Source organism: Pseudoliparis swirei, chromosome 13 (genome assembly GCF_029220125.1).
Source record: "Pseudoliparis swirei isolate HS2019 ecotype Mariana Trench chromosome 13, NWPU_hadal_v1, whole genome shotgun sequence".
Taxonomy (NCBI): domain Eukaryota; kingdom Metazoa; phylum Chordata; class Actinopteri; order Perciformes; family Liparidae; genus Pseudoliparis; species Pseudoliparis swirei.
Genome location: NC_079400.1, coordinates 5,878,766 through 5,949,207, shown reverse-complemented (window position 1 = coordinate 5,949,207; position 70,442 = coordinate 5,878,766). Strand labels below are relative to the sequence as shown.

The 70,442-nt window shown below is 40.9% G+C and overlaps 7 protein-coding genes across 8 annotated transcripts; 4 read left to right on the top strand and 3 right to left on the bottom strand.

The window, feature by feature from the left end:
* Positions 1–29,590: 29,590 nt before the first annotated feature.
* fbxl15 (F-box and leucine-rich repeat protein 15) lies at positions 29,591–32,216 on the bottom strand. Of its 2 annotated transcripts, none has more exons than XM_056430195.1 (5): positions 31,946–32,216; positions 31,514–31,676; positions 30,916–31,418; positions 30,567–30,791; positions 29,591–30,430 (listed from the first exon to the last, which is right to left on the bottom strand). In XM_056430195.1, exons 1-4 carry the CDS (start codon positions 31,969–31,971, stop codon positions 30,602–30,604), a joined length of 882 nt encoding a protein of 293 aa, XP_056286170.1. In that variant the 5' UTR covers positions 31,972–32,216; the 3' UTR covers positions 29,591–30,430; positions 30,567–30,601. The 2 variants fall into 2 exon arrangements, with proteins under 2 accessions (XP_056286170.1, XP_056286171.1); XM_056430196.1 differs by having other exon boundaries at positions 31,514–31,673; positions 31,946–32,214.
* A 908-nt stretch (positions 32,217–33,124) lies between these two features.
* On the top strand, positions 33,125–34,957 carry gpx9 (glutathione peroxidase 9). The gene is made up of 5 exons (XM_056430198.1): positions 33,125–33,256; positions 33,373–33,466; positions 34,252–34,382; positions 34,473–34,603; positions 34,700–34,957. Exons 1-5 carry the CDS (start codon positions 33,125–33,127, stop codon positions 34,755–34,757), a joined length of 546 nt encoding a protein of 181 aa, XP_056286173.1. The 3' UTR covers positions 34,758–34,957.
* A 670-nt stretch (positions 34,958–35,627) lies between these two features.
* ndufb8 (NADH:ubiquinone oxidoreductase subunit B8) lies at positions 35,628–38,421 on the top strand. The gene is made up of 5 exons (XM_056430197.1): positions 35,628–35,760; positions 36,042–36,168; positions 36,258–36,357; positions 37,137–37,292; positions 38,265–38,421. The coding sequence occupies exons 1-5, from the start codon at positions 35,628–35,630 to the stop codon at positions 38,355–38,357; spliced, it is 609 nt and encodes a 202-aa protein (XP_056286172.1). The 3' UTR covers positions 38,358–38,421.
* A 254-nt stretch (positions 38,422–38,675) lies between these two features.
* On the top strand, positions 38,676–52,845 carry sec31b (SEC31 homolog B, COPII coat complex component). Its single transcript, XM_056429556.1, has 25 exons — positions 38,676–38,764; positions 39,410–39,656; positions 40,327–40,522; positions 40,631–40,726; positions 41,066–41,206; positions 41,880–42,022; positions 42,109–42,208; positions 42,301–42,462; positions 42,990–43,142; positions 43,226–43,456; positions 43,539–43,613; positions 44,622–44,714; positions 44,826–44,943; positions 45,078–45,256; positions 45,336–45,462; positions 45,650–45,795; positions 46,269–46,442; positions 46,527–46,679; positions 46,786–46,960; positions 47,307–47,705; positions 48,981–49,036; positions 49,707–49,832; positions 49,920–50,039; positions 50,142–50,213; positions 51,581–52,845. Exons 2-25 carry the CDS (start codon positions 39,454–39,456, stop codon positions 51,758–51,760), a joined length of 3,618 nt encoding a protein of 1,205 aa, XP_056285531.1. The 5' UTR covers positions 38,676–38,764; positions 39,410–39,453; the 3' UTR covers positions 51,761–52,845.
* Positions 52,846–55,178: 2,333 nt separating this feature from the next.
* On the bottom strand, positions 55,179–61,033 carry scd (stearoyl-CoA desaturase (delta-9-desaturase)). Its single transcript, XM_056429872.1, has 6 exons — positions 60,946–61,033; positions 60,411–60,668; positions 59,276–59,406; positions 58,968–59,173; positions 58,359–58,591; positions 55,179–57,333 (listed from the first exon to the last, which is right to left on the bottom strand). The coding sequence occupies exons 2-6, from the start codon at positions 60,643–60,645 to the stop codon at positions 57,134–57,136; spliced, it is 1,005 nt and encodes a 334-aa protein (XP_056285847.1). The 5' UTR covers positions 60,646–60,668; positions 60,946–61,033; the 3' UTR covers positions 55,179–57,133.
* Positions 61,034–63,568: 2,535 nt separating this feature from the next.
* dnajb12b (DnaJ heat shock protein family (Hsp40) member B12b) lies at positions 63,569–67,705 on the top strand. The gene is made up of 9 exons (XM_056429871.1): positions 63,569–63,830; positions 64,410–64,575; positions 64,682–64,827; positions 64,969–65,142; positions 65,252–65,322; positions 65,529–65,638; positions 66,126–66,298; positions 66,449–66,591; positions 66,708–67,705. Exons 1-8 carry the CDS (start codon positions 63,698–63,700, stop codon positions 66,568–66,570), a joined length of 1,095 nt encoding a protein of 364 aa, XP_056285846.1. The 5' UTR covers positions 63,569–63,697; the 3' UTR covers positions 66,571–66,591; positions 66,708–67,705.
* Positions 67,706–68,182: 477 nt separating this feature from the next.
* Positions 68,183–69,995, bottom strand: ddit4 (DNA-damage-inducible transcript 4). The gene is made up of 3 exons (XM_056429873.1): positions 69,861–69,995; positions 69,381–69,606; positions 68,183–69,282 (listed from the first exon to the last, which is right to left on the bottom strand). Exons 2-3 carry the CDS (start codon positions 69,574–69,576, stop codon positions 68,792–68,794), a joined length of 687 nt encoding a protein of 228 aa, XP_056285848.1. The 5' UTR covers positions 69,577–69,606; positions 69,861–69,995; the 3' UTR covers positions 68,183–68,791.
* Positions 69,996–70,442: the final 447 nt, after the last annotated feature.

Below are 70,442 nucleotides of genomic sequence, written 5' to 3'. Positions count from 1 at the left end.
TATTTTATCACAATTTGCTCGCTAACCAGTTACAAATGTGGCATGTGATGACAATAATGAGGCTTGATGTCACTTAGCCTTTGGGCCGTGTGTGTGGAATAGCAAAGCAGGATGTCAGGGTGCTGCAGGACCTCCACTCTGGCACTGAGAGGCCTCCTGCACGCGAGGTGACAGACACCACAGTTAGAGAGAGAGAGAGAGACGCCTCTCTAACAGCATTATAAATTACTGTAGATCCTATTTGTGTCAGTGGAGGCAAGTGAGGGGAAAATTCAACATCAGCCTATTAATTCATTTACTTATTCCCTGGCTCGGTCAGGCTCAGTGCTGCCGGAGAGGAGCTCTGCAGAGCCATTCTGCCTCAGAACAAATGCTGTGTGTTTACTGGGACACATGGGCCTTTTATTTTATAGGCACTGCTGGTATCAGAGTCGATCTGAAAGTGTTACAGTACAGCTGATTTGTCTTTTCCCTATAGAGATGGAGACGGAATTTCTTAACAACCATGAAGTGTAAATAAACCTCCAAGTGCAGACAACATGTCCACCATGGGCAAAACAATAGAAGAGCTCTCCTGAGATGTGGCAGAAATGTTGAGAAGAATTCCCTCGCAGATCTTTTGAAAAAATAAATTTAATTGTGGGGATGTGTGTTATTTCATGAATGAATAAAATCAAACTGAAATGAAGTTATTAATCCAAAATGACCCATATGACCTTCATTCATGTTTACGTTAAAGTCACCTCTGTTGTTAATTTCAGTTTAGGCAACTAAACTTGGTAAAGGGTAGTGAAAGATCATGATGATCATGATCATTTGAATAATAATGGGCTGTTTGTCACTTTAAGCATTTCAACCAATGATAGATGCTGGTGGTATGTACTTATTCAACCAGAAAAGCCGCATTGAGATTAATAATAGGGGTTTCTTTTGCCAAAAAAGGAAGCAATAACAATCAGATAAAGACTTAAAACAGATAACACAAAATATGTCATAAGATCAGAATGAAACAGAAACAAGGCAACTCCGAAGAGCAGTCTAAAACCAACCAATAAGATCGCTAAGAACTAGCATTTCTCATTACTAACATTTCCCAAAAACATTGACAGCCAAAACTTGGTAAATGAAAGTCTTGGTAAGTGAGAGATTTTTTGAGCTGATGCTGCACGCTCGATAAACAGGCTCACCTGACTAAGTGTTCAAAACAAGAATGTTAACAGTTCTTACTTTGCCTAATCAATAACAAAGTGACAGAGAATGGATTCAGAAAAAAAGTCATTTCCCAGATAACAACGCCACAAGTGATTTAAAGGGACAAAGCCACCGCGGCTCGATATGTTTTTTGCATGCACCTGTTAATTCACTCCCACCCACACACCAAAAAAAGAAGCAAATACAGAAAAAGAGATGGAGCTTTTTTTTTAATTATCAAGGGATGGCTTGGACTGTGCATCATCATTAGTTTGACTAAATAGCGTCGGTCAGTGACTCAAGTAGTGGTAAATGGCACAATTAGCAGGCTGAGCAGGGAGAGGGAGAGGTATATTCAATTTGAAAGCCTTCTTTCTTAATCCATCTCCTGTGATCATGAGAAATGCTGAGCTATGGGCTTTTACGCTCAATGACATTAATCAGGTTAATTCCGAGTAAAACGTCAACATTGTAATCAAGAACTAGCACACTCCAGCAAAATGTAAATGTCTACGGATGGTAAATGTAACTTTTATCCCTCTCGTCTCCATCTCAGTGTCTTTCTGCCGAGATTCCTCCGTTAGCAAGGTGGCACATTCCCTCTTCCTCTTGCATATTCGATCAAGAGCTAAGAAATAAAGAAGCGCAGATTAGTTTGAAACCGACGTCGGAACCGGCAACGATGAATAGCTTAAGTACAGACACCAGGGAGGTGTTGACATGCTTGCCTAACATGAATCTGTTGTTCCTTGTCCTACTCCCAGTGCCCCAGTGCTTAATCCCTCAGTGCACTTGCTCTGTAACCCCAGCAGGTGCATTTGGAATCTATAAACACAGCTGGTGCGTCTCAGCGTCGAAACTCTCAGATCTACCCTCACCTCGCACCTCACCCCACCGGGAAACCCACAGTTTACTCTGAATACCATGCATAACCCAGATTCATGATGCTGGCTGATTCTTTTATCAGAGCTGCAGGCAAGACAAGAGTTCATGTCAACTAATTACAAGTACTCAGTGTTTCAGTCAGGAGTTTTAGAAATCTGTCAGGGTGGAAAAGCCACTCGAACTGCTTATAGACCATAATGGGACACTATAATTAAGGAAATTCCTTTCTGGTTGGGACCTTTGCAATGTTACATACATATTCACTGTGTGAGGGAACCGATACATATATGATTTAAAGAAACAGACACATTTACAAAACATAAACAAGCAGTTGGTTTAAATATATACTATATTATACTATTATAGTGCTATTGCGTGTCAGTGTATAGGGACAAACCTACTTATTAGTGGCACTGACTGACACTGATAAGGTTGATGGCAGTGTTGGATAAAATGGAAAATTCCTATTTGAGGAATGTTGGTCTGAAGGAAGATGACAAAAGTCAAGTCTAAGATCACATCGGCTTGATTTAAACGTGAGCTCTGTGGGAATTTGCATAAATAGCATCAATAAATTGGGTTTGATGTCAGAATCGTGAGATTAGGAGATGATCACAGACTATTATGTTAAAGTATCCTCCTCGGCCTTCTTCCTGAGAGAGTTGTGGCACTGTAACAACATCACACGACTTCCTGCTCAACAAAACTGTCAAAAAAAAGTCCAATATATTGGAAAAGTTTAGGAAATGTAATTTAATAATGTGTCCATGTACAATGTTATAATGTCCACGGCATCTTCTTTGTATTTATGTACCGACATGTCACCCACTGACTCCTGAGGACTCTGGGTATTGCTTGTCTCATTCACTCTGATTTAATGTTCTACTTGGCTTTGCATTTTAACTCGTTAAAGTGTCGTAGCCTATACCTGCCTGGGTACGTTAGTCCTGATTGCTTAGGAAATTCACCGCTGCCTGGATGTAATGAGAGTGGACAGAGGTTAGAACAGCTCAATAGAAGAGATAACCAGTCTTTGATCCAAACAGCCATGCAGAACATACAGGCAATGGCATCAGAAAATGTACTGTCAGGAATTTGGGATTTTAAATTACACCTGATTAACCTGAAGGGAAGTGGAGGAAGAGTTTTGGTGGACTTGGACACGCTGTAAAGAAACATGAGGACACGTACCAGTCAATTTTCCTGAGGACTAAAAAGCGCTCAAGGCTCGGACAAATAAAGAATTCATGCTCAAGTTGCTACAGTTGGCGCGTTGGAAAAATGAAATGCAGGCTCTCGGTGGGGGATTCATATTTCATGCACCTGTCATTCACTTCCATCTCAAGCGCTGCAGAAGTGTAAGAACAGCCCTTGCTGATCAAGATCAGTGAACAGTCTCATGTCTGCAGATGTCTGCTGTGTTATAATCAGAAAACAGCTCCACATCAGACTGCTGCCACGAAACGTGCATCCTAGAGAGGTTTGAGTCAGTCAAACTGAAACTAGAAATATACTCACATTACTTTACTTTTTACTGTGTGGGAATAAAAACTATATTGATACTGTCGCTATTGTGCATGTGTCATGGTTGACTGATGGCTGTGGTTGTACAAATGTCTATGGAAAGCATTTTTCGCCTATTTCAACCATCACACATAATGTTAGCTATCAGCCAACAGTGATTTAGGACATCCCTTTAAAATAGTCAACATTTTGGAGGGACTCATCTTGTTGATAAGTTTGTAACCCACTCTGAAAGGGGAAGCTATTTCTGTTAGCTTGCTAAAGTAGCACTTATTCCTATTGTAACAACAATTCCACTTACCATTACTTGTTTTTATTACTGTAGAATAAATTCATTTTTAGTCACGTCTCTATTTTTAACGTGTTTAAACATTTGCTATTCTATTTTTGTTAATCTTATTCATAAGGTATTCAATTATTTTGGCCAGCTCCTCTCGGCTTCGTCTCAGCGGCCTCAAACTCTGATATTCTGCTATAATTAGCACCATTAAAATACCATATTTTTGTGAGTGAAACTGTATTTTCTGTACTGTTCATGTTTAAATGGCCTTTTAGTTTCCACAGCAAATGCTTTTGTGACATATTGGATTGTTGTAATTTGTTTTAGAATTATTTTGTTTTATTTTCATGTAAAAGGAATTAACTGTTCAAACAGCATTGTGTTGTTGACACTAGTTTTTCTGTTTGTATAACATTAACTCAGTAAGCAATAAGACGGTATAAAACTTTCAGTATAAACTAGGGTAATGAGGATCATTAAAATGTTTTAGTTTTTTTCTCTCTATAAGATAAAATTGTATATTTCCCAGTAGACTGGCATGAAAAACACATCTGTTGATGAGATACATCCTTTAATTAATATTTTATCTTTAATCAGGATTATGTTTTGACAAATCCTCCTCGTTTTTTTATTAAAACTGTAAATTGATACTAAAGCATTATCTCAAATCCCTCGGCTCCTGAATATTCAACAGGGTCAACTAAAAAAGATCCGGATCACCCAGAGTTGCCACCGTAGCCACGGTGTGACTATGCCATCCAAAACACCTGAGGGGGGAAAAATGATTTCCTTGTCGCCAGGCTAATGGTGTTCATTTCTGTTAATCTATGGTCCAGTGTTTTCCAATTTGGAGGGTGTACCCGCACTCTCCACTGTCTATTATGCTCCAGGGCCAGGGAGAGGCCACTTTCTCCCCATCTTGGTGGCACTTGAATTAAATGGAAGCCACTTGATTGCCGGGAAGCACACGACTAAGCGATAAAGCAATTAAGACAGTCCAATTCTTAGCCAAAGGACAGGGCAGCTACAGCTCAGGAGAGAATTAATTTGTGTATAATGATATCCTCTAGTCTTTTATTCACATTTTTGTTCCATGGCTCTTTTGGGCTCTTTTGTGTAGTAAGCACTCCCCCCTCTTGGCTTGTCAAAGAGATGAAAACAAATCTGTGGTTAATAGGTTCTCCATGGACAGAAGAGGTCTATTAGAGAGTTGTTTAGGAACGAATGGGAGGACCGGCTTAAGAGACCAGAAGAAAGGATGTAACCACTAATATGAGAGGGGACATACTGCTGCTCCTTTGCAGGTTGATTCCTACTTAGACTATTTTGAAGGAGATGTTTGAATACCACGAATTAAATCACATTCATCTGCATTGTATTGGGGTGGAGATAATCTAAAAGGTATTTCAAAACCACGGCAAATAGAACTTAGACCATCTTCATGTTTTTTTTATATAGGTTGAGTCAACTTAATTTAGTTGGTTGTAACCAATCGTATTCACACAAATGTAACTATATTCCAGAAAATGAAAGAAACACAAATACTAGATCAAAATGTGATAATACTTTTCTAATCAAGAGTGTGATGGCTTATAGACACTAAATGTTTCAGAGCAAACAATTTTCTCTCCAGCTGGCCTCTTTATAGATCATGAAAATATACTACTTAAATCAATGGGAGACATCCCACACACAATGGCAGCCCTGCTGTTCAATGATGGCTTTTGTATTGGGGATAATCTGTTCAGGTCATCAATCATGTCATGCATCCTCCACACTGAAGAAAAAAAAAGAAAAAAACACTGGCTGATGTAATGGATTGAAACATACGTGTTCTAAAGCTCTCCCTTCTTCAAGTGTTCACAAAAAGAAGATGTGAAATATTTGTAAAGAATACATATGTTTAGCACCATACAAAGGCTAATACTTCACACTTAACACTAAGGGAGTCCATAAGGCAAATCGTTCCAAATTCACAGCCAGGCATGTGGTGAGACAGACATTTTCACAGATAAAGACTCCCTGGTTGAGCTGGAAATGTACAATTGACCCTGTCTGCCTTTTCAAAATGGTGCAACATTATAACCTGGGGGAATGTGTTGTCATCCAAATGAGATAAGTTTATTTTCTGCGATGCAGCATTTGTTCCATCAGGCAGGGAGGCTATAAAGCTCGAAGGATCAGCGGGGAGTCAAGCTCGGCACATGTGGCGCGAACGAGGAGCCTGACGAAAAGGCTTGGCCACCGCCCAAATCTCTGCCTCTGCCGTCTGTGCGGGCCCAGCTTTGGAAAGCAGGAGGCCACAATATTGTGGAACAAATTTCCTCTAATCTGAACGTGCTGGTCCGGGGCCCCGGTGGGGAAGGCTGCTCTCCTGCCCTCCCCGCCTGTCCCACAGATCAGCCCAGTTTACCCTTCACAGTGCCAACACACTGCAAGACGGATGAGATGTCGGCGGGGGGGGGAGTTAGAGCTGTCGGGATCCCGGCCCTTCCGCGGACCGCTCATGTGTGCTCTCAGCAGGCCAGCGCTTTGCCCTGGAGAAAGGAGCCGAGAGGAGACGAGCTGGCATGGTTTCGGTCAGCTCCCACCTGCATCCTCGCAGCCGACTGAAACTTTCCAGCATGTCATTATTAGTCTGATAACTGATGTTTGGTTTTCTCCCTCCCTGGGTGATCAAATTAAACCATTTTAACCAAGGTGACAGAAAACAGATGGCGTGAACCGTCAATTTTCTGACTAAAATCCTCAAGTAAGAACTCCCCATAATACATTTAAAGATCCCACACAGCCAAGTGAGGATCCTCCCGTTGTCAAGGACTACATTTAGATTAAGCTTGGTGCCATAAGCGCCGATGGAGACAGGTCACGTGTTCTGCTGGGGACTGTATCCATCAGCTTCCAGTCACTTTACAACAGCATGCAAGAATCCGCGACTCAGGATTGATTAAGACAGGAGAGAAGTGGGAGTGATGAAATGTATAGCACATAATTATTTACGATGCCACAAAGTTCCTCCTGCACATTTTTAAGGAAGCTTCAAGGGGAATAAACTGTGTTTATACAACAAGTATCAGTGTTAGAACTCTAAATGGACCGCTTTAATATGAATTCCCAATTACCAGCCCAGTATCACGGCACATTGGGAAGTAGTCATGAAAGGCAGTCTATTGGTTTTGTGTGCTTGGACACACATTTTTATTTTGGTGTCAATTAGGATCTTTTGTTGTGGTGGACTCACATTAAAAGCATCCTTTGACTATACAACAGCTAGTGAAGTATTAAACATCGATAAAGACCACTTCAAGTGGGCGGAAGGGTGAGGGGTCTAACAAGCACCACGTGTCCCAAAGTGTTGTCGTGTTTTTGTGGTCCAGACATAATGTTCGTGACCATTTTCTTGAACCTAATTAAGTGGTTTTGTACATTTTAATTGTACTTACTTATTTAAAGTCCAACCATGATGTTTTCCTGATTTTACAGCAATTTAAAAAGGATTTGTGTACATTTAAAGTCACGTGAAATCAAAAGTCAGGATCGGAGAGACTGTTTGTATTTCATCCCTGTCATCCTGTCGGTGTCGCCTGAAATCGTTCTCCTCATAAACTGCGTATAACTGATTTTTAAAAAAAAGGTTTTATTAGACTTCATGCTATGTTTACAACATCTGAAAAGAAAATCCTGACACCATGCAGGTGGAAGTTGTCAACATGTTATATATCCCTCCCGCAGCTATCAATGGGAGTCGGATGAAGATTTCTTTCCCAGTCAGCAGTTCATATTTACAGAACAAGAGATATGATGTGAAGGCAGCAACTGAGTACCAATAACCTAATAATTAAAGAGTGCAGTTCCCTTATAAATAAAGACACTTGAGAAAATGGGATTTGCAACGTGGGATCAACGCATCCCATTTGGCAACCAGTGATGATGTATTTAGAAAAGATGGATAGAAGTTGATTTAGTTTGTCTTTTGTGTTTGTTTGGTTGCTATGATGTATGAATAGCTATATGTATATGTGTTTTCTTGAAAATAAAATAAAATGTACGATATCAGTAAACACAAGTTATTGTCTTTTGCATTATGTGAACAAAGCTTTTGTCGTACTCATCCTGTCTGAAATGTGGAAATGCCTTGTTACTACCTGTGATTCCCTTGGAGAGGATGTTAATCCTTCACTAGAAATACCGATTCCAACAGAAACAATGAAGCCTACCAGTACAGCCACTATTATATTAACAAACAGATTCACTGAATGCTTATTGCTGGGATGTGCCAATGAAAAGCATGAGGAATATTACTTTAGAAAAAACAACAACTATTAATCACGTTAATGATCTGGAGTGCATCTTACCCATAAACAGTGCCTGCGTTACATTCATACCAGGGCTATTTAAAACTGAGGAAAACTGTTGTTTAGCAAGCAATTTCTCAGTCGCCATCTCTAATCAGCTAGCTATGGAGCCTATTCTAGGAAATCTTCCAGCTGCAAAGCCGAGCTGAGCACCGTTAAGCACCCGAGTGCACCCCGAGCCATTTTCCATTTGCAATAAACCCTGTTTGAAACAGGGCAGAACAACAGAAAAGTTGACTTGTTAACACAGGGAGAAGGAGGAGGACTTGTATGGTCTCAAATGAGCAGTCTGGGGCATTTTCATGCACCCGTGGGGGTGGACGGGGAGTGAGGAGGAGGGTTGGATTTCCATAGCAACAGTCAAGTCCCCAGCTGTCATGTTTGGGCTGAGATAGGTGCTGTGAGCATAGGGACCACTTAACCCCGGCCACACTTCAACTTAGGAAGTTAAGATGCTGCTCCGTGTCTGTGCTGTGCCTCACTTAAAATGCAAACTCTATACCCATGGGAAGACAAGGGAATGCTTCTGAATCAGCCCGGGGATACAGGAGCTATGCATAAAGCCCCCTCAGAAATAATTAACCATCAATGTTTTGGGATCTCATTGAATGAAGTGTAAAGAAGAAAAAAAGACAGTTAGAGCACACAAACACAATGAAGTCCCAGTTTATTGTTTTGCGTCACTTGAAAAATATTCTCCGTTCAATAATTTTCCGACAGTATTTTATCTATTTTTTTTAATTCACTTCATATGGATACCAATTCAAACTTTTAAAATTGTAGAATTAAACTCTGGTTTATTACGTTGGAATGTCAAAATACACCATTCTCTGTCCAAAAAAATAGAATTATATATACAGTATATATATATATATATATATATATATACATAAATATATACATATATATATGAATATATATATAAATATATATATTCACCTTACTTATTTTACTCTGCCCTGCCATTGTCCAGATCACAGAGTTCACATATCCAATTACAAGCATCTGAGAACCTTTAATGATCAAATGAGCCAGAATGAATTCATATTATATCTGAAGCTGAGACAGAGAACATGGTATTATTACAATGTGAAATACGCTGCAGACCACTGTTAGAGCACCAGCATGAAAAGGGTCAAATGTGGAGAAAGTGAGGAATGAGGGAACTTGGTGTTGTTTATTTTCCATCTCAACCAAAACGTTCAAACATTTCAAACGTTTTGCATACACTTAGTGTGTGTTTAATCAAATGAGCTTCAAAGTTGAACACATTCGATCTGGCTGTTATTCAGATATTATGTCTTGTGGATTTCAAATATATTTGGTGATTGTGTTCATAAATTGTCCAAAAACAAATAATTTCTGCTGTTATTTTAAAGAAACGTCATTCAAAAAGACCCTTTGGCTGATGGGAGTAATAGTTCAACATTTTGTGAAATATGCTTATTTGCTTTCTTGCCTTGAGATGGATAAAAAAGAGGAGAGCCGGGCCGCTTTCCAGTCTTTATGCTGTTAGCTGCCTGCTATAGGTAGCTTCATGCTTCACACTGTAAATCTTCTCATCTAACTCTCCGCGAGATAAAGAGAAGTGTATTTCTCCAAAAACATTTTATTTGTGCAGTAAAATTAGGATTGTCCTAATACTAGAGTAGAGTAAGGAGTTAAATGGTTCCAGATCCTAATATATTCTCCAACAAACTGTACAACCACAGCATGTTTATTTTCCTGTTATATTGAGCATGTCCGATATCCGTCAGTATATAAACTTATATTATTAAACTAAGCAAGGAATTATTTAAATGTGGCCGCTGCCAAACCCACCAGGATACATGGTCACATGATCTCTCAGCCTCCTCCTTCACACAGCTTTCAGCAACGTAACAGATATTGCTCGCGACAGGCCAGACAAAATGTCCCCGTTGTTTTGCAAGGGAAAATGTGGCATTGTCCCTCCACTGCGGTCCCCTTCTGGGTGTGAATGGCCATCTAATCAAGCTCTCCCTTTCACTGCAGCTGGTTTACAGCGAGCAGCGGGGCTGACCTCTGAGGGGCCCGCCTCCCCCCTCCCCGTCCTCTGGGACCCTTCAACAAGCTTTAGAGGCCAAATGAGGTGTAAGTCTATTAAAAGGGAGTTTGTGTGTAGATCACAGTCCCTCTGGGGGTGGGAGCCTTTGCCTTGTCATTCAGGTGCGGCTAATTTCCTTCTGCTCCACACGCAGACATGAGGCCTGGCCGTGGTCCACGTCGCAACTCAGACGAGACCCGCTGCTAGAATTTCAAATGACAGCTTTGTGCAGAGGCAGCAGGTTATATTATAACAGAACAGTGAAACAAAGAGACATCGCTTCATCTTCAGAATGAATACAGTGTGTGATGTGCACAAACTTAGATCCGATTTATTCAAGAGGTTTATAACTCCAGTGCAAATACCCATGAGTCAAAATGATTTTGAAAAAACTAATTTGGGTGAATTTGGGTGAGGATGTGTCAAATAATTGCTGCTTATTGAACAGACGGGGAAAGAGAGAGACTGGAGAAGCCGACGAGGGAAAAGGAAGTAGGGGAACAAGGCCAGAGGCGATGCTTGAATGAACGTGAGTCAGGATTTGTGGCATAAATTGATTGGAAGTGAGGGTTGTCAGAATAACATGATGTTCAACCAATCAGAGTCCTATCCAGAGATCTGTTTATAACAGCAGCACCAGGGGAGGCACCTTAAACCTCACATCCCCAAACACAGACACAATCACAGCACAGTGTAGTCCCGTCATACCTGACAGGTACAGTGCAGTCTGGACAGTAATGTGGTTTTCCTTGTGTTGGCTCTGAACTCCAACGGCTCTCTACTCCAAACTGGATTGAAGTGAAGCGATGACTGTGAGGTTAATCGGCTGATATTTAGCTGCAAATTGGGGCTGTTTACATCCATACCAGGTCAAATGTGTATTGTGTTGAAATGACAGGACAGGTTGTGAATTCGCCAACAGTTGTAGACAGATTATGTCATCGCTATGTTTGCAGGTAAAACCAAAAGTCAGCCAACACTAAATACCTGTTAGAGTCCACCTTTGTTTTCTCTTCCACTCAAGCCAACCCCTTGTTTCATGTCACATGTGACTTCTTTTTCGTGCTGCATTCAGGTACCATTCAGACATTTTTCATTACAAAAAACATTTGGTACGAGTAATAAATTAGACTTTAAGTAGGTTTTAAATAACGTATTGGTTTACGGTTAATACATCCTTTAGTTATGTTTTGTAAAACACTTTAAGGCATTGATAACATTTGCATTGCCAGGTTGTGAAAAATTTCCTGTTGAACCAACGATAAAGAAATTGATAAAGGGTCCAGTTTCTCCCTTTCTAAATAGTCAGCAGCAAATATGAGAAAGCATCTATAAAGTCCCTAAAGTAATGCATAAAATCTGATGAAAGGTCAGAGGTCAGATGGTCTATTGGAGGACTCATGATGAAAGTAAAGAGCTAAACAGAAAAATCATGTGTCGTGATGAAGGAAACAGCAGCACATGCAACCCAAAATGAGCTTCCTAAGAGCTTCTATCTGTTCTATAAGTATATTATTTGTTGATTTCTAATTAAGTTTGTTTTAAAGTGGTACCTAAAAGTCATTGAATGTTCATCCGAAAAAGGGTTTTATTGTGTGGAGTTAACACGGGCATCGTTCACGAGGAAACTCATTGGGCCTCACTGAAAATGGAACATGGGAACGCAGATAATTTGCAGTGGAACCGGAGTTTGTAGCTTCGAGGCGCACTGATGAGAAATGGTTTCAACTTGTTTATCTTGTGCAGAATTAAAAAATCTGTTGTGCACTTTTAGAACATTTACTGGATCATATCTGGACCATGAAGGCAGCTGTACTTGACAATTAGCTGCACTGACATATACCTGGACTTTTGGACTCACATGTAAATCCCTGAACACCCCTCAAGCAACCTCCAGAGTGGATCGTCCTCACATTTGGCTGAGGAAGAGCTTTTCCGAATCAAGCATTGACAGTGTTTGTCAGAGGGGACCGAGGTCAGCCGAGCCGCATTAACCTCTGAGAGACCATCTCTGTGCAGTGCATTAGTCACATGGAGGAGGAGGAGGGATGTCCTGTAATAGATTATTGACCAGCGGGCAGCGGCCTGCACCACACCATGTGGTCCTGGCCAGCTACTGACCTCTTCATCACAGATGGACGAGCCCACTTGCAGTCCAAACCACCGACTTATTCTCCCACAGCGGCATAACGCCAATGACTAATGAGAAACACACGAGTAATATTCTCTGTTTGGTTGTAAGACAGTTAGCAGGACAAGGAACCTGAGGGGTATGAAACCATATTCATTCACAGCTATGAAATGGGAGTCCTTGGCTCATCAAATTGAAAGTGCTGGGGAAACAACAATTGCTTCCATGAACTTAGACTACCTAATTAAAGGCAGGCAATTTCTCTCCGAGAGTCACACTCAGGATCTTTAATTGAAATCAAAATGATTATTGCTGGAACACAGTGAGCATGGGGGAGCGGGAGTGGGGGTTGGAATGGACACATCCTTTGCCATTTCACCGCTCTCACTGGCGACTCTCATGTGACTTTATATTTGATTTGTTGATTGCTGAGAAATAGATTTTGGAATAAATCATTTGTTTTACTACTGTTTGGGATCCAATCTATTCCTAACCCGCTGCATTACGGTAGTCAAGTGCATAAAAACAAGAGAATAACACAAATAAATAGACAGACTGACTTAACCCAGAAAGAAAAAGAGCATCACCAAGACCACCGCCAATATCATCTGTGCTCTGTTTCCTTTTGGCTCAGCCTCGCTTTTTTTTCCTTTTTTAATTGTTTGATAATTCATCTCCAAGCTCTAATTTACCCCCCATCGTCAGCCCTGTATGTTCGACCATTGTGTGAGACGTTCAGCTGAATTTCAAATGAGCTTGTAGCATATAAAGTCTTTCTTCCAGGGAGAGCACCTATTTATGGACATGTTTGTTTGTTTTTCATCAACATTAACCCTTTGGGCGACGAACGTCCGTATGCCATCTTTTCAAGAGCGGTCCCGGGAAGGTCCTTGGGCAGGAAGTCACACTGTTTTAGTTAGTCTGGTTTCGCTGTGACTCCTGGGGTGAAAATACTAGATCATTAATTTATTTTTTTCAGCATTAAAATATGATACCTATTAGATCTTTAAGTAGTTATCTTATAGCTTCTTAATCCTTTAAACCCATCATACATCATTTTCTTTTTTAATAGGATATCAGGGGGAGATAATAAAAAAAAAAGTAAAATGATGAGATATGATTTGAAGTCATGTGTTCTTATTTGGGGGCGTTCAGGGTGCTGAAAGGAAGTTTTGTATGTATATTGTTACCAGTCTTTGTGCTAAGCTAAGCTAACCCCCTGCAGGTTGTAGACTTATATTCCACAGACAAGAAAGAGAGTGTTGATCTTCTCGTCTAACTTGCGGCGATAAAGTGGTTAAATGTATTTACCCAAGTGTCAAACTGTTCCGTTCAAGGTTGGCATGGGCTGGCATGGGCCGGCCAAATGCTGCATAAACCGCTACAGCATGTAAAGGGTAAAAAGAAAATTACATTTGTTTAGGATTTGTACTTTAACTTCCAAAAGTATTTATTTATTTAATGAAAACTTCACATTTGACTGTTAATCAGTAGATCCTCCTTAACAAGATGAAACCTTGTTGGTGTCAGATTCTTCTTGGTTGTGGTTAAAGACCAAATATGACCCCCCCCCCCCCCCCCCAATTATTTTTTTTACAAAAACATGTGTTTCTCAAAACACAACCGACCTTTCAGTGTGCAGTGCTTTACTACAAACACCCACACACTCACACAGGCTTGAGAATATGAGGCTATCGGAGCCTTGCCCATTACATTGACTGGTGGAGGTCTTCACTGTTTAAGTGGAGCTGCCTGCTGAGGTTTTCCTCCCGGCAGCAGGCCTATAAGAGTGGTAAGTGGCGGTGATGAGACACTGTCCCCTGTGCCTCCTTCAGCTGCCATTCCCTTTAAATTGAAACAGAGTCCTGCAAATAAATGCCACATTCTGAGCAGGGAGAACGCCTGAAAGTTGAATTTCTTATAAGCACCCATTGGGGAATTGGCCCCGGCACAGTCTGCTTTATTCGCTCTGCTTTTTGTTATTTATATGATGAAGGAACAGGGCTACGTCAGGGTCATTCAGTGTTCATTTATCTTTTTATGTTGTGTTCTGAGGCAAGCTACTATAGCCATGCTGCCGATGGCGACGGATTCTACAACACATCTCCCCTCCCGTGCCTCTTGATATTACAGACAATCTCATTCTGATGCTTTCACCTCTTGGTATCAATATGCATTAGTTTTACCCCCTGTTCATTAGCTTTAAATGGTATCTCTCTTTAAGATTAATTGAAGCTGAGATAAAAGAAGATGGCTCCCAAGAGTGGTCCACTGTTTGTTATTCATGTTAGCCTGAAAACGGCAACAGTAAATCCTCTAAATTGTTGTTAATCTGGCTGTATTACCATATATGTGCCATTTCCATGGAGTAACAGACCCCCCCTGGATCAAATGGGGACTATTGATCCTGAAGCACTCCATTTCAAGTTAATTGTGCTTGAAATGAGGTGCAAACACTCAAGCATACCTGCATTGGGAAGGCTTTATTTATTTATATTTGTCAGGGAACCCGTGTCAGATAAACAGAAAATATTCAATTCACGTCTTATTCAATTTTGCTCAAAAAGCCAGTTCTGCTGACGTTTGCTCTGAAAGTGGTTGAACCAGATTGAATCAGACTTTGATCCTCAGTAAAGCTGGTGCTACATGAGACTACAGGCTATAAGGGAACAACGCTATGCAGGCTACTGACTGGAATTATACTTGTAGAGCAATGATTTAACTAGTGGGAAAAACACCTTGTGACAATACTCTCACTAACCGCCGCCTGATTCCTCCCAGGGCTTCCCCGCTCCTTCCCCAGCTGGAGACGAAAGTAAACCCGGCTGTAATATTTCAGGAAGGGTCAGGTGAAATCTGGCCTCTCCCTGACCCCTATTCCCTCTGACACTAACAAAGCAGCCTCTAAGGTAACCAGGCATGAAGAGCCTGGCAGACGTGAAGAGGCTGCAAGCGCCGGAGTTCCTCAGCAGACGTCCTGCTCAGCCTTCAGCGTGATCATGGGCCAGATTATGACTTCGAATACACTCCGCACACAAATCATTTATCTCCTCGCGGCCCGGTGGGGAATCGGGAGTGAAAAAAGACATTTAATGTTTCAAATACAATCAGGTGAAATCTCAAGATATTCTCACGATGCGTTATATAACCTCAGCAAAAAAAATGCTCCATTCCCTGCAATGTAAAATACGGAAAAGTATACGATAAAGAATACGTTTGTAGGAAAACTGAACGGTGAAATTAAACGAAGTGAGTGACTGTCAGTGAATAGCACTCCACCTCCAATGGCTCCGGGGCCGCTACACGGAGAAAACAAGCCAGCACAGCACCATTTATAGGCTTATAAACAAACCCCTCCCTCTGTTTGCTTATAAGCCTATTCTTTTATAATAGTATATATAAATAAGTGAAACTGTGTAATGGATCGCATTAAACAGGCAGGCATATTGAGGCAGGATTTAATTTGCATGCCAGATTAGCTTGCTATTGGCTGGGGCAGTGCCGTAGGGCAGCCTATTCATTAATAGGATCTAGTCTCTTCAAATCCATTAAGTCAATTGAACCCATACATAATCTGATTTCAGAGGCACCATGTAAATGTACTGATACGCCTGTTCTAGGACAGGCCTTTGCACTCCCTTTAGTGCAAGTGGTGTGCTGGTATGTGTGGACGTGAGGGAGCCCCTGTAAACGAGTAAAGAGGCGAAATAAATAAATAGCAGGGTTGTATATAGGAAGTGGGCGTTGTCACCGTGACGTCACCCTTTGGTTAGTGCAGATGGTGAAACTAAATACCCCAACACATCGAGACAACCACAGTGCAAACAATAATCGTTCCAAAACTAAAAAACGTACTGTGAAAGGGTTAACGTTGGAAAACGAAATTATGGACATTTCCCAGAAAGGAAAATGCAGTTTTAAAGACCTGTCAGTCACAAGGTAGCCACGCCCTAAAGAAGACCTAGCTTTGTGGTCTACAAAATGACCATCATTCTGTGTGGGAGACAACTTCACACTAACGATTAGGATCTAAATGTTCACAATGTTTCCTGAGGTCATATTTCAAGTGAGAAGTAAGGTCATTTTCTCATAGACTTCCATATTTTCTGAATTCTTATTGCATCCAGATGTCGCCCCCTCATGGCCATTAGAGAGACTGCTAATGCAAATTTAAAAGCGTTCAGCGTTGGCTTAACTCTTCAGACCTGGAGGTTGCCGCCTGCATACAAACACCTGGCAAAGTATTCAAAACCACTTTTGTGGTGTAGTTTCATGATGTCACACACACACAGACTCACAAGGTGAAAAGACTACCATATCCATCACCCTCATACAATTCATATTCTTCAAACATAGTATCACAAGAAAACCAGCTGGACTTCACACACTTCATGAGTTGCCTCTGCCAAGCAGCACAAAGGTAAAGAAAAGGAAGAACTTTTTTTTATTCTGTTACCTGTCACTGAGAATGGATTGTGTGACTGCACTGCTAACCGCAATACAGCTGGACCAGGAACAGCATATAAAACATGTTGCTTCCACTTGCCCTCGTTATTTGGGAAAGCCGAACTGACATTGTCTGTTATATGGATCAATAACAAGTCATATCAGCTGCTTATTAAAGAGAAAGATATGTCCAATCAACTATTTCCTATCACAAGAATGTTGATAATGACTCTGCACATGGTAACTAGGTATAAGGTAAAGTGATTGAGTGGGTGGGTGAGGGTGCCCCTCTCTGTCTGTCCACACCAAATCTCGCATTCTGCCGATACAAACTGCATAATATTTCGAGTGGCCAGTTATTGCTGCATGCTCAAGAAACTTTACTGATTGTCGTTTAAATAAAAACCTGTTAATACCTGTTTCACACTGCCCTTGACTGCCTGTTGACCCCTGACTCACGACTGGCCGGAAGGAGCTGCTAATGATAACACACAGGCGCTACTGTGCGCCCAGACCCACACAGGGGAGAATACTCTTATTGTTTTGGACATTGTTGGTTTGACATTGCTGAGTATTTCGCCGCCACTCAGCCACTTTTACAGGGACAGAAAGCTTGGGGAGCTTAATTTTGTTCTCTGTGAGATTGTATCAAATATTTTATAGAAGTACTTTGAGCTGATTGCCTGTTTATAAAGATAAAGATAAAAAGATAAACAGGTTTTTATTGTCATTGTTGTTATACAACGAAATATATAACCGCTTGTTTCTTTTTTGGGGAATAAAGTGTGTTTTCCAACAACTTAACCCGGTTGCAGTCTAGACGAGGAGTTAACCAATTGTGGGTTGTATTAATTTAATCACAGAAAAGTGGTCTTTGCAGACACACCTTTCTATTTATTCTGTTGGTGTAGTTGGAGTATTTGCAGTGTTGTTTTCTTTGCAAACAATGCTTTTTTATAAAGAAATAAGAAGATCTCTGTAGAAAGAAAAAAAAGCCAATATATTGTTTTCATCAATGTTTGCGTGCCGGTTCTGTGTCATTCTTGATATTTCAAGTAAATGTTGCATCAAGTCGAAATATGATGCAGCCTATCACAAATGTTTATGGCGTTTTACCACATTTTTTATTTGGGGGTGTTACAAGAAAACTAGTTATTGTCATGATTGTTTTTTGTTATTGTGTGTGAATTAAATCCTGCTCAGGTCAAAGAGGATGGGCCAGCCTTCTTCAGCAAATATTTCACAAGCCTCGAAGAACCAAATTGCTTCTTGCAGCCACAGATCATCAGAAGCAGTAACTCCCAGACTTGGTTGATGCAGGGGGGTAAAGATGACCTAAATCCTTGTTTGTGAGGCTGGCTGGTCGGAGCTGAGGAGGGGAACACTGCTGGAGGCGCTCAGAAGACAAGGCCCGACATAGTGCAGGTCAAGCCTGAGCGACCCGACTAGCCCCAGATTTACACACTGTACACACCACAGCATCTGGGCCAACAGGGAGCCACACATGCATGCACACGTGCACACACACACACACAACCAGCTCACAGATACACGCACATGCACACACTGTCGATGTGAAGAGAGGACAGGGACTCACCATGGGGAAATCTATACAGTTTATAATTGGGGGAGGCTACAGAAGGAAGAAGAGAACCATAACAAATCTACACAAGGGTGCAGGAGGCTAAATAGACCTGAATGTCTAAAAGGAGACTCACAAAGTGGGATGATTTCAGAGAACAGACACATTTGAAGCAATACTATCCGTACACACAGCCAAAGATCTAAATAACGAGCATAATGTATTTCAAAATAAGAATTCTCCAGTTTCACCAATAAGTTTTATTTTTATTTTTTATTTTTTGTTTAAATAACATTCAATTTTCAATTTTTCAATTCAATCATGTTTGTTTGTCTTTTTGTATTCATTCTGGTCCAATTTGGGTCAAGATTGTAAAAGTAGTTTGGCTTTAAAAATCCACATTACTGTATTGACACACACAAACATGGGAGCGTAATTGACTGGTTGCAGGTAAATACTGTAAAATATTAAATAAAGAATCACAGTAGGAGGCAGTCACCCCACCTGATGACTGAAAGACTTCATTTAGAGTCCTTAAACGGTACCACAGTGATTTCTGTGTGAGAGGATTTGTCACCTCTGCTGTGAGGTCTCCCTGCATTTCAAAACACACAATGGGGGGGAAATTAAATCCCTGAAGGAGGATTTGGACACTTATATAACTCCCCAATTATAAAGTTTTTTTTTCTTCAAGAAGCTTCAGTGCCCTCCCTTCTGTTTATATGACTCACAAATATCTAATACTGAACTATGTATAATGCCAGTATGCCCACATGACTGCAGAAAAGGCTCTTTTGCTTTCTGCCCGACTGAGTCGGGGATAATGGGAGGCTTGAAAAGCTGCAAGCTTAAACCAGCGCGGTATTGACAAAGCCTTGGTGGCTTGCTGGGAGACTGTGCATCCAAGGAAGTTGCCAAAAAACTAATTTTCAAGAGCACTCAGCATGGTCTTAAAGCTATCTAATGGAACCACACCCAGACTGGACGTTAAATACCTCGCTCCTGCATGGGTAATTTGCTGACAATGACGATGGAAATGATTACGTGGGCTACTAGCATTTAAGACAAAAATAAGAAATTCAACATTCAGTACTTTAGTGTCATATTAAAGTGTAATATACAAGAAATATCAGAAAAAGATTTTTTCTTTTTATTAAAAAGGCACATACCTAGCTTGCACTAGCATCTAAATGCCTCAATGCTACTTGTATGTTGTAACATTTAGTCCCCAGACTACAGGCATTAACACGCTACGATAACCGCCTTCATTCTTCTGGGAAGCTTTTCCAACAGATTTTGTAAAGTGGCTGCATTCAGCCACAAAAGCATTCGTGAGGAAACTGATGTTGGTGGGAAAGATTGGCACGCAGTCGCATCCCAGTGCATCCTGAAGGTGCCGGATGGAACAGAGAGCGGGGGTCTGCATAGGCTAGTCTTTTCAAAATGGATTAGTCTGCCAAACATTTTCTCAAACCATTGATCAATTGTTTAATCCATAAAATGTTTTTTTTTAAAGTTGTGAAAAAAGCCCACACAACCCAACAATATTATTTTTGTTCTAAAAGCAAAACTCATTTAACTTGCTATATATTATCTATAATTTGTATTTCACTCAAAGGAAGTCGAAAACATAAATACATTTTCATTGCTTTCTTATCTCTTTAGTAATTTTATAATGAAGATTTTTCTGGGCCAAACCATACCAAAAAAAAACTTCCCCAGATTAAAAGTACTCTTTCGCCCTCATAATGTAATACATATATCTTATCCGATGGAACCACATCTAGACAATGGCCATTCAACTCTTTATTCTTAGATTTCATAATAAAAATTACTAATTAAACTTGAAACGCACATCCCAGAGATGTGAAACAGGTGCAAATAATCATGTAAATGTACGGACCAAATATACTTAAATATATTTGTTTCTTTACTGAGTTATAAATGCAACTGCTGGTAAGAGAAGCTCGTAAAAGGAATGCCTGGTATTTGCCTTTTTAGTCCTTGTTCTCTTACAAGACATATTTTCTGAGAAACCACGACGCCAAGTCATTGAGAGGTCCCAGTCCCCTCTGATCCCCCTACCTGCCAGTAACAAACCTCCCCTTGCCCCTCGACTTAAATTACAACCCACCTTGATGTACCTGTTTACTTGTCTGTGGGTGGTCCGGCTGGTACTAAAACAAATTCCCATCCCCCCACACCGGCAGATCCAGGAATAGAGTATACCTGTTCGTGTGATTTCAGGAAACGGCTAAAGCTGCCTGCTTGTTTTGCAGTTTATGGGTATGAGAGAGGTAGAAAAGGATCGAGGGTGGGCACGGGGGAGGAGGGGATCATTCATTGAAAAAGTCCCCTGGTCAGGCCTGGGGACCACCTAACCTGTGGCTTCTATTCCTGACCCCATTATGTGCGTGAGGGAGGGGGGATATTACCTTTTCTCCGACAGTGCTTCCCCATATTCCCTGACCCCACAGAGACATTACAGTGGGCAAATATAAAGCAGGGCTTCATGAAGCCTGAGCTTATCTGGGCTCTGAAAGTATGTGAGACATGCCTGGGAACAAAAGGCCGTCTCTCAGCCTGGGAGCAGGCCAAGGGGATCTCTTTCAGCAGCCACAGATTGCCCTGTGTTTTCTTAATTGACAGACTCCGGCCACATTTGATAGAAATGACATGCAGCTGGCAGGGAGCCCCGGCCTTCCAGGTAGACCACCTTTCAGCAGGAAAATTGTCCTCAATCTAGTTCATAAAGAAAGTTCGATGGAGGTCCCTCAGTCTGCGTCGTAAGCATATCGTTCAGCTCAGTGTGGATTACACCTGTGTGGGGAAAAAAACGGTCTTTTCAAAGTGTGGGGTCAGCTTTCCAAAGCCCTCATCTACACCCACTGATGAATTTAGGAGCAATCATTTCTCAAAAACTACTTGTATGTGTTACATGGGCTCTAATTATCAAGTGAAACACTTACATATAACAATAGGTGATTATTTATTTAGTCTATATTTAACTTATTGTAACTTAACCTAAATAATAATAATAACTCTGACCTTTTCAGAAGTCCTCTTTTATGCTGTACATATTGCATACCTGTTTATAACATAGGAACCTAATTCTACTTTCTATTGGTTTCAGTCCTAACATAATATAGTGACATTACTGACACATTATGGCTGCTTTCTGTCAGACTGTACATTTGTTTATTTTGCAGCGTCCCATCTCTTTTTTTCTTCTTTTTTGTCTCCATATGCACATGTGCTCCTGTGCACTCTCTAATTAGATGCTGAACTATATTTCATTGTACTTCCTATGTGCAATGACCATAAAGTTGAGTCTAATCTTATTGCTGGGTTACTGTTTGTAGGTGAGGCTTCATAAAGCTGTATGTTCCTTTTTCCCAGTCTGAGGAAAGTATGTCCTCAGCTGGCCAGATACAGTAGTGCACCCTCTTCTTCTCTAAATAACCCTGTCAATCAACCCTGAGAGATGTAATCTTACTTTATCTGTGCTTAAACATTTCATGCAATTCCCACTAACTTTTAAAGCTTGAGGCTGCTGTTGTTTTAAAATATTGATGTGTTGGTCTGATTAAGATATTTTATTGTATTATATATTTTTTATATATATGATTTGGGATTTGGTGAACACTTTGATCTATTTATTCATGATTGTATAATGTGTAACTCTGATTTGTGGAATATGTTGTGTTATCTATGTTGTCTGTCACTCACTTGTATTGCTCGCTAACATAGAAATCACACATGCGTGTGCTATAACAATCCCAGCAGGACTAGATGCAGCTTCAGGATGGATTATATCACTCTCGAAATAGATTTGTTCATTCCCTTTGGAGAGTATTGTATGACTCTTGTTGTTATTGCTTTAATCAATTGTTGGTTGTCTGGCTTTAATATTTGCTACGCTGTGGTCATCATTTATTGTATCAGGTTCTGTGATTGTATGTAAGTCTAACTATAAATGTATTTATAAATTTTGTAGAATTTTTTTTCTCAGATCTCTCTTGAAAAATAACATTTCTACAAAATTATAATAAGAGTACCATATATAAAAAGTAAGAAGAATGACTGAAAACATAAACTGATAATACTATTCCGTTTCAATTTCAATAGGTCCAGTTTTTTGCATTTGGGTCACCTCTTCAGTGCTGAAGAAATAATCTTCAGAGGTGCCAGTAACCACAAATATTAACATAAACTGCCAAAATGCCTTTGTCAAAGCACATATTATCAAAATCTCTTGTGTACATTTAGATGCTGGGCTCCCCAAAGGCATGAAGTCCGCAGAGAATAAGAAAAGGGCCATATGGCATCCATGTCTCAAGCCCCTCTGATCCACCCAGGCTGATTTCCCATCCGGTGTAGGAAAAAGGATTTCAGGGTGCCAAACGATGTTGGTCCCCTGTGGATATTCGTGGGCCATGGAAGATAAGAAACTAGCCATCCTAGACAGCCAGTTCCATCAGCAGATAAGAGCAGAAAAGGCCCCTCAGCTACACCTGAAACTCCACTGATCCACTTCAGGCCTGATGTGCTACAGCTTTACGGCATTCATCCAATCCCAAAGTTTTAGCTTTTCATGTATTTCTGCTTAACATATCAGTATTTGTGTCATATATATTGTTATGGGTTCCACAAGGTGTTGTTAAAGACATTCTGAGCAATTTGTTTACACATAATAAGTACATACACGCTGTTTATACATATGCAGAAATATTGAACAATGTTTTCAAGACATTATCAAATATGTTTTAAATAAATATCACATACATACATATTGTACATACATACTGTATATACATACACACACACATACATACACACATACATACATACATATTGTATGTATGTATGTACACTATTTTGGTATGCATGTACATATACATATATAAATACTGTACATACATACAGACATATGTACATACATATATAAATACTGTACATACATACATACATACATATGTTCATACATACATACTGTATCTTTCCATTGAGCCACTGTTTAGACATAATTCATTTTAATTCCAATTCTAAAGTACAGTTTGTCTCATATTTAGACAATGTCATGTCGTCACTTACAGCTAAAACAACACACAGTTTAAATTCAGGCTTCATTCAAAAGTTGAAATACTATCGACAGTTACGCTTCAACCCTTCTCCTTTCAGGCCTTGTTTTGGTCTCACTCTTTACTGAATGTTCACACATAGCTGGAGCACGTCTCTTGTGTCGACTATACCAGTGTTAGTGTGTGTACTGACATTTTCAAATCACTTTGTCTGACGGAAAGTTGAAACTGTGTCCATCTTTGGATGCTTTCAACTTCTCTAAAACCTCTTCGTGCTCATTCATTCTTTCACCGACACACTTTGGTCAAACCTAAAGCGATTTCCCCACCCTTTGCCCTTTAATGTATTAGCTCAACTTTTTCACAGCGTTACTATGATTGTGTCTGAAAATACTCTGAAAGGGGCAGAGATGTGAACACAAGGTCATCTGATAACTACTGAGTAAGCCATGAAGCAATGAATCACACAGAGAAAATATTCACATTGACTTTGAGCAACAAATAATCAGGATGGGGCAACAACAAAAAAACACATAGAGAAGATACATGTCTAACCTGAGCTGAATTAAACTCTCCTTGCTAACATGATCATATGCGCCATATTATTTTGATTGTGGGGATTCACAGATGAAACTCTTCTTGAGCACAATACTCTGGGGCTCCTCTCGCTTTGTGCCACGCTGATCCTCTCCCCCAGCTGCCTTCCTGCAGAGGGGACCTCTTTTTTCTCAGAGGCCCAGTGAAGACAGAAGATGATTTTTTTTGGGAGGGGGGGGGTCATAACTTCCCTCCCCTGCTCTACAGATGCTGGTTGGTTAATGAAGTAACAACAAATTGGGCCGCAGGCTAATTTGGAGTGGCGTTTTCCTGGCCCCTCTTGGCACATAGAGATGTGTTTCATTTTCTCTTATCAGTGATTCAGTCATGTGGATTTACGCATGGACGCCTCTGTCTCCCCCGATCGCTGTGCTAATGGAAACTTCGTTAATGTCATTAATCTACGTGCCGAGACATGTACTAAACACATATTTTGCTATTTCTTCCCCCATTTGTCAAATAATACAACGAGTTTCTAGACAGTGGAGCATGATAAAAGAGACGGGGGAGGAAACTATTGTCAAACACTTGTGAGGTTTAGAATTGTTGAATAGTTCAGGTGACAATAATCTAATTAAGGCTTCAAACATGGAGAATATATTCCACCACAAATGATCATATTCTCTATATTCCATAGATATCACCATTCAGAGACATCGACAGTCTGTAGTTTAAATGACACGAGTGAAAAGCACAAAGCAAGCTTCCTACCACAGTGCAGATAATTCAGAGTGTGTCCTTCTTTGTCAGATCTTAGTCGCCATAAAAAGTAAAGGATGAGATAAAAGCTCTGGCATCTTTTAGTGTCCACCACGCGTAACAAGATGTGATCTGTGTGATTACGGCAGAACATTGAACTCTGATCTCTGCTGGCTGGAGGACACGAGTTCAATACAGTTACTTACAATTTAGCGGCACAGATTAGTCAGAGGGCAAAATGCTCCTGCCAGGATGAATCCTCGTCATGCTTATTGTACACATACACTCCTCTAGGTAGATTAGTCTGTTTACATTGGAGGCCAATTGAGCGTATAGCGACAGAAACGGGGCCTCTGGGTGCTCAGACTTGAGCCTGGGTGGTAGAGAGCTTGAGGTCAGAGCGGGTTGCCTGACAGGAGGAAGGTCACCTCTTCAGCAGGAATTAAGGTTGAGAAAGTGGAGTAATGCTTCTTAAAAGAGGAACAGAAGAACCTTGACTTCAAATTGAAGTGAGACAAGGAGAGGGAATCAAATCAGAAAGTGCATTTGAGAGATTGTGATTATTTAGAGAATTTCACAGGAACTATAATATTTCACAAAAGATCACACTTTTATCACTTAACTTTAACTGTGATTCTTCACAATATAATACTGTACTGTGCTAGACATCAATGGAAGCGGGACAATTACACAGGTAATTTGAGTTTAAATTTGATAGCAAAGCATTGGGGGATAGATGCTCGACTGGAATTCTACAACAGCATCATGCTAAAATAGTCTAATAGGTGGTTTACTGTAAAATCACGATTCAACATTGAACCTCTGCAGCAACATTCGGCGACATTAAGGGTGTCTTAACTCGTAATTAACTTAACTCGAAATTCATTCATGATAAGAATCCAACAAAATGTCAAAGAATGTATTTCACAGTGTACAACAGAATACTGCTATAGTAAGTTTTGATGTAAAATCCCAATTCAATACAGTTTATGGTTGACGATGACGAGAATGATGATGATGTCACTTGACTAAGTCGTGCAGGCTAAAGAAAAAATCTAAGTTTGTGGAGTTAGAATAAGTGAGGATCTGACCTCTGAAGCTCCCCATCCCTGCTTGAGGCCATGCAGCTTGAGGCTACATAGGTAGTTACGAGCGTAGCACACCCAAATCTCCAAAGTTCCAATTTGGGTTGATGTCGGCGCCAGATTTTGACAAGGAAGAAGAATGCATGGAATCAAAAAAATAATGTATACTGATTCTGTTGAAGCTATTTGGATCATTTTCATTTTAAACTGTCTATTGAGAGTTTGATAACACTAAATCTATGACGTTAGTATTCGGAGGCACGGCAGCTAACGAGAATCACTCAAGTGTCACTTTAATGTTCATATTTACAACACTGTTGGGGCTTTACATGATGAGTACTCTCATTATCTGCTATTTGTGATTGATGTGTTGAAAATGCCCCGTCACAAGTTCCCAGCGCTCAAAGTGACATTTTCAAATAGTTAGTTTTTGTTTAATTAAATGTACAAAACTCAAATATATTAAATAAAAAATGACTTAAAACAAAGAAAAGCCACAGATATTTTTGCATGACAAATTCCTTGAATAATGATTGTATTATTGACCAAATATTAATTGATCAAATACTTGTTTCAGCACTAGGGAGATTGCTATACCAAACACTACTGTGCCAAAAATTATTTGTATGTGGACAATCTGTAAATTGTCTTTATCAAACTTACAAAATGACCCTTAAAAGAGCAAACACATTCTTCACCCAAGCAATGAATAGGTGTGGGTCACATGATGCAAGATGCTCCATTCATAAACTGTGTGAGCAACTGGGTGGCCGGGTGTTTCCGGTCGAGCCTGGATTAAGGAGCACAGTAATTAGAAAGATGCAAATGTGTCTGACAGTTATGAGTCCAAGGAAAGCCTCAAATGTCGCTTTAATTAGCCTTGTGTGGCATCGATTCATTCCACTGCCTTTTGACTCACATCCATGACACACATGTGGACCCGGAAGAGGTAGTTTGAGCACCAGTTCATCAACACCTTCACAATCCTGCTGAATTGAGACCCTCAGTTTATTTCACCAGATTGTTAACACACGTGTTTATTCATGCTGATGTTAAAATCCAACATTATTTCTTGCTTGGTTGATCAACATTCTGATGGTCACGCTCACAAAGCCACTTTAATGTTGTCATTAGTTATGCTTCTCTAGTGGCTAAAGGATGGATCCCGAAGTCGCAGGATCCAATAAGGAATGTTAGATAAACGACATCGCATAAACAAAAGAAAGACTCATTCACTGATGGAAGACGAGAGGAAAAGTCTGTTAATTAAAAATCAGAAAATGAACAAAAATCTCTGACACAGTTTTGGGCCCATCTGAACAGCTAGTAATTCTCTCTCCACCTTATATGAACATCATTTCATTAACAGTGGCCCAACCAATTTTTTCGAAAGATCTGTATTTTACAAAAATAATATTTTACAATATAATATAGAGTTGGTTAATTTTACATGAAAATTTCCCCTAAGTATTTCTTTTTGTTTGTTTTCCTAAAACATGGTCTTATTTACAGGTTCTCTAAAGTAAAATGACATGCACGTCTCTTGTTTGACTGATGCTCTGTGACAGATGACAAATGGCAGTAGATCTGTGGGTATAAGGTCAACTGCGATATAAAAGTAGAAACTAACGCCTTAGAAATAGCCATCATTTTCTATTACTATAAATAGGGCCACAACACATATTTTTCTAACGTCCATCTCGCACGCACAAAGCTGCTACTCATTCAGTGGCTGTAATAAACTTTAGCAGGTAGCATAATCAAAACAGGAAAGACCTGGAATTATTATATACTTACAAAGCACAACAGGGTCCATATAAAATGTAGATAATACTTGGGAGGGCCGGGCTTTTTATTAAATAAAACATAAGAAAATATAACTTCCACAACATTTCACTTGCATAAAAATCATGTATTAGTTACTCCTGTGCTTTTTCTATGGTGTCAAGTCTAAATGTCTGCTGTGAAAAAGACCTGTTTTTAGAAGAACTGCAAAGCTCTTGTGCTGTAAACCAGCCGCCACAACACACATGAATGAACCTCACCAGCCTCAGTAAATTACTCTGTCAGAGAGGAATTTAAAAGCAGCCAGAGATTAAACTTTAATGTATTCTTACTTTTAATAAGTACAGTATATTACCCCGCTGCCGGGGGCTAAAACTGCAAACTGAATAAAATGGACCTACTTCATTGTTGTGCCCTGGTATGAATTGATCAGTTACTATTGATCAATAGTTTAGACAAGTGCCAGATTATTGACAGGAAGACAAAATATGTTAGGCCGGTTATGTTTGAGAAATTCCCCCATACACTCAATCACTGGAACAAAAATTGCTCCATGGTATATAATGCAGCTATGTTTCTTTCCCCCATCTGCAGATCAATGCTAATTGAGGTACTACATGATGAATGTAGTCTGAAGCGTTTTTTAACCCGGTGGCTGCTGAGCAGCAACAGACGGGCCCCTGGTGGTCAAAAGCCTATAGTTTTCTGTTTCAATGGGCATCCATTTGAATTCCCCTTCCTCATATCGTGGTACAAGATTAATATCAACATTTTTTTATTTTAAGAAGGAAAACGTCATGTTAACCAGCCTCTTCCCTCGTTAAATCTCGCTTAAAATAAGCCACATTTGTGTAACCGTGGCTTTTTATTGCTTTACGAGTTGAAATTTCAATATTTACCTCATAACTAATGAAACCATGATGTGTCCTCGGAGCCACAGCGGTACAATATGATGATCAGCACAGCTGACAGAAGGATGCCGGACGATCCCTGAAGCCCTCCATACTCTCTGTTGGTGCACATTCAGCTCTGTGGACAGCATGCAGCAGATGGGGTAAACCATGCCATCAAGTGGAAAATAGACCTGTTGTGTTGTGACAGACGCAGGTTACAAAACAGTCTGCCAATCAGACCACCAGAGGAAACTGTAAGAGGGGTGTAGCAACAAGGAGAAGCTTAAACTCTTATTGTGCAGAAAGTGTTAACAACACCATAAAGCTGTTTATTTTCACAATCTGCTCGATTCAGACATTAGATTAAATCTGAGAGAAAAAGGTTCCCGGTCTTTTTTTATAACCGCCTGACACTGTTGCCTGACATATTTAACAATGTCGACTTTCACTGTAGTTTGGACGTCATGCAGCCTCTCAAACAGCAGAATCACAACAGAGACATATCCTGACTCACTGCTGCCACCTTGTGTCACTCTGTGTCACAACACATCTTTGCATAAGGGGTGACTCTTTAACTGCCCCGCTGCAACGATTTGAGAGTCTTATGCTTGACAATCAAGGGAATTGTTGGAATTAAAGGAGTCCGTTTATTCACGCCAGGTTACAGATACAGAGAGAAATACTTCAGATTTTCATTCATTAAGAAGATGAAATAAAAAGGAGGCCTGGGTCATTATTTTGATCAGCTTTATATATCAAATCTGTTAGTTTTTTCTGTCTTCAAGCTTCATATTCAACCCTTGTTTGGATAAAGTGATCTCCATCAATAAATATTTTTAAGTGTATTTTTCAATGTTGTAAAAAAAGAGAATTTTTGCTATCAGTTACATACATTTAGGAATAGTAGTTGCTTTTTATTTCTTTTTTGCTCCATATCTATTAAAAACTATTTAAACATTTTTAATAAGGAAAAAAGAACACTGGTATCGGATTAGTATTCATTTGTAATCATGTTTAATCATAATATATTCCAATTTCAAACAAATAATACACTATACAAAAATGCAATATGAATGAAAGGATTGCTTCAACGTCAAAAAAGAATTTCTAAACATTTTCCTATTAATCTCTGGTGGCTTTTAGCCATGCAGATAGTTTTAATGTAACTATGAGCGACAAAGCTGCAGTCAACAGTTAAAGACAGTAAAGCATGAGGACAGTGGAATGTTCTGAGGAGCCAGGAATTTGTTTCTGTAAGACAAACAGTCAACACAACTAACTAAATAGTATTCACCTTTAAAGTATTGTATTGTAGTCCCAGTAGTGAAGGTAATGAAATCCTGGATACATAAAACCAAAAGTGAGAAAACATGTTTGCTCGATTCAGGTGAATTGATCCTTACAGGCACACACATGCAAAATTAAATGTTTAATTAAACTCAAACATTATTTGTAATGTTTCTAAATGAAACGTAAGACAAGATGTTTCTTAAAATGTCACATACAAAGTAAACAATGTACTTTGTTAAAAAAAATTAAAAAACAGTACTCTACTTTAGTTAGTTAACTTTTTTCCATAATGCCAAACTATTACAACACTCAATGATTACCTAATAGTGCAGTGACATCTTTTAGACATGAGGCAGAAATTCTTATAATGACATGGATTCAGACGTAAACATTTGTGTTATCTTTGATCCCATTCCAGTGAGGTCTTTTTGCCCACATTATTTTTAAACTTGTGTAAAACATCCAGGTCTTCTTGACATTTCATCGAGCCACTCGCATCCACATGAGATGCGACTGAGACTGACTGCTTTGATGAGGAAACCTGTAACAAAGGAAGATAAACGTTGATTACAAATGATTGTCAACACCTTTATTTGCTGCAAATAGACTTAATTCAATTGCGTGAGTTTTGGATACAAACACGTCATAAGCTCATATATGCTGCTCTTCTTGCCTACCTGTGCGCACTTGACAGATAGATATAACCTTTCGGCTATATCTGCAGATTGATAAAAGGAGCAAAACCGAGCACATCCTGAAGAAGAACCAGAGCCCTCTGTAAAGGCGGCTCAACATCCATCACTACATTGCGCTTGCGTAGAGGATCCAGACTTGACTCTGTCACATCGTGGCAGTGATTCACCTTCAGGGACTGCAGCTTTGGGCAGTACTCCGCAAGAGTCCTGTGAGCACAGCATGCAGAGGATATTACGGATGGGCGCACAGGTGAGATGGTGCTTGTAAAAGTGTGGGCAGGGGTGGCAAAAACTTAGCTGGATGACACTGGAAAATAAAGATATGACATACTTGATGGACTGGTTCCTGACCCGCAGGCAACCCGTCAGGTCCAGATGCTCCAGGCCCCTGCAGTTCTTGGCCACTTCCTCCACCGACTCGTCAGTGACGTTGGCGTTGACTGCCAGAGATAGAGACCTCAACTTCAAACACTTCTTGGCCAGGTAGCAGATGGCGTCGTCCTTGAGCTGGCGGCAGGCAGTGAGGTCGATCGACTGCAGCCCCCCGCAGTGGTCCGCCAGGCTGCGCAGGGACAGGCTGTCCACCCACTCGCAGTGCGCCAGGCCGAGGTGCTTGAGGTGCATGCAGCTCAAGGATACCGCCACCATAGAGTGACGGGTGAGCGAAACACACCCGCTCATGTCCACTCTCTGCAGGTGCTGGTTCTGGCCGATAACCGGCAGCAGCTCCTTGTCCGTCACCCAGGCTGAACAGCTCTGAAGATGCAGGCTGTGGAGAACGTTGTTGTCCTTCAACATGGAGCAAAATGCTTCCTTGGAAATGGATGGTCCAATCTGTAAAGATCACAACAGAGCCACTAGCAGACTGCCATCACCATACATAAACATGTATTTACAGGCTATTCAAATGTTCATTTGTCAGGACTTACCAAGGACAGATGAAAAGTCCTGCAGTTGGCTAAATACACCTGGATGAGGCTGTGAAACTGCTTGCTCACCCTCTGTAGGCTGACAAGGTGTTGCAGTGGCAAATAGCATAAAATATGTGGAACCAGGACATCCTCCCAGGGCAAGTCCAAAAGATGGCATCTGCTGAAGAAATGCAACCTTGTTTTATTGGTGAACTTTGACACTGCTTGCAAAGCTCAAGACATATAAGGAAGCAAGACTAAAACAGTACATATTAAATGTCGACGAAGAATTTCATATCTGTCTGAATGGGTGCAACGACAGCCAGCTAGCGTCCATCCTTCAGTGGCTCTGTTGTTGTTGCTACCGCTGTTAGCTGAGGAGCTAGCCTGCCGCCGGGGCCACAAAACTAGCTTTTAAATCGAAAAACTCCAGTTTTCAAAGGCACTCACGTTCGCATCTTGTTTTCTTCATCCATTCCGACTCAATTTTGTTATACGGAGTTTATAGGGACGCGTTGCTCTTCACAAAGGTACCAAAATAACGTAATTTCCTTTAGCATCTTACAAGCGTTTAAGGTGTAACCCAAACCCAATGCTGCATTCAGGGACTATCTGAATACTCTAAATCAAGATCGGAATGGCTTAATAACTATCCAGAAATATAATAGATGCTTCCAAATTAAACATTACGGGAAGAAAAAACCAATAAAGTGCTCTTAAAGTGATAAACCCACACACATATATTCGTAGTGTATACCTTGTATGCTGATATCCCCATTTAAGCTGTACAAAAGTGCCCAATTATGCAAGACTGGACTTTTTAATCATAAGACAACAGATAACCTATCGCCATCCTTTTATTCAGTACATTGTTGTCATTTTTGTTCAAAACTATGCTTCTTAAATATCAGAGACGTGGTGTTTAGGTGACTTGGGTCTAATATAATTAGGAACTTACGCGTTTACGAGTAATATGAACGCATCAGTTGTAATTTTCCGGTTTTACGTCAATGATCATGCTAAAGTAATTTACACATTTGCTTTACGATTATAAAATAATTTAAATGTTTGTTAGATACCTGATATACTATTATAATCATGCAGTTGCCAGTATTGTTGGGTTCCATGTTCATTTTTTAAAAACAATATTAGATGTGTATGAATCAAATGATCTAGTTACAAAGATCTTATCGAATTGGTATAATTATAAAAGTATATATAAATGTGAACAAAGAACTGTGCCTATTGTTCAGGGCAGTAACTCTGAACTCTTATGTCAGACTATGGAAGAAAATGTACATTTTTAAATGGTATTCTTATTGTTAAACTTCTTTCTGAAAGTATATTATTATACATATTATATATACATATATTTATATTTTGAATCTTTAATTTTCCAAAGACAATTAGCTGTCACCACATTAGCAGCCTATTTTCCAGGAACACGTGTGCTGAACAAATGGCCATCCTGCCAGCTCACCTCTGTCCAGGAGAACAATGAAGTCAGTCATGCTGAACAATTGCTGACCCATGAGTTATGTTTCAGTGAATGAGATGAGCCAACAGGATAGGCGAGTGAATACTCACTCTTGACTGACTACAATCCCATATACAAGCTAAAGTAGAAGTATGGCGTATAAATCAATCTATGATTTCTCTGTTGAGACCCTGGATAGACAGCCGGTTCCGCTCAGTAACTACAGGGGTAAAGTGCTTCTCATCATCAACGTTGCCACCTTCTGAGGGTCAACAATAGAGGAGGTAATATTCTAGAAAGAGCACTGATTGATTGCAGTCAGATCACATTATCTCATAACACATCTCCTGTGCGGTCATTTTTTATTAAAGCCATCTGATTTTGTGTCCTGTTCCCTCAGTACCACCGACTGAATGCACTGATGGAAATGTTTGGTGACCTTAATTTCACTGTCCTAGGATTCCCCAGCAACCAATTCGGTCTCCAGTCACCTGGTGGGTACACGAATGCTTTTGAAATGTGACAGAGATGGCATATTATTTACCTAGTGTGCAAGAGTAAACCTGCACTCTACATAAGTAATTGTATATATAGTAGTGTGCTTAAGAACACTATATAGCTAGGTGTACAATATCTTATACTACGCTTTACGCCACTACATTTAATTTGAAGCTATATTCTACTAGAATGTACATTAAAAAATATGATAAACTTATCAAATCCAGTACATTGTTAAAGATTACAGATGATTTCCAAACCATTTGTCTTGTGACCTCTTACAAAAGAGCAATGTCTGGTTGGGTCTATCATAACATTTCAGATGTCAAAGAGTGATTTCCTCTTACCTCATTTATGATCTTATGACCCCTCCAATTTATTGTGACCCTTTGGAGGGGCCTCACACCTGAGAACCATTGATAAAACTAGCTCCACATAGACCAGCATATGCTCCTAATAAAATTTGGTACAGAAAAATGTGTTATTCTGCAGAATAAGTATTTTATTTGTTGTGCTTTCGGTGCATTTTACCGCTGATACTTATTTGAAGGAGGATTTTGAATGCTGGACTTTTACTTGTAATGTAGGATTTTTCCATGAATGGATCAATATAGGATCTGAATAATTATTCTATTACTGACCTCAGATATAATTTGTTTTTCAGATGTACATGCTATGTGGTAAACAAAAAACATTATGTTGAAGTTATGAATACATGCTTTTCCTAAAGCATAAGTTGTAAACGCCTTAGTAATAAAATATTGGACTTATATATTTTCAGAGGGAAATCATGAAACCCTCAACATTCTTCACCATGTGAGACCTGGTGGTGGGTTTGTGCCAAACTTTCCTGTCTTTGGAAAAGTTGAGGTGAATGGATTGAACGAAGAGCCTCTTTTCACCTATCTAAAGGTAGTGTTGTTTTTGTTACGAAGAATGTTAATGTATAAGATTAATTTATGTGTATTTTTATTCACAGAGTATATTTTTTTACTTTTACAGGAATTGTTGCCATTTGTGAATCCCGTTATTGGAGATATGAAGAAATTATACTGGTCCCCAATCAATGTCAATGACATTCGGTGGAATTTTGAAAAGTTCTTAATTACGGCAGAAGGCATGCCCTTCAAAAGGTGAAGTTATACATGATAGATGGCAAGTTACAAACCAAATCAGCCCTTGATTAGGTCATACATAATAGTGGCTCTAATGTTTTCCCTTTACTGCAGGTATGAACTTCATTGCCCCATTGAGAATGTGGAGAAGGACATAGCAGGTCTTCTCTGACGAATTTTCTTCAATGTGTCACCGGTGGCAGAGTGACGATCCCCCAGTAAATGGACACGTGCACCTGTGTTGGATCTGATGGGAAGAGGAACAGGACTCGGGGCTTTAGTGCATTCACTCTGAGAACGAGTTCCCCTTCAGCTACCGGAGGAGTTTGCCTGTCACATAAATATGAATAAATAAAAACATTTTAAAAGACATTTTCTTGTAGTTGCTTTTGGTGTCACTGCCATCATTGGTTTTGTTAATATGGGGGAATTGCTCACGCAGCAATTCAATTTGTTAATGTACAGGACTGTCTCAGAAAATTAGAATATTGTGATAAAGTTCTTTATTTTCTGTAATGCAATTAAAAAAACAAAAATGTCATGCATTCTGGATTCATTACAAATCAACTGAAATATTGCAAGCCTTTTATTCTTTTAATATTGCTGATTATGGCTTACAGCTTAAGAAAACTCTAAAATCCTATCTCATAAAATTTTAATATTTCCTCAGACCAAGTAAAAAATAAGATTTATAACAGCTGAGTGTTTGTCAAGGCTCAGGAAACCCTTGCAGGTGTTTCGAGTTAATTAGACAATTCAAGTGATTTGTTTAATACCCTACTAGTATACTTTTTCATGATATTCTAATATTTAGAGATAGGATATTTGAGTTTTCTTAAGCTGTAAGCCATAATCAGCAATAAATCAGAATAAAAGGCTTGCAATATTTCAGTTGATTTGTAATGAATCCAGAATGCATGACATTTTTGTTTTTTTAATTGCATTACAGAAAATAAAGAACTTCATCACAATATTCTAATTTTCTGAGACAGTCCTGTATAGTATGGAATGGTCCTTACGCCGACCCTTACCGATCTTGCGCATGCGTACTTCCCAGTCTGTCGGACAGCAGCAGGCAGTAAACATGGCTGGAATTGGTTTCCGACGGTGGGCCCAGGCTGTCGCTAAAGGAAAAGGTCCCGGTATTTCAGCCATTTTGTCGGGATCTAGAGCAGGTCAGTAGTGTTATGGCTTTCGTTCATGCTGTCTGATAACTTTCTGTTTAAATACGTGTCAGAGTCTGACGTTTGAAGCGTCGAATGAACGTAACCTTGACATGCTAACGTTTACTTGCGCTAGTTTAGCAGCTACCGCTGTTTTGAATGAGTGTAGGCTCCGTACACATATACTCGCTCTAAGTGTATGCGGACAGAATGACACTAGTATTTACTTAATGCGTACTTGCTGTCGTATAACCTGGGAATTGTTCTTCAACATGCGATTGTTTGTGTGTCAGCCTCTGGTACGTCCAAGGGGAGCTTACCTGGTCCATACCCGACGACCGACAAGGAGAGAGAGGCTGCTGCAAAGAAGTACAACATAAGGCTTGCTGACTATGAGCCATATCCTGACAACGGCGAGGGGTGAGCTTTATTTTTATAAAAATATCACCGGTAATAGAGTCCGTATATGACGTCATGTTTAACCAAATGCCATCGTTGTGTTTTTGTAGCTTTGGTGATTATCCAAAGTTACCAGACAAATCTCAGCATGAGAGAGACCCCTGGTACCAGTGGGACCACCCTGACTTGAGAAGGAACTGGGGAGAGCCGGTAAGATAAATGATGACTTGCTGTGATGTCAGGTGCAGATGTGCAATCCATATATAGCACCACTGAATTTTTATAACATGAGGTTCAACATTAAATCATGTTATTATTGCTAATTCTGGTATGTTTCGCTTATCAAAACGAACACCAGACATGTGACTCATGAATAAGCATTCCTTGTAACGAATACAATAGGAATTTCTAAGTGACAATCATAAGTGAAGGCTTATGCTGACGGCCGTAAGTGAAGCTCGATGCTGCTCCCACATGTGATCTGCGTCTAATCAGGGCTCTCAAATTGCTTCCGTAAAATGAGCCCCAGAAATGCCAAATATATGTGTGCTGTAATTTGGGAATAATGGCCCACTCTGTACTTATCTTGGAATCAATTATTTTACAATGTGAAGGAACGTTTTAAGATACCCCTATTAATAATGTTTAATATTATATATATTTATATTGTATTGCTATAGTACTAAAGAGACAATGCACGTGCATAATATCATATCATTTTTGAAGATTGTGCATTCATAATTTTTTCTAGGATGAGCAGATGAACCATTGTACCTTTTAGATTCTGACAGTCAGTGCACAGTATATCATTCCTCTTTATAGACACAATTGTTTTTGGACAGTATTCAGATCAGCTTTATTGTACCGACTCCACTCAAGACACTGCATCTGTACAATAATAAGTTCACTTAGGTGACAACATGAATGTTATTACAGGATATACATTACAGTATAATAATGACCATAATCAGTGATTGTTCTGTCTTTAGATGCACTGGAATTTTGACATGTTCATCAGGAACCGCGTGGATACATCTCCCAGTCCTGTGGATTGGCCCACAATGCGCAAACAACTGTTAGGTTTCATCGGGTTCATGCTGTTTATGTTCTACCTTGGGGAGATATTTCCAGCGTATCAACCTGTTGTAAGTACAGACCATTGATTTTGGTTTATTTTTTTGTACTACATTTTGTTTTAAAGCGATGTGAAATGACCTGATCAATAATTTTAAAAGCGACAAGATTCTTCACTTTAGCACACCACTCTGGTGTAATTAATATACATTTCCTAATCGCCCCTGAAGTTGGATTAATCCTTACTTTGAAATAAACATCTAGAACAACAAAGACAGGATATTAACAAATTGTCCACCTGAATTTAAACCTTGTCTTCGAAATCGCATATATTTTTGCCCTTCATTTTGTACATACTACAGCTGCCTTACAAATATGTTTTGGTGCATGCCTTATGCATTCAATTAGTTCATGCAGTTTTGTCATAACATTGCACCTTGATCTTCGACCCTCTTGCTCATATATCTACTGCGCAGAGGATTGTAGGTGAGAATAAACCGAAAAGCACGCTGGCTTGCATACTGCAAACAGTGACCAAATGCAGTAGGATATCCTGGTATTTTTTGCAAAATGTATTTGACATGACGCTGTGTCCTTGGGCAAGACACTTAACCCCAAATTGATCTCGTAGCTGTGCCTATGGTGTGTGAATGTATGTGAACGTTAATTACTTCTGATGGGCAGGTGGCACCTTGCATGGTAGCCCCTCCCGTCAGTGTAAGAATGGGTGAATGAAGTCATGTCGTGTTAAAGCGCTTTGAGTGGTTGGAAGACTATAAAAAGCGTGATACAAGTACAGGTCCATATATATGAATTTAAATAAAGGACCCTTTTTTGCTTTCATTAGCAGTTTTGCAATTACTCCATTTAGCTTATGAATACTTGTCAATGTAAGCAAGAATGTTGTGATGTTATATACAGATATTTAAGTATATGTTTTTTAATTTAATTTGTGTTGTGCCAGCTGTAGTTTAGGTGATTTTTGTTTGTGTTCCGTTTTAAATAACATGAACATTTTTAATAAAAGCTCTTGTCTCTTTCAGGCGCCAAAACAGTATCCGTTTGACAACCTGTACTTGGAGAAAGGAGGAGATCCGGAAAAACAACCAGAGGAAGTCAAAAATTACAAAATCTAATGACTACAATCTGACTCTACTTGTGTATATATATTTCAAGAATAAAGACTTGTATTAAGTTACATTCCTCAATGTGTTGCCTTGTTTATAGAAAGACTGTCAAACTGCCAAAGAGTCCACAACTAAAAAGATTGAATTTTGACTGACTAGTCACAAAGAACATCTTTGATCCGCCGTTATAACCCAAACTACATACAATTTACAAAACTATATTTTGTTGGGTCAACGGTAACATCGGGGTTACCTTAGGCCACGACCATATTACACATGTCCGTATCGGCCACCGTAGCTCAGTGACAACACGGCAAAGTATTTTGAGCGAAATCCGCCTGCGGCTAAGCTGCTAGCTCTGGCTGAGAAGTAGCTGGTTCTCCGCGGACAGTCGGGCTGTGAGAAAGACAGTTGATGTGAGTTACTCAACGCCATGTGTGTCTGTTTCTTTGCTTGGCTTAAACGTGTCCGATACACACACGCTATCTGTTGAAATATTAGAGCGAAGGGTGGTGGCTGTAAAATGTAGTTGCTAGCTACAAGTAGTGTCGGTTCCGGTTATACACTGGAGCTAACGTTCCCCGTTGGCCTGTCTGACTTATTATGGCGTGGCATTTATACGACATTAACTCGCCCCTTTACTAGAGTGATGGGTAGGTAGCTAATCGAGACAAGCAGATGTGTTGTGTTTAATGTTTTCAACCGTGTTTGTACGAGACGTGTTTGGAGCCGCAATTGCGAAATGCTAGCATGAGCTAGCTAGGTTAACTGGTGACATATCAGGTTGGTTCACTTTGAATTTATTTCTAAGTGGCGTGGCGACTATTTAACATCGATAATATCAATGGTGACTACACTAGGATGGGGTTGATATATGCTGTGGGTTAAACATGTGTTAGCAGTCGGTTCAGGGAATAGTCGGAGACGACCTTTTTGGGTGGCACCTAGTTGGAGTTAAGTCAGAAGGAGTTTGAGCTGAGTGCAGGTATGCAGGGTGCGTAACAGTGTATTGTTAATCCCCACCAAGTGTTAAGCAAAGACGTGCGTTATCTTTGCTGTAGTGGCGTCCGTTCGTCTGTCCAGGACTTGAAACTTGTTGAGGAATATGAGGCTGAAGGAGATCCAGAGGACTGCCCACCAGGCGTGGAGTCCTGCCCAGCACCACCCTATCCACCTGGCCTTCGGAACATCAGCACAACAGCTGGATGCCTCTTTCAACACCACAGCTGCCCTGGAGATATTTGAGGTGGATTTCTCAGATCCATCTCTGGACATGCAGCTCAAAGGGTCATTACCCACCTCAAACAGGTACTTTATCGATGATACACAAATAAGATACAAGATGCTGCCTCTGTCCGTATCGGCCACTGTAAAGAAGAGATGTGGCTTATTCCTCTGATATTGTACTTTGCTAACTACTGGTACAGGACTGTCTCAGTTTTACCGCCAGCCACACATCGTATTGCCTGTATGCATTTGGAAGTTCCAATATTCTGGTATCGGTTTTAATTTAGTATCCTGATGGACCTCCTATATTCTATATCAACAAGCAGATTCAACCCACGCTTCATCCCTTCATATCTGGCATTCGAGAAAATGTGTTTCTAATGGAGCTAATGTTTGATTCATGTGACAATTTGACGTTGAATTATCTTGACACATAATATATCCGTATTCTTACTCTCAATGTTGTATTATTTTTAAAAGCATATCTAGTCTCTATAAACAATTTGGGCAAGATTTGGAATAATTTATGGCTCATTCCAAATTAAGACACAGACTAAACCTATTTTATATTATTTTCCACTCTTTGTTTATGTTTATATTGGCTCTAAAGACAAAGTGTTGGACAGTTAAACATAGCTGTTTAAGTAGTATACAGAGGACTGCCCCCCCCTAAACACCAAGTGTATTTCAGTTTTGGCTTTGAGTATGCCATTTGTAACAAATAACTCACTTTACTTTTAATGTTCCAAAGGTTGCACAGTATCGTATGGGTGGATTTTGGAATGGGAGCTGATGGTACTGGAGGGAGACTGATTGGCGGCAGTGAAAATGGCACATTAACCGTATATAACCCGGAGGTCATAATGAGCTCCGGTGCAGATGCAGTAGTGGGGCAGTCTGACAAACACACAGGACCTATCAGAGCACTCGATTTCAACCCTTTTCAGGTAAACGTCTATCTTTTGTATCCTTAGAGACAGATTATTTTAAAAGGATTTCACTTTTCTGGTGCTGCTATACACGTTATTGATCGTTCTCAAATGTTCCTCTCCCAGAGTAATCTCCTCGCTTCAGGAGCAAACGATTCAGAGATATATATCTGGGATCTGAACAACTTTAACAGTCCAATGACCCCAGGAGCAAAGACGCAGGTGGGTGTGTGATTTGAGATATCGTGACTTTGGTTAACACATGTCTGTTTTGAGAGATGAGTAGACTTCCTTCTTTCTGCCCTTTACTGTGGTGAGTCCACGCACAAAATAGTGGCAGATTTTCTTTGTTTTCTTCGTAGTTTCATGTGTTTGAATTAATTCTAAAAGCCACGAGAAGGTGCGTTTGTGGTTTCCATTTCACGTGCCATGTCGTATATCTTCCTAGACTGTGGGTTTAATGACACCTTGTCACATGGACATGTTCCCAGCAATCCATTTATCAATTTCCTAAAAAGTCAGGTTTGTTTGGACAATAACAGCCTTTGTTTCATTTTTCAGCCTGCTGAAGACATCAGTGTTGTGTCCTGGAACCGGCAGGTTCAGCACATCCTGGCCTCTGCCAGCCCCAGTGGGAAAGCAGTTGTGTGGGATCTGAGAAAGAATGAGCCCATCATCAAGATCAGTGACCACAGCAACAGGGTGTGTGGCTTTGCAAATTACATTTAGTCCTAAATGATCTTCTGCCAAAAACACAAAGTTTATCATGAATCAATAATAATCTGCCACAACATTTTCAGATGATTGAACCTTTTTTAAAGCGATAGTTCTCAGGCTTTGTCTGCTCATACATAACGGCCACTGTCCCGCACGCAATCAATGTAGAGTCGACCCTTAGCCCTACCCTCTAACTTCTGTTTGGATCACTACACATAACACATACAAATTAATGGGTAAATACAATAAATAGTATTGTAAGTAATCATATCATTATACATTTATTATCAATGCTTTGCGTAATCACATGCTCAGCATTATTACTTAAGTTTACTTGTGAAAATGAGAAATCTATTATTCATGCCAGCTGTCTACTTTCTGGACAGTCCAGAGTTCTTACAGAGCCCCACACTAAACTCTTATTACTGCTTTCATATCAAGTCTCGGATTTAATCTGCAACGCTCAGTGTTTACAGTTATCTATTTTGTGAAAACCTCAGGTTTCTTAACCTATGAGTCAAATCATAAATGCGTTGGGAGGCAACATTTATTTAGCTACTATTTTTAAGCTTTGCAGCCGTTTTCCAGTTACACAAACAAATAAAAATTTGGAGAATTTTTTTAATCATCCTAAAGCGCATCTGCTGTGTGATTTCAGATGCACTGTTCAGGAATGCTCTGGCACCCGGATGTGGCCACTCAGTTGGTGCTGGCCTCTGAAGATGACCGAATGCCAGTCATCCAGATGTGGGACCTCCGTTTTGCCACTTCGCCCCTTAAAGTCTTTGAAAACCACACGAGGTGAGGGTTAAACAGTTTGTGCTCATTTCAGATTGTTTTTGTTGCAGAATATACTGTATATACTTTCTGTTGCCGTTTTCTCACAGGGGGATTCTGTCTATATCCTGGAGCCAGGCAGACTCTGAGCTCCTGCTGAGTAGCGCTAAAGACAACAGAATCCTCTGCTGGAATCCAAACACTGGAGAGGTATATAACTGTTATGCCTGAATTGCCATGCTTCATTACCGTGACTTAGCGACGCTGATGTGGAATCTCACTTGTCATTTCATTCATTTCAGGTCATCTATGAGCTTCCAACAATAAATCAGTGGTGTTTCGATGTCCAGTGGTGCCCCAGGAATCCAGCCCTCCTTTCAGCCGCCTCATTTGATGGCAGGATCACTGTCTACTCCGTTATGGGAGGAAGCTTGAAGGCTCAGCAGCAAAGCACAGCTGATAAGGTAGTTGTAATGCATTTAGTCCCAAAGGCTATGTGTTGTGCTGTTGTTTGTCCACAAGGTGGCGTATGTGTCAAGGGATTGACATTGACTGATATTTAGGTCTATTTTGTGTACACCAACAGTCCAAAACCCCAAACTCTGTTTGCAATCATACAAGACTAAAAGCCAGCAGATGTTTACATTCTGCAAAAACTAGTGGAATTTGCAAAATGTTGCTTAACCCTCCTGTTTTTGACACCCTCCTGTTACCTTTATATTTACTAACATATTTTACCCTTTGGGTTCAAAGCAATTAAAACCTCCAGAAAATTATTAGAATTAATATTGTTTTCCAAGTTTAAGTGAGGCACTTTATGTTTGTTTGTTGCGACATTAAACATTGAATGGGGTAATTTAATCCTAATGTATATTGATTCAGGTCAAATTGACCTTAATCAAGTCTCAAAATAGTTGCTGATGAATTTTTGGTTTCAGCTCTACCCCAGAGAGTTGTGCTCGTTTTTAACTTTAAACATTTAATTTAACAGATATCCTCTTCATTTGATTCAATGGACCCCTTTGGGACAGGGCAGGTGCTCCCCCCCCTGCAAGCCCCTCAGCCTGCAGTGCAGGACACCATAGTTTCCCCTCTGAAGAAGCCACCTAAGTGGGTGCGCAGGCCAGTGGGCGCTTCCTTTGCTGTAAGTGCAACATTAAAATGTTTTATCAGCATGTTGGAAAGGGTGTTTGTGACTGAACTGGTGTTGTTTCTTTTCCCCCCCAGTTTGGTGGAAAGCTGATAACATTTGAGAATCCCAAGCTGCCTTCAGTGCAGAGCCCCCAACCGGTCCTCAGACAAGTGTTTATGAGCCAGGTTACCACGGAGACAGAGTTCCTCCAGCGCTCCAGGGAGCTGCAGGCGGCGCTGCAGTCGGGCTCCTTCAACAACTACTGCCAGGCCAAGATTCAGAGCGCCAAGTCAGACGCTGAGCAGGACATATGGAAGTTCCTTCTGGTGGGCCCTTACCTCCTCTTGACATTGAGACAGTCGGTGTCGTGTTGTTTTGTTTTAATTAATTCACTTTCTCTGTTTGCAGGTGAACTTTGAGGATGAAGCCCGCGTAAAATTCCTTAGACTTTTGGGTTTTAGCAAGGATGACCTGGAGAAAAAGGTATGCTGCCATCTGATTTATAACTGTAGTTATTAACTGCTATCTGTCATATATTGAAGCAATAAGGTGGGAGAGGCAGTACTTTGTCGTCAATAATGTCCGTTTCAAATGTGTTGTTAGCAAACCCTTGAAAAGGACATTATTGACGACAAAGTTCTGCCTCGTTCATCAGGTCCCCTTCGTCTCAGATATCACTTCCGACCACTCTCGCGCTCTTTGCCGGTGGCTCGTTGAAGCGCCTCCTCCAGCGAGGATATTACTCCAACGCTGTCTTTCATTGAGATTTGGGGCCCAGTAGCTTTGAAGGGAGCTTTCAGATTGATGTCAACTCACTGACATGATTTCTCTTGCTTCCAACCAGCATTAGAGAGAGTTTGCGTCAAGCTCCTGCGCAGGCAGTGATTGGTTTAGCTGTTTGTGCCCGCCCCCTTGCATATCCTTGGCAACATTGTTGCAAGAAAATGTACACCCATTGGCTCCATTCTGTACATGCGACAGAGAAAACTAATTATCATTATTAATTTGTGGTAGTGTTGGCTGGCTAAAGATGACTCTACCAAAGCCAAGACCTACCAAATGTCATCCGAGGCAGCAGCGCCCTTCTTTATGTGCAGGTCAAATGCAGGTTGCGTTGGGTGGTTGGAGTGACAGATACTTTTCCAAGGAGGCGGCAGGACAGCTCATCTAAAGTCATTCCCCCCCAAAATATTAAAGTTGACACGAAACATGTTTGTAACTGTCACGCTTGAACTGAAAACTAACAGTCGCGCAAAATCTACCGTGATTGTTATTTTGAGTGCGCACTGATATGGAACGCTCAGATAAATGTAAACAGCTGTAGGACATTATGGCTGATTAAAGTACACCCTGTGACTCACTCTCAACCAATCAGTGCTTGATTTCATCTACCCGTATTATAAATAAATATATATATATATATATATGCGAGCATGTTACTGTAACTCATATCCTGTTAGTTGTAAAAAAAATTACTTATTTTTTATTCAGATTTCAAAATGCCTGGGGAAGAGTTTTCAGCCCAATGGACATGGAGTGGATGCCAAAGATCTGGCAGAAAAGATGCAGCGGCTCTCCACCGAGGTCGGCAAGTCTGCACGCAAAATATTTAAGTACAAATGTTTTTTGTTTGTTATTTGCATATCACGTTTGCAGCACTTGTTTACTGTAAAATATCCTTTGTTCTATTTCCAGAGGTCTCATGTGGCAACTGCTGTCGGTGATGCCAGAACCTCTGGTTCTGTTTCCCCGGCAGACTTCTTTACTCAGTCTCCAAAGGAAAACTCAATTTTCCAGATCCCCGTTTCGTGCGGTAAATCACTCATCTGCACACACAATTAACGATGTGATTAAAACAAATGTTACCGTAATGCCAATAGTTTGTCATCTTTGGAAATGTAACTGCATTCTGCGTTGACGGTGAATGACCGCGTCGTTCTTTTGAAGACACCGATGGTTTGATAAGCCAGTCGCTGCTGGTCGGTAACTTTGAGGGAGCTGTGGATCTGTGTCTAAACGACGGCCGTTACGCCGAAGCCATCCTCTTGTCCATCAGTGGAGGGGAGGAGCTGCTCAAGAAAACTCAACAAAAATACCTAAGCAGTCAAAAGAACAGCATTTCGATGGTAAGTGTACGTTTGAGTCATCCGGTTTCCGATTGCGCAATCACAGGAAGAACATTTAATGTAACGTGTCTGTCCGTAGCTCATCTCATCAGTGGTGACCCAGAACTGGAGAGACATAGTGAAGGGCTGTGAGTTAGACAATTGGAAGGAGGCTCTCGCTGCTCTGCTGACTTACGCTCACCCTGAAGATTTTGCCCGTCTGTGTGGTAAGTTGCTCCCGACTGTGGAAACCCAGGACGGTCATGCTGCGTCTTGCCTCCCTTCCAGGCAAACTGTACCATTCCAGGAATACTTGCTTTACTTGCTGAATAACAATTATCTTTGCATTCAGCCTCTAATTTTAGCCTCCCCTCTGGCGTCAGCATTGTTTAATTGTGAAATTCTTCTTGGTAGATACCCTGGGAGGTCGATTGGAGCATGAGAGGACGGAGAAGCGCTGCCTGCAGGCCTGTCTGTGCTACATCTGCTCTGGGAACATTGAGAAGCTCGTGGAGTGCTGGGCCATGCATAGAGACTGCTCCTCCCCTCTTGGTCTAGAGGTGCAATCTTTAGTCTCTGCTTTGCATGAACAAAATACTGTTTTAATACTTTTTAAATCTTTTGCTCGTGGATCTGGTCAATACACTTAATTAAGCAATAGAGTCGTCTAATAGTTAAGTAAAATGTATTCCGATTAATCCACTAATTGGTAAAATAGTCAACAGATCAGTCGAGGGTAAACTGATATAATTATTGATTATTGTATTTTTGCAAAGACATCTTCTGTGTCTACCAGAAGGATCCCACTGATTTGTGATAAATTAAGAATGCTTGTTCTGATATGCAACGCTTGAGAAGACAATTTTATGAACTGCACAGAGGGTGAACTATGTTGGCCTAAATGTAAAAGCCCTGAAGGATGATGATGATGATGATGATGATAATAATACATTCTATTTATAGAGTGCTTTTCAAAATAATTTAGCCGTCACCGTGACATGTGACTTTCTGTGAGTGCCTGTGTATTTCTCAGGATCTGGTTGAGAAAGTCATGATGCTGCGTAAGTCAATCGAACGCCTCCGCAACAGCGAGGTGGAGATCCAGAGCCCCATCCTGGCCGAGAAGCTAACCTGCTACGCTGGCATCCTGGCTGCAGAGGGCAGTCTGGCCATTGCCATGACATACCTGCCTGCGAACTCGGACCAAGTAAGCGGCATAGCGCCAAACACATTTCTAATCCACCGAACGGGGTAAATACCGTTGTGTGTTGACACAGTGTTTTCTTCCCAGGCCGGGATCACAATGCTAAAAGACCGGCTGTTCCACGCTCAGGAAGAGGCTGCCGTTGGACAGCACCATCCAACCTCCCTCAACAGAGTCAATGTGCCCACAGCCAAGCCCACTCCTGCTGCTCAGCCTCCTACCCCAAAAGCACAAATTACGGTATACATTTGTTAGCATTTAAAAGCATTAAATCATATATCTTGCTAGATTATATTTCCCATGTAATTTTTGACTTTTTAACACTATTTTGATCCCCTCATTTCAGAGTCAGTACCAGCCCTCTGCTCCTTCCCAGGCTGCCCAACAGCAGCCTCCTATGCCTTCAATTTTTACCCCTCAGGCTCCACCTGGTTTGCCGCCTTTTTCTCATGTGCTGCCGCCCAGTGGAACCTGCCCTGCCTTGAGGCCTTCTTACCCTCAACACCCTGCTCCGGCTCCAGGTTTGATTTGTGTTGTATTTTTTTAGGTCTTTCAGGCAGATCTTTTTAGAATAGAAAATTCCACGCTGAACATAGTTCAGTAAATTTGAGTACATTGTGCCGATAATGCCTCCTTCACTTGAAGTACAATTATAAATGCAGGACTTTCTAATTTTTCGTTCTTAGTTAGCGGTGGTATTTTGCTGGTGGTAATGCTATCAGTGTTTTAAAGTTAGCATAAAGTCTTCCAGTGCCACGGTCTGTCCACTGAGGACGACATGCTGGATCCAAAGTTATGTGAAGAACCTACACACAGACTTGCTTCCTTGCTCTATAGTTTAATCTAATGGCACTTGTCCTTTTCCAGGTTTCCTTCCTCATCAGCCATTCCAGCCCCAGCCGAGGGCTGTTGGGGGACCCTCAGGCTTCCTTCCTCCAGGTCCTTCCATGCCATCTGCTAACTTATCAGGACCTTCTCTACCACCTCCGTCATCGACCTCTGGAGGCCTGTTCGCCATGCCCAGCCCCGGGGTGCCACCGACGAGCTTCATGCCGTTTAACTCTTCGCCCACGGGCCCCATGCCGCCCAGCTCCCAACCCGGAGCCCCGGTTCCCATGTACCCAGGGAGCCTCCACAACCAGGGGCCTGCACCCCCGATGGCATCTGGTCCCTATGCCCCTCTCGGATCAGGGTACCCACAGGGAGGCCCCGGAGCTCCTGCTGCAAAGCCCTTCATGGCCCCGGCTGTTGCTCCTCCTACTACAGGTAGATCTGACGTTGCTCGACATGTAACAGACGTCCTCAGGAATCTGTTGCTGATGGTTATCGGATCGTGTTCAGCTGTCCACCTCATTTGACTTGCAGGATTCTTTCCCTGGCTGAATTCCCAGTGTGACCATGAAGGTGACAATGTTAGGGTTGGATATGGAACAAGAGTCCAGCGAATTCCACACTTGAGTGACCAGAGAAACAACACAAAAACGCACCGTTGTATTAGATTGCACTCCATTATACATGTGTTTTTTGTTTTTCTGGTCACTCTGTCTATTCTTGGTGTTGTTTGCTTGTGCCGTTGTGTGTTTGAAGATAATGTGGTGACTTCCTTTATTTATATGGATGTCGGCTTAAAACACCGTAAACAAAACCACATCTTCCAGTCTGGATACTGTAGATTTTTTTTGGGGACTTTTTTTCTCCTTTTTTAAGGTTATGGGAAACAAGTAAACAAAGTACACTTATGCATAAAACATTAAAATAACACAAGTACCTCTGTTAAAGCACTATGCTCATAACCTGAGAATCGGTTCCTTAAGCGAAATGGAAACTCTTCAAAATATATATATATATACATAAAAGGATTTAAGGTCAAAACGAAGTTCTTGCGGGTTTTACTGACTTTATATCAGTTTTTCTGGAGGCAGAATAAAAAGCGCCTCCTATATATTGTTACGATGCTGGGTCTTTATTTGACTTCCAGTTAAAAAGTCTAATGTAAGGATGTGCAACGATTCCACGGGCCGAGCTAAATAGAAATTGGGATAGTTTTAACGTCTGCGAACTATCTGATCTAATTCGATAATTTTCCTGCTTCTATTGATTTTCAAAAAAAAAGTTAATTTGAAGAATAATTGTTCTGTTTGTTTAAAGGAGAGTTTGTCAAATTCTGTTTTTGATAATTATCGTAAAAAATGCTCAGGTGTCGAGAAGTTAGCATATGAGCGGCCTAGTAGAGACATTTTTACATTTTCAACTCATACATACAGGTTTGAGCACAAATAATTCCGAGATGCTTTTTATGATTCAGCATTGGGATCGTGTTACTTTACTGTTGAGCGATCTTTCGGATGCTGCCTGAACATTTGCCCACATTGGCTGTTTTGTTTCTGCATAAGCTGCTCGAGTCTTTGGCTTGATGACGTGTTTTTGACTACCCTTGGCTCAAAGAGTTTGTCTTGCGCTGGCAATGTTTGACTGCTTGAGGGGTGCGCACAAAGAAATGACCGGAGTCCCATTTCAAACTCTCACTCATTTCTGATTCAGGACCCCAAGAAGGCTGGAATGACCCACCGGCATTACGAAGTGGATCCAGAAAGAAGGTATTTGTGTATTTATCACTTTAAATTTAGACTTTTAGGTCAGCCTTTCATATTTCAACTATTTTCCTGTTACTTTTAACTCATTATGTGAATTGATCTGGTCATTTGCTGAGTTTTTCATTCCAATAATACAAAAGCTGGAGAAATGACTAGCCACAAAGCAATCTGTATTTCTATTGAATTGTCCTCTCTGTTAATGGATGTATTTTTTTGTTTTTGTTTCTTTAAACCAAATCATGAAAAATAAATAAATCTTCCCACCTCTGTTGACGGCAGAGTAATCCTTCGGGGGAGAAGTACCGCTCGTTGAGAATCACTGCCCTACGAGGTGTGATGCACGTAGTTCAGTGCTGTCGTAACTGTGGGCGTGTTCAAGTCATTCACAACAGCCCAGTTCACTAATGTAATGTCCATTTGTAAAGCTGCACTGATGAATATTTGATTAATACCAATTAATGAAATGACTAGATGTAATTTGAAAGGGCAGAGTAACAAACCCTTCGAGAAATAGAATTGTGCTCTCATTAACCTAATATCCTGTAGCAGAGGACGGATGTTTTCAGCAAACAAGCTCTGGTAAACCTCAAAGTAGCCCAACATATGACATAAATATTTTATTTCATAGTTTCTAGTCCCTGACTGGATGCATCTTACTGTTGTGTGCTCTCAGGTCCCTGATAACTACACTCCACCGACCCCCATCACCACCCCTGTGATGGGATTCCCTGTGGAGGCTCCTCAGCCACTCAACCATGCCCAAGTCCCCCCCGGAGCCCCCCAGGAGCCCAGCGTTCAGGTTGGTGTGTGACATGGCTGTTCTCTGATTTCTCACGCTGCAAACACTGTATTCACACCTTGTGTCCACATCCTTGTTTTTCCTCAGCTTCTCCAGCAACTGCCAGCCGAGAGGGTGGAGCAGAAAGAAATCCCTGCTGATCACATGGTGCTGAAATCCACCTTTGACAGTCTGGTGCAGCGCTGCCAGCTCGCAGCGGGAGACCCAGTAAGTTTCACCGTCGGCGGATGCGACTGCATCCACATTTATTCTCTGAGAAAATTTGGATTTTATTGGTTATGCAATGACTACAAATATTTCCTTTTTCAGCAAACAAAAAGGAAACTTGATGATGCCGGCAAACGTTTGGGATACCTGTATGACAAGCTGAGAGAGCAGTCGGTAAGAAATGACTACATGTACACGAAAGTAAATGAGCCGTGTGCTAAAGTTAGAAGTGAAGTGAAAGTCCTCATAGACACAAACCAAAGAATTTGCTAAGCCCCGCCCCCTGCTGCTACTCCGTCAAGTTGTCAGAGCTTCCATGGAGCCCACACTGTCACTAATTGCTCTCCCTGAACAAATAGTATCCTATTTTTGGAGAAACCAAAAGAGCAATCAGAGAGAAGCAGCCAGAAAGATCTACGCGTATGCGTTTGAAGAACACATCCAGGATGTCAAACTGATTCAGCAGCAAAAAGATCAATCTTGCAGCAAAAGCCGAACGACCAGACCAGAGTATAAAAGTGAACAAACGTATTACAAAATCGCAAAAAATTGTCCAGTCCTGCTTCTTTCAGTTGCGAATCATTACAAAAATTAAACCGATACTGTCACAGTCAGACCTGGAAAAAAATCATTCATGCACTAATTTTCTCAAGACTAGACTACTGCAACTCCCTCCTTTCCGTCATTAATCAAAAATCGATCTCCCGCCTCCAACTAGTCCAGAATGCAGCAGCTATAGGCTTCTTACTGGTTTTAACAGACGACATCACATTACCCCAGTCCTGGCCGCTCTCCATTGGCTCCCTGTTCGTTTTAGAATTGATTTTAAGATTTTGCTGATCACTTTTAAAGCACGCCTAGGTCTGGCTCCAAGCTACATCATTGAGATGTTAGCCCCTTATGAGCCAGCACGCAGCCTTAGATCCTCCGGTGGGGCCCTTCTGGCCATTCCAGAGTCGAGGCTTAAATCAAAGGGTGACCGTGCTTTTGCTGTTAGAGCCCCTCGACTTTGGAACGACCTACCGGAGGGGATAAGGCTTGCAGAATCAGTAACTTCTTTTAAATCACTTCTTAAAACCCATTTTTATAGAACAGCTTTTAAGTGATCTAGTCTTTTTATGCTGAACTTTGGTTCCCCTAATTTAGTTGTCTGTTTTTTATTTTTTATTTTTTTATTTTTTATTTTAGTTTATACTTTTAAATGTAATATTGGTTTCTTGCTATTCCACTTGTTTTGCTTTGACTCTGTGGAGCACTTTGTAAACATTGTTTTTAAAGGTGCTATATAAATAAAGTTATTATTATTATTATTATTACCTGGCAGTAGTAAAAGTCTTTATTCACAGATTCATTCATTAAAATAACAAAAGCAGACTATGGAAACAATGTATCCAGCAGAAATGCTTAGGTTTTGGACTGTTGGTCAGAAAAAACAATTTGAAGATGTCTTCAAAGTCGCTGTAAATCTTCCGACTTTATGAAGGCCGAACCTCCGGCGGCCCGTGGTAACATGTCGTAATGTCTCCCTGCCGATCTCTCAGCTCTCTGACAACATCCTGACCGGACTCCACGAGATCAGCTCCTGTGTGGCGAGCCAGAACTACCAGCGGGGTCTGGAGGTCCACACCCAGGTGGTCAGCAACAGCAACTTCAGCGAGAGCTCCGCCTTCATGCCCATCCTCAAAGTGGTCATGACCATCGCCAACAAGCTGGGCGTCTAACCCCAGAAGGGGGGACGGGGGGTGGTGGACACACCAACACCACCAACAACCAGTGTTATCATATTGTTATATATGTATTTATTTCTTCTTGACCTGATGACATGCTTTGATAATGAGAATAATTACTGATGACATTGCAGATTGTGGTACATTCATACATATTCCTTCCTGGTGGCTGATGTGGGCAGTGAGGTGGACTTTTGTAGAGATTTGTCGATGTTGCTGTGGTGATTTTACGATATAATGAATGTATTGTGAAAGTTGTGATTGTGTGTAAATTCAACGGTTGGTGTAATATACAAAGTTTGAATCAAGGCGGTGTTGCATTTTCACAGTCCACATGACCCGGTGCGTATGTATGTGTCCCTTCTCATGCGCTTTGATTGAATAAACAAAACCTCCGCGGCTCGCGGCTCCTTTGTCCACAGACGGGCTGGAAATGGTGCCAATATAATTGGGTTAACCTTACCCATCTATCCTGTCGGTGTAGTTTCCATCGATAATTATACTTTGTATCAACATCAAGAAGCATCGAGGACACTTTTGCATAAATACTGATTGTTTTCTTCACCTGCTGTAACAGATTGTGTCAAAATGAGCTTTGGGGCCAAAGCGCTGCAGCAGGGCGCCGTACGGCGAGTGTCAAGATGCCGTTTGATTTTAATTTCTTAGCACTTTCCTTATCGGTTGTGTGAACGGTTGAATCTTTTTTCTCCTCATGTGCATGGTTTTTTTTCTGCTGAGTTCACATGGCAGCTCATAAGCATAGATGCCGTTAATTTATGTGTAACTGCGAATGAATTGACGTTCACTCTCCTCTCGTCTTATCTGAAATATTTCTCTTTTTTTTAATCGTATTTGCTTTAGATTAGATCATACGAGGATTATCGACATAAATTAACTGACAAATGAGAACATGTCATATTTAGAGGTTTGCAGCTGGACATGAAGCCGGATATCTCGGTGGCAAACAAAGGCAGCACAGTGGTGTGCTCATTTTGGTTGAATGGACATTTATACAATCCACATTGCTTACTTTACTCATGCCAGAATCTTTTTTCAAATAAAACTTAACTTCAACAGTTTTCAGGCTTGAGCAATTTCCTCAAACATATGTTTTGCTGCATGTGTCTTATCTTGTGAAAGTGAGCAACCTGGGATCCCTTTATTAACCTGCTGTATTAATAATGCAAACTCAGTGACTGACACTTTATTAATCACAACCTATTTGGACCATAATTCTTTGACTGATTAATGGTGTATTACTCTAAAATGCATTATTAAATGATTAATTAGTAAAGCCCTCTTGTGTTACAGCCTGTATATCCAACCAGCACTTGTTATATGAGCCTTGTGCTATAGTCCAAGATGTTGCTTTTCTTAATTTCTAAAGTAGAATGTGGGGTCTATTCTTCATAGCCCTCTTATATGTTTGTTTTGCGATAGATGTTGGCATCTCTGATTAATGATGACTCGAGCCTGACCCCTAAAAGACCTATTTTATTATATATGATGAGATTACTTCTCCAAGGTGCCTCCTGGTTGTATATTTCTTTTATATACTGTGTTGGGTAGTACATGTGTGTTCCATTTGCCTCGCAGTACTCCACGCTCTACTAAAAAGGAGGAGGAGCTTCTTGCCAGCAGGGTGTGCACAGGTATGTTGCATTCAATGACTGGAATGAGATTGTACCTGCCTGCACGGCATTGCATTGCTGATCGCTCCGATGATGGTCTGTTTGATCGGGAGCTCAAATAAAGCTCAACACGTCATCGATTGTGTGCGGGAAATCTATGTTATTTGTTCCCAGGTCCCCTAGATTTAAGTCTGCCGGCATTTTCTAGCTTTCCTGCATGTCACACGTAAGTTCACACGGAGTCGTCACAGAAGCGTTCACGCGCCCTTCCTCCATTGGCTTAGGAGGATCACGTTTCTGGAACTCGCCGCTGATTGGCCGGTTGGAGTCAGACGCTGTGACGAGTAGCACGCATGTGTTTTTGGGGGGGTTTGAACTGCAGTAACCTCCCGTCATCTGCGTCTGGGGTGATGCTCATATAATGTTGCCTCACCACACATCACACCACAGCCTGAGTCATGCTGTTACTCCGCCTGTTCGGGTCCCTGGAGCCTCGGGACTTTAATCATGCTGCGATGTGCTGAGTGGAACTTTGCCTACAAATCTGAAGCGAGAACTTCAGTGAAGTGCTTCCATTGTAGGCTACGCTGCTTTAAACTACGTCCTGGAAAATGTTTCTGAGAACTGAAGTTGCTTTGTAAATTCACATTATGAATACGAAATATAACCAATAAATTTGTATTTAGTAGAAAGCTTTAGCTTCGCCTTTATATATTATATTTAAGTGATTCTTGCACAGTTGCATCAGTCATTTTAATCCAATCATTTGATATGTATTACTCTTAAATAATTACTGCAAAATTGTACTTTTTCTTTAGGTACAAAGTATATTTCATGCTAATGTATTTGTTTCTAATTATTGTTGTGTTTTTGTTGTAGCCTACAAAGAGTTCCACATAAACTGAGAAGTTTGTGGTATTGCTACTTTTACAGATTGGAAAAGATCGGAGTATTTGTTTTTGTTACTAAAATGGGAAGAGTCCCAGACTGTAACACTGCAAAACAAGATATTTCATTTATAATTATTTGTCCTCACTTTTGAGACAATATAAGGCTCTTTTTTTTGCTCAATGCGTGACTTCAACTAACTGATGACTCAACAAATTATCTCAGCATTGATAACCTTTGCTCGATAAGTATCACGCACATTCACAAACCAAACTCCTTAACCTGAAAAAGTATGAAGTCACGAGTACAAATATCTGGTCGGCATACTGGCCATATATTCCTCTGTGCTGTGTGAACACATGCAACACATGAGCATGATATCAGTCTGCGGGCAAGAGCCAAGAATGCACTATTTCATAGCTAGGATATATATTTGACTTGCACACTTATGTCCTCAGCAAACGGGAAGTGTCAAATTCTTCACCAGGAGATAAAAAACTAACCAGAGAAGAGAAAATCCCAAATCCCAGTTGGTTTGTTACCAAGAAACTGCAAATCGCTGTATTCACACCAAAAAATATATTCAAGCGATTCAGTTGAATAAATTTAGCTGCACAAAAACATGACAATACTACGTTACTCCAAACTTTGATGCATCAATAATTATAATAACCCTTTAGTATATATGACATTAACAGCAGGCATTTTGCCAGCATAACAACTACTTTCCTATTTATAGGAGACAATGTGCACTAACACTGAGTCATAATCAGCCATTCTCGTGAAATTACAAACAAAAATGTTACATTTACAGATAATTCCAAGACTTTGCATTGCGGATAAATATCGGAGACACAATGAATAACAACAGAAAAAAAGGAGAGCAACAACTGTTAATTGTGTCTATTGAAAATATTGTGAATTTCTTTATTTCAGAAGAGTACAGTTGAGATTTGACATTATCGTTCGGACTGACAACCTTTTGATTCTGTCATTTGGCAAATGTTGATTGTGCCGGAGTTGTTTGCATGGCTTGTGATACTGTTGGGTTTTGTTAGGTGCTCTGATGATGCTCTAACATCCATCATGACGGCACCCAATGGGTTGAAACTAGTCGACACATCAGGGTTAAATCTGTTGATTGAACATTTGCAGCAGGCGTTTTCATTTGTCTTCTTGGAATATGAACTTCTGTCTTAATTTAAAGCACTTTGTTTTTGTCAATAAATGTGGATAATTTGCCAAAATTAAAATATGTTTTCAGAATAAAAAACAATGTTCCATCTGGTGCTTCAGCCTGTAAACATGGACTGTGGTCAGATTTGGCGCGAAGAAGATCAGGAATGGATTCAAGTCATAAGGCATTAGGTTGTATCCTGACTTATAAAATACACAGGAGCTCAAATTTGATTTATATTACTGCCAACTGTTGAAGTGCAGACATTTGGTTCAACAATCTTTCTTTAAAGTCAATAAGGGAAGAAAAAAAAAATACATAAAGAGGATAATATAAGCATTCCACACATCAGAATTAAAGATGAGCATGAACATAGATGCAGCTCAAATATAGCAATGACAATCAGCTTTGTAGGACTTCAAAGGGAAACCTGACCCCGTCTCAAATCACCAAGGCAACAGTTACAGTTCTGATGATCCAAAAGCGATGCAGCTCCACAGTACGTTACAAAAATAGACACAGCTCTGTCATTATAGTTACCGATAAAAGACCTCACCACAACAACTACTACAGTAAATCACCATGCATCGGTGACATGTTGTTTTGTAACACCAGAACTGTCACATGACTGGCTGCTACATCGACCAATGAGATCTCTGCTGCAGATGTTTTTGGACAAAATAGGGACATGTTGGATAAAAGAGGGAGCAACGCCACTGATGCCACAATGTTAGAAAACGTCCACAAAGATGTTTGGTGAAGAAGCAATATCGACTTAAGTATGCTCTCTAGCGGAGAGCATGAAGATGTTTTTGACAATTGGCACACTCTTGGCACGATGATATATTCCTTAAATATATAACATTTATCTAACTGTTAAACTTGAACGGCAGTTTTGTATTTAATGATAAATACCTCTCCTATATGGTCTGGGGGAATACTCAATCCATTTACTACACTAAATACATTATATGTTAGTGTTTACTTTTTTCTACTTATTTGGGAACATACTGCAACACGCTACATGACTCTGTTGTCATTAGTCAGGTTATAAGAAGAAGGTCTGGGTTCGCTCACTCTTCCATCGTGTGCCATATTTCCTTAAAGCCAAACAACATCATTCAAACTCTCAGCCCTTTTTTTCCGAGATCTTAAAGCGCTCAAAAAATTTATTAACCGTGTATGAGAACGGTAAAAACGGTCTGTAACAAGCAATGACAACGGTCTCCTGTACGTATCATATCTTATCAGTTTAAACATTGTTCCTCAATAGTTTTCAAGCACCACTAATTATCTATTTTGTTTAATAGTTAAGTAATACTTACATAAAATGAGCAGCGACATGACTGACCCTGCATGAAGAATGCACACCAAAGTGGCAACAAACGGCAGAGGATGAAATTGACTTTTAAAATAAAATGTATCTACTTCAGATCTAAAGCATCTTTGCAGGGCCATGGTCTGTCTGAGCAGAAACCAAGGCAAAGAAAGAGCTTCACAAAAATGGGTTGTTTTTTATCCAGCTTGAACAAATTATTTAGTTACGGCTACAAAATGTTGTCAGGGCCCTCAGGAAGATTACTTTTATCCTCAGTGGATGATAAATGTATAGCTGTTAAAACACTTCTTTTCAATTGTTTTCCCCCCGAAGCTGACCACAACTCATCAATCTTAGCCACTCCGGTGGCTTCCGTCTCCAGTGCGCTGTAACCGGGCTTGCACCAGCTCTCGGGACCCTCTCTTGACGTCCTTGGCCAGGCCCAAGAAGCACATGGCGTCGATGAAACAAGTGGTAAGGTTCAACTTGCAGCCGAACTCGCTCGTAGCGTAGTCGAAGGGGAACGTGTGGTGATAGTTGTGGAATCCCTCACCTGTAAGTTACAATGAAAAACTGTGGTGAGCGAATCATTAAATCATTTCCAGTTACAACCTGTGGAGCTGCGAGCAGATCTGTAGCTAACATGAGCACTTTTATGCCACGCTAGCTACTGATTGGAAACTGAATGCTGCTTTTCCTTTTAAATGACTGCCTCAGTGAATAAAGACCGACCCGGCTCGACAGTAAATGTGTTGTGAGTTAATATCATTGTCTTTGGTCTCGATTACCAGGTGATGTGAGGCTTCGCCTTCTATCTGGATATATCCTTTAAACACATTCTGTCTGCTTCTCTTTGAAATCCTCTTTTAGTTTCCCCCAAGTTCCACTATATTTGTTCAGAAAGTGCAGTTAGTTACAACATTGGCTCCATGGTAGCTCTGACAGCTGGACGGAGTTTCAGCAGGAGACAGGCCTTAGAGGAGGGTCGAAGGGTCGATTTTGTGATAGAGGCCACATTTACAATTACAGGGTCGTGTGACGCCCACTGGCCTTTTCTCCCATTCAGTTTTGTACAAAGTGAACAAATATAAGATGAGCCTCTGGGTCAATTGAGGAATAAAATCTTTAACATTCATAGTAGTAGATTTTTTTCACAGCAACCTGGTGTGTAAAGTGTCAGTTGGCTTAGCCTAAGACCAGTAAAGCATTTCTTTGCACTATTGGTTGGTCAAGGCGCCTGCATTTTTGGGGATGGAGGTGGATCGAGTGGGAATAACTTTGACTTTTGATTCAGCATAAATAAAAATGTTTAAATCAGCCTTTAAATGACTTGCCTATCTGTTTTGTGATATACCGTTCTACTATCATTGGTTGCTGAACTGGTTTAGGTGTAACTTGAGACCTACATCACACAAACTCTTGAAGCCAAATGCAGGCCATAGGTGCTATAGCTCTTAAGTGATCCTGCAAAACTGGATGGTATTATTCTAGAGGCGGCATACATTCAAAAAATTCCTGCTTTCATTATTTCCTCATCTTTTGTTTCAGTGAGAGCACATGCTCTAGTGCGTTTCATACCTATAGCGCTGAATATGACAAACGCGTTCTCCCTGGGGTTGATGGTCTTGTCATAGGGCCTGTTTCCCCACATGTGGGCCGCGCTGTTGACCAGCCAGGTGGCGTTCAGCACCAAGGTGTACCTCAACAGCGCGGGGATGAAGTACGCCACCCACAGAGACTCCCCCCACATGTACCAAGGCACGACCATCGGGACGAAGAAGCACATGAGCAGCACAGACCGCTTGTAATACCTGTTGAAAAACACAGAACGGGTGGAGGGCAGAGAGGCGCTGTTTACTCAGTCCAACATAAGCACACAAATGCACAGCTTCTCAGACGTGGGATTTTTCCTGCTTTTCTTCAACATGACAGTTTACATTGAAGTCTACCTTGAGGACCAATCTCAACATGCACGAAAGACAAGTTAGTCATTGCCACCTTGCTAAACCAGAATTACAACAGACACACAGCTCTGCAGAGGGTTAACGGGTTTAATCGTCCTTTCTTTGATCTATTTGTATTTGACATTACAGTAAATAAGAAAATGAAAAACTATTCTGGAAAGTCAAAATAAATTCCGCTTAAATACCCCAATTGTAAAATCAATCATTGACTGAAGCCACTTACTTCTTCTGAAACATCACAACTTTGTCAGACTTCAGGTCAGTGAGTTCCAGCTTTTTCCCTTTCTCAATGACGTCAGGGTGTTTGCGCAACATCAGCCAGCCAATGTGAGCGAAGAAGAAGCCCCGGACGGCGTTGTGCGGGTCAGCATCTGTCTCCGAATATTTGTGGTGAACCCTGTGGTCTCGAGCCCACTCAAAGATATCATTCTGTGGGTTCAGGTAAAGACAGCGATGACATACACTGTAGACACAACATGGTCGTTACACAGGAATGCAAACTGCTATTATCACAGCGGCAAGTGGGCCTACCTGAAATGACATGGAATTGGCAAGTCCAAGAAAGATCTTTAGCGGTAGTGAGGCCTTGTAGGATCTGTGACTCCACAGGCGATGAGCTCCTGCAGTAACTCCTAAAGCACTTGTAACAAAACAAAGTAAGGCTGTGGGGAGAAATGGAAAAACTAATTAGTAATTAAAACACTGCACATTGAAATATCTTAACATTACATGCGTTCTGCACTTGTACTCTCAGTTTTAGGACTACAAAGGATCTTGCAACAAGTTATGTTTTGCTCGTGAGTCATCCGCGTTACATTATTATATATGTGTCATTATAGGGGAGTAGAATAGAATAATCAGTAGAATAGTCATCAAATAAGCTGACATTAGTAATGCACTATTGCATTGTTTCATCTCATTATAGCTTACAAGGCCTTGCCTGTTTATCGAGGGCAACTTATTTAGCCGTTTGTTCCAAGATGATCACCACAATACAATCAAACGAATCACACAAGCTTTCCTGCACAGTTTGTATAGCTGAAGATTATTCAAATTTGCCTTTGACTGAACTGGTTTGTCCAAGCCTACTTATCTCACGAGAGTTTAAATAAACATGGCAAGTTACATGGAACTGTGATAGTGACTTGGTAATGTAATTATGTCATAGCAGAGGCTGACTGAATGGATAAAACCGTTTGAATGTTTCTTGCATCAGCTGGGAAATCCATTCATAAGTGCAGCCTCTGGGGGTTTAAATTCATAACAACCACACATTGTTCCAAAGACATTTTTTCAAAGTAATAAAGCCGAATGCAGCTCGTGTCAAGAACTCTTTACACTGTCCGATTATACTGTTACTTCATTCTAAAAATATCAAACAATGTACGGTGTCTCTTGTTAAGAAGCACACCGTACATTTCGTGACAAGCACAGACTGTGCAGCTTTAAAATACTTGCTGTGACATGAAATATCTGGTGATATATGTCCTGATCTATAATCCCCCTGCATGCACAATACTGGGAGGAGCATGCACACAATCTGTGCAGCCACCTTCGAGCTTGCAACAGCGGGTGACATAACAGCTGTAATTTCGGTTAAACACCAACAAAAAAATAGCTCAAAATAAACACCCATAAACCCTGTAACAGATAGGATTGTACTTACACCAAAGCAAGGTCAACGGGGATGCTGAAGGGATGAGGAGCACGCCGTAAGCAGCGCCTATATGCAATAGAGACATCAACACGACATTTCTCCAGACGATGCTAGAGGGAGGTTTGGGCCCTTCTTTTTCTTTGTATGAGTGATCGAACACGTCTTCTCTCTCGGCTTCTGGAAGACCATGTCCGTTGCTAGACTTGTGCTGCTGCTGCTTCTCCAACGACTCCGTCTCCGTCATCGTGGCTGCGGTTTGGTGATGCTCTGGGCGGTAAACAATTTGTAAAAAAAAATGTAAATAAACACAACACAATCAAACAAAAATAATAAAAATTGGTTAATTTACGTGTTTCGGTGATAAAGACGGAGTAAACCTGCGAATATAGCCCGTCGCGCGGACGAGGAAGAGGATGGTAAATGTAACAATGATGCTGACTTCTCGCTCACATAACGTTACGAACGTATGGCTACGACGTTTTCTGCGTTGCATAACACTCGTATTACACCTGTAGAGCAACTTAACGGAAGGTAAATAACTCACCAAAGAGAAGCAGAGGAGTAGAAAAGAGATCCTGGCTGTGAAAAACGGAGATGGATGTGGTGAAAACTCCTGTAACCTGAATGAGAGAGTGGTCTTTGACTGCGCAGCAAACGCGTCAATAAAAACTGTGCGAGGCGCGGTTGACCAATCAGCGCGCGGAGGTCGCCTCGAACTCGGACTCTGATTGGCTGCCTGGTTATCTGCTGTTCACCTTTCATTCATTCTTCTGCCAGATGTACGTTTACCTTCTCTGGAAAGCCAACGCTGCTGTCTAGACACATAGAGTGACATTTATCTGAAAAATAATCACATCAAATCGGCAATAAGAATACGATAAGTAACCCTGTAACAATAAATATTAGTGATCCCCTTCGAATTAATGGTGATGATACAGTACTTATACAATAACACAACTAATAATGTAATATTGTAATTGTTAATCAATGGTTTAATATAACGTTACACTGGAAACACAGGGACAACTGCCACCATCGTTCATTGTAAACAGTTTAGCTGCGGTCCCTTCAAAACTAGATACATACAGTGTATGGCCTGTTGCCCTTAGGCTGAATTTACGAAGTTTACTGAGCATATATACTTAGGATTAGCATTTGTATTAGTTACCTTAACCACCCGTATAGGAGGTCATAGCACATGCATAATCACTTCAACCTAAGTATCTCTCACATCAGACAAGTAGGGCCTACCAACCGGTTTTTTTTATCTACAAAAAAAAAATCTTTCTCACTTGCAATTCCTCATTGGCCAAGTTTCCACCAGCATAAACGCATCATGTGTTTGTGGAGTTGTAGACTGTGGAAATAGTCTCCACCTATTATATGGTTCGAGTCTCCGCGTGTAAATGTAACCTGATTGTCGCGTATCAGGCGATCCATGCGCACACATTTAATAATCTGTAAATAAATACTTGTACATTTGTATTCACAGATAGCTGACGAATAATATTAGACCTAACTAAACAATGTGTATTGTACATATTAATATGCATTGAGGTTATTATGTGTGCATTTCCTGTTTTACATGTGTTTGAATCTTGATTCAAATAGCGTTGTATAGTTGCAGAGTGGACGTTGCGCATTTCGGAATACGCACTAATTGCTGTCCACATTTGTGATCACAAATGTGGACAGCAATTAGTCTTATTTCTCATTTGCAGATCACTTACTATACATGTGTGACTATTTTGAGAAACATGTCCCTTCGTTTGAACTGGGGAGACAGTTACAAATATATTTGACAGGAAAAAGGGTTGCCACATACGTGAGTTTTTACATTTAAAGACATACGTTATTCAATGTTATTCAGTTTATTTTATGTAGCCCAATATCACACATTACACATTTGCCAGGGGTTTACAATCTGTACACATACGACACAAAGTCGTACGTCTACTCTGAAATGAGGTGACTGTGTCTGCCTCCCGAACTGAAGGTGGAAGCTGGTTCCATAAAAGAGGAGCTTGATAACTGAAGGCTCTGGCTCCCATCCTACTTTTTAAGAGATCAGGTTACATTTACGCGCGAGTCACACATTTAGTGAGTGCAGCTCTCTAGTGGGGCAATATGGTACTACAAGCTCCTTAAGATATGATGGAGCATCACCAATCAATGCTTTGTAGGTCAGGAGAAGAATGTTACATGTGATTCTTTATTTTACAGGGAGCCAGCAGCTAATACAGGAATAATGTGATCTCTTGGTTTTTGTGAGTATACAGGCTGCATTATTCTGGATTAACTGGAGGCACTTAAGAGACTTAGAGCAGCCTGATAATAAGGAATTAAGTAACCAACGTGTGAACCAGTTTTTCTGCATCTTTTTGAGACAAGATGTGCCTGATGAAATGTTACATAGATGGAAAAATGCAGTCCTTGAGATTTGCTTCACGCAGGAGTTAAAAGACAAGTCCTGATCAAAGATAACGCTGAGATTCTTTGTTGGATGCCAGATGCAAGAAACCACATCACCAGATAATTGATCTCTGAGGAGTTTAGCAGGCTGGTTGGTCTCTTCTGGTTTGATCGATAGATATAATTGAGTATCATATGCATAACAAATAAAGTGTATGGAGTGTTTCCTGATAGTATTGCCCAAAGGAAGCATGTACAAGGTAAATATGGTCCAAGCACAGAACCTTGTGGAACTCCGTGACTTATGTTGGTGGCCATCGAGGCTTCATCGTTTACAAATACACATTTAGATCAACTGATCCCGTGTCCGTAATAGGATGTCATGGTCAATAGTGTCGAAAGCAGCACTAAGGTCTACAAAACAAGTACAGAAATGAGTCCGTTATCTGATGCAATTAGGAGGTCATTTGTCATTTTCACCAGTGCTGTCTCTGTGCGGTGTGTTTTCTAAATCCTGACTGAAACTCGTCAAATAAACTATTATGATGTAGAAAGTCACACAACTGATCTGCAACTACTTTCTCAAGGATCTTAGAGAGGAAGGTTAGAGATCGAGAGGTCTGTAGTTAGCCAACACCTCTGGATCAAGAGTTCTTCAGTTATGTCTCCATCTGATGGAGGTAAAGAGCCAGGGCGTCGACACTATCGCACCATGCAAGGCTCTCTTGATACATGCAAGGTGCACACAGGGGAAACCAATTTGAACGTCAGGTTTCAGACAAAAAGGACAAAAAAACTGACAGGCGTTATATTTGCAGCATCTACGTGACGTCATCATCCGGAGCCCGTATTTACTTCTGGTCCAGTTAGCTCAGCCCGCTGCAATGGAGGTAAACAGGGGCGAAGCGGAGCGCTGCATTGACATTGCAACTGCGGCGTTAACCAACGACCAGCCGGACAAGGCGCAGAAATTCCTGGAGAAGGCGCAGAGGCTCTTCCCGACAGAGAAAGCGAAGGGTGAGTTAAGATGGCCGAGCCGTGAGAAAGGGGCGCATCGGCCGGGGAGGTCTGCAGCATCATCACCTGCAGCATCACCTGCATCCCGGATGAGCTCCGCGGCTCAAGTAGCCGGGGCCTTTGCGAGCTAGGGAGCTAGTCACTTTGATAATGTTGTCATTTCAAGACGAGCGTGCATGAATAGCATTACATGTTGTGTGTCCCTGCTCACCATGAAACAGATGTGCTACGGGTATCAGTTGCTTCTAGATGACGAAGCCTAGCAAGTGTGTTGACGACAAAGACCCCTACACAGAGAACCAGTTGTTTATTATATGTTTATAGTGAATTTACTATAATAATAATAATAATAATAATAACAACAACACCAACAACAATAATAATAATAATAATATCCTTATTGCCATCCCTTCCGGCTCCGGACCGAGAGGCCCCATAAAACAGAAATACAATACACAGCAAAAGCTGAAGCAACCCTTTAATATATCCAGGAGAATCCCATGTATGGTGGGCTTGTTGAATGAATGTGTGAATATCTTTTTATGTGATGTTGTTTTGATGTGATTGTATCTCTTCTAGTACTCCTGGAGCTTATAGCAAAAAATGGATTTACACCCAGACACGACTTCAGTGGGGGTTCAGGGTCTCGACAGCGGCAGAGCAACAGCGAGTATGCCAGACCTGAAGAAAAGTCTTCAGACACCTCAAAGTCCTACACGGCAGACCAGCTCGATGCTGTGAAGAGGTAAGGCTGTAAATCATGTAAAGACTCAAAGGGTTCATTGAAGGCATGGATGGCATATGTTTAGCTTTGATATGACACCTGACACATAACCCTGTGTTCTACACAGGATAAAACAAAGTAAAGACTTCTACGAAATTCTCGGGGTCCAGGCAGACGCTCCTGAAGATGAACTCAAAAGATCATATAGAAAACTTGCTTTGAAGTTCCATCCAGACAAGAATCACGCTCCTGGTGCGACAGAAGCGTTCAAAGGTGACCGGCATGAACTTTCATTCATCACCGACCTTAGTGTCACGCAGAAAGCCTAAATAGAGGCTATGATTACGGCTACAGGTGTGTTTTAGCCCTTCTTTATGATAATTAAACTTAATTTGACTGTTTCACTTCCTGCAGCTATTGGAAATGCGTATGCTGTTCTGAGTAATGCGAAGAAAAGACAACAGTATGATCAATGTGGCGAAGAGAAGAAGCATCCTTCAAGCAACAGCCCGGACAATGGGAACTTTGAGGCAGATATTTCCCCTGAAGACCTTTTTAACATGTTTTTTGGAGGAGGTTATCCATCAAGTAAGTGCCGCTGCTTTGTGTTTTCACTCCAAGCTTGTGAGACAGTGTTTTCTTTGTCCTACTCGTTATGTTCTTTCTATTAAGTGCTCCATGTGCTCCATTGATCTAGGTAGTGCTAATGTGTACACTAATGGGAGGATGCGTTCCCAAAGGCGAGGGAGAAGAGAGCCACAGCGGGAAGTGAGTTTGATGTTGTTATTAGAGCTCATGCAAACTGAATATGTACAAACATTGTAAAGGTCTTGTTTAACAGCAGGGAGAGACCGCGAGTATTTTTGGGGTGAAATGTAGCAATATTCAAGTGTCTGTCAGAGAAATTTTAAACAATAGCGATTGCGATTGATTCAGCTGTGGGGTTTTGACACTGCAAAACATTTTCCTTGCAGGGAGGCCTCGCTCTCTTGGTGCAGGTCATGCCCATCCTCATCCTTGTTATTGTGTCGGCCCTCAGTCAGATCATGGTCAACAGCCCCACGTACAGCCTCAGCTTCAGGCCGTGAGTGTAAATCCGTCTTATGAGCACCTGCCCGAGAAGGATGTTAAATAACAAGACTAACTGTTGCTCGACACAAAAACTGATCTTCACAATGCCAATCCAATTGTAGTTTTATACATAACATAATTCTTCTTTTTCCGTGCTATTTTTGTACAAGCTAGAATGGTGGCCATATTTGAAATGTCACAGATTTATGGATTAACCAATAATAAGTAGACTTATTTCCAAAGAAAGATGCATTCTAATGACTTTCTGGTTTGATTAAGAAAGAGCATCTTAATGCTGCCTCAATTAATTCCAAATAATTACAGATCTCATCTGTGTTTGCGAGGGTTGCTGGCTCCATTTGCCTGGACTCATTGTCTTTGTGTTTCAGATACACTTCTGTCAGCCATGAGTCATGTTAACAAAGACAGGCGGTTCCAGATCTGTCATCTGTCGTCGGTCATTGCCTCTCTCTCCCACACTTTGTCCTATCTTCACGCAGGTCGGCAGGTTACACGCAGAGGAGGCTGACTATGAACCTGAAGGTGCCATATTATGTTGGGGAGCAGTTTGCCAGTGAGTTCACTGGACTGAATTTGAAGAACTTGGAGCGGACGGTGGAGGAGGATTTTGTTTCCAACCTTCGCGACAACTGCTGGAAGGAGAAACAACAGAGTATGTTTGCCGAGAACACAAGTTGTGCTTATTTATTTATCCAACCATGAATAGGAATTGTTGTTTCTGCCAGTTCTGGGGAAATATTGATTTTCATTCCCCCCCCCCCCCCTTACATGTCTCTCATTCATTGTTTTCTATTTCCTGCAGAGGAGGGCATGTTTTACAGAGCTCGCTATTTTGGAGACACTGATCAGTACCAAAGAGCACAGAGGGCTGGAACACCAAGCTGCGCCAAGCTGTCCGAGATCACAGCTTCATTACACGGTTGATGCCGCTTTCATAAGTAAAATGCAAGTTCTCCACATGTTTCTTTATTTCTGAACATATTTGATTTGGAACAGCTCCATGTTTTGGATCATCCCACAAAGGGAAAATGTTTTATTTCTTTCTTTTTTCTTGTCTCCAGGTGTCCAGAACCAACACAACAGATTATTGGCTGTAAATAGATGCTTTAACAATCTGGAGACTGAAGATGACTCAACAAGCAACACAAACAAACCAGCACCCAAAGCATCAAATTGACCACACAAACTGGTTGAAGCCATTACTGTGGAATTTTAGTCATGGAAATGAAAATATAATGCTAATATAATGTTTTGAGAATAGAGGGGAAAACATTTATTATTGTTTATCCATCTGATTAGATTGGGGTTTTGGACAAATTCCACGTCCCAGTTTTGAACGAGAGCCATTAAGCTGGCACAGGTCACTTTATGGTTTTGCGATAATAAAGTTTGGAACAGGAACATAATGAGGTTAGATCTAGTCGTACAGATATTATTTATGTAGCAGTTCATAAGATAACACACGGAGCGCTTCCTCTTTCATTTTACACAGTCAAATCAGCAAAGGAGAGGAGTTGGAGGAGGGTTTGCTGATTTGACATCAAATGCACATTCTGAACTCTGCAGGAATAATGTGAAACCTCAAATGGACATACACTCATGTCAAGGGTCAGACATGGAACACCTGAGACTTGTCTTCTTCTGTCTGTGTCTGTGTGTGTTTGTGTGTCTGCGTGTGTGTGTGTGTGTGAGAGAGAGCGTGAAATAACAATTAGGAAATACCCCTTTACACTTTGCCTCGTTTACTTGTGTTAAGGATAGACTAGTATGCAGTGACTTGATGGCACTTCACAATAAAAGCCAATGGAATAAGAGATGTGCCTACCCACAAAGTGGGACTTTAACAGGTTCTAGTTTTTGAACGTAATGTCTCTGATAAACATCATCTGTTGGAAAAAACTAAAAATTTCTGTCACACCGTTTATGTTTATAGAATGCTATTTACGTTTTGTATTATTTATTTAGGAAATGATTATCAGACTATAACAAAACAGTTCTTGCTCACCTTTTCCACCATGTTTTAACTCCCAGATGAAAATAAATATGGATGCCTAAACTTGTTGGACGTGACTCATTGCTCAGACCAGAACAAGCCCAGAACGTGGAGACAAAAGCTCAGTCAGCACATCTGACTGACTAAAGTCAGCCGGCTGAGGCCGGGAATGGGAGACATGGCTTTGTGCACGTTCACATTTTGGGGGACGTGCGGCATGTGACCGGCAGGAACCACAGCGTCGCATTCTCTAACTGCAAATGTACTCAGCTGTTTTTGGCAGCTGTTGCAACTCCACCCTCTAATTTTGACTTGCCAGTACTGTGACTGTCTTCAGTTTGGCAACTTCATATTTGTTGTTGGGCAAAATTTGGGCCAAACTGATTGGCTCATATGTCAGCTGATCCATAGCTATATTAGTATTCTGCCTTGTTACTTCATATATATAACTTTTACATTTAGCAGAATCAAACATGTTCATTTTATTTTTTTAAACTAATGAAACATTTTAGTATAACAAATTTCAAGAAATAAGACAACAGATGAGAGATTTGTTTAAAAAAAATAATTTATTTGCAGTCATGGAGGTACAAAAACAGTGCAATGTTATGAGTATTTGAATGTCAAATAAATAAAGTTCAAAGCAAGAAAGGACTACACAGATACAAGATCATTTTACATTTGAAATCTTAGCCGTAGCTTGCACATAAACTGCATAATGCAAGCACTGGTAAGCCTCTGCTCTTTAATCAACTTGCTTGGTTTACAATTCATCACTTGGTGTACATCACAATTAATTGCCATGTATAAAAAGAAGAAAAAAAACACAATGGTCTTCAATGACTATAATCATATAGCTGCCATGGTGCGTTTCAAGAGAAACTGAGGTACGCACTTTCATACTTGCAAAATGCCTTTTTACCACTTATACCATGATGGTTACACATTGTAATTTGAAACGTGACACCTGCTCCAGGTACCATAAACTCCCTTTACAGTGGGAACAATGGGCTACACAATGACAAAGTCCCTCCTTACACTTCAGTAGGCATCATATACATGTAGTTATAGTAATAAGGCCCTTCTGTGAGCTTAACTGAGCGTTGTAAAAACGCAGACAACAAAATATCGAAAGCCCCGTCGGTACATTTCTCAACATTCCTCAATGAGCAGTTCCTCGGAACAATACAGTTTCTTCTTAATCACTCGGAAACCAGTGCTAAGTTTAATCGCTTGTCTCACGACTGGAGTGGAAGGAGACTTTGTGCTAAAAAGTCCTTGGATCTTTGGCCACAGCCCACCGGACTCGAGCCTCAACACCAGAGTCAGCTGAAAGGTGGGCACAAGGTAGGGGTCCACAGATAGCTGTGCCATGCTCTCGCAGACATCCCTTTGCTCCACACAGAGATCAATGAGAGCCCCTCTTAAGCCACAGGGCTCACTGGCTGCCAGGTGAAGGAGCTCCTGCCCGATGTGCTCCAGAAGTTTGTCGGGGATGAGCAGTTTAGTGCATCGTAAGGAGTCTTTGGCTTCTTTCAGGCTTCCTGCAATAAGGTCCACCATTTCTTTCAGGATGGTCTCCTCCATTGGATCATTAAACAGGTCTTCGTTACAGTGAGACAGGTCACTGGAGACATCTGACCCTGTTGTCAAGACACAAAGGGTTAGCATCGGAGCCATACAACACATTTAAATCAAAAAGAGGAAAGGCTTATTCACTCGGAATGAAGGCGCTGTTTACCTGAGTCAGAGAGATCACTCCTGCTGCCATTGTTGGACTCCGACTCAATACTGCTGCTGTTGGCAGATGTGCTGAAATCAGCCATCCTTTGAACCAGTTTACCCCAGGACAGCCTCCTTAGACTGCTGTCCATTGGAGAAGGGGGTGAGTTGCCGATATCAGTGTTTGCAGAGAGAGCGGGCATGGTTGTCTTCATTGCAGTATTATACAGGATGTATGTGATTAGCTGTTCATGAGAGAGAGAAACAAAAGATAAGCACTCAAACTCGAGATTAAAGACATCAATTGAGAGGTAAACATAATGTCGTAATACTTAAACGGAAGTTACATGCATTTTAAGTAAGCATTGTTACGGAATAAATGTACAGTACAAGTTTACAGGATGCTCATCTTTGTTTTAAAGGGAGCTTACGAGCTGTTTAAATTGTTCAAATGAGCTGCCATGCAGGCACAATAAGCAATTTGTGACGTAGTACTTACAGTTTATATGACAACGGCGCTGATCAAGTACGTTGTCGATGTTTGAGAGTTATCTGAACGGTTATTGTCTGCAATAACAACCATCTGGTAACCGCTTTTCCCTGCGCTGCCTCATCTATGCACCAGCTGCCAAGCTCTGCGGTTTGTCCTGCAACAATGTTTATATATAGAGTGCTAGGCCACGCCCATCCAGCATCCAGCCGTCCAATCAAAAAGAGAGGCACGGCATCGGCGCTGTATCTTGCCTGGTAACATGCCAGCAGAGAAGACAAACAGGAGGAGGAGGAGGAGGGGTGTTGGGGGTGACGAATAGCAGACCCAGTGTTTTGTAAATATAAAGAGACTTTCCGGGGCTTGAAAGACTCTTATTGTATATTTTTGTTTAAAATATTATATAAGCATGAAAAAGGGCTTTACTGTATGTCCATCCGGTGTATTAACTGCATTGACTAAAGTCCATGCAGGAAAAACTCAGCTGGTTGAGTGTTGCAGTGCACATTACGTCACCTGTTTTGCTCAAGCATTACATCATTTTTTCATCTACCACACAGAGGTGAAAACAACACACAAGCGACTGCAAAA

Coding starts and splice junctions, on each gene's coding strand:
- fbxl15 (XM_056430195.1), bottom strand. CDS start 31,971: ATGGATGAAGAAAACAAGATGCGAAC. Junction 31,677..31,945: donor GAAGAAAACAAGATGCGAAC/GTGAGTGCCTTT, acceptor GCATTTCTTCAG/CAGATGCCATCTTTTGGACT. Junction 31,419..31,513: donor GGACTTTTCATCTGTCCTTG/GTAAGTCCTGAC, acceptor TGATCTTTACAG/ATTGGACCATCCATTTCCAA.
- ndufb8 (XM_056430197.1), top strand. CDS start 35,628: ATGCGTACTTCCCAGTCTGTCGGACAGCAGCAGGCAGTAAACATGGCT. Junction 35,761..36,041: donor TTTGTCGGGATCTAGAGCAG/GTCAGTAGTGTT, acceptor TTTGTGTGTCAG/CCTCTGGTACGTCCAAGGGG. Junction 36,169..36,257: donor TATCCTGACAACGGCGAGGG/GTGAGCTTTATT, acceptor GTGTTTTTGTAG/CTTTGGTGATTATCCAAAGT.
- sec31b (XM_056429556.1), top strand. CDS start 39,454: ATGAGGCTGAAGGAGATCCAGAGGACTGCCCACCAGGCGTGGAGTCCT. Junction 49,037..49,706: donor GAAGTGGATCCAGAAAGAAG/GTATTTGTGTAT, acceptor GTGTGCTCTCAG/GTCCCTGATAACTACACTCC. Junction 50,040..50,141: donor AGCTCGCAGCGGGAGACCCA/GTAAGTTTCACC, acceptor TTCCTTTTTCAG/CAAACAAAAAGGAAACTTGA.
- scd (XM_056429872.1), bottom strand. CDS start 60,645: ATGACGGAGACGGAGTCGTTGGAGAAGCAGCAGCAGCACAAGTCTAGC. Junction 59,174..59,275: donor CCAATTCCATGTCATTTCAG/GTAGGCCCACTT, acceptor CTGAACCCACAG/AATGATATCTTTGAGTGGGC. Junction 58,592..58,967: donor GTTGTGATGTTTCAGAAGAA/GTAAGTGGCTTC, acceptor GTTTTTCAACAG/GTATTACAAGCGGTCTGTGC.
- dnajb12b (XM_056429871.1), top strand. CDS start 63,698: ATGGAGGTAAACAGGGGCGAAGCGGAGCGCTGCATTGACATTGCAACT. Junction 65,143..65,251: donor TGGAGGAGGTTATCCATCAA/GTAAGTGCCGCT, acceptor CCATTGATCTAG/GTAGTGCTAATGTGTACACT. Junction 65,639..66,125: donor TACAGCCTCAGCTTCAGGCC/GTGAGTGTAAAT, acceptor ATCTTCACGCAG/GTCGGCAGGTTACACGCAGA.
- ddit4 (XM_056429873.1), bottom strand. CDS start 69,576: ATGAAGACAACCATGCCCGCTCTCTCTGCAAACACTGATATCGGCAAC. Junction 69,283..69,380: donor GAGTGATCTCTCTGACTCAG/GTAAACAGCGCC, acceptor TCTTGACAACAG/GGTCAGATGTCTCCAGTGAC.